Consider the following 72,089-nt stretch of genomic DNA (forward strand, 5'->3'; position numbering starts at 1 on the left):
ATGCTGAATAGCTCCAGTGCATGGGATTACCGGGCAAGATCCGGGGACAAGGTCAAAGGGGAATTACAAATAAAGTTAGACAACACTGCTCCCATTGTTGTCAGTATGTAAGTGATGATGACTCAGCATTTCTAAAAATCAGCAAAGATTTATTTAGGTGTCTAGATACGAATTAGGAGTCAGATTAGAGGGACGGTACAACAGTCCAGAGATAAACTATGTGTAGCTGTTGGAAAAAGTAATACATCTGTGTTAATTGAGATCTCACCCAGACTATTGATTCCTAATGATAATACTCTGATTGCATGACACTTGTTGTATATCCGCACTTTGGTTTAGAAAGAAAAGAAAAAAAAATGCTGTGGTACCTATGTTAGTGGTATTGTGTTTCCAAGGCTCCCTGTTTCTTCTGAAAATCCATCTCAAAAATACTAATGTAGCAGACTGCAACCTTTTTATCTGACGTCAGTGTTGGTACTCTATATGTCCCAACAACCTACCTTTCATTAGAATTCATTCTTTTGACGAAGAAAGGTCTTTTCAGCATAAGAGAAAATATGCAAGTCGGATAAAGATATTATTAAGTCTTATTACATTAACAACAGTTTCTTTCTCAATTATTTTAACCCAACCTGGTCATGCAGCCATCTTTGGAGCTATTTACTGACTTCTGCGTACGTGCACTAGTACCCTCTGCTGGTCAGAAATGTATTCTGGTGCTCAAATAGTCTGAAGAAGCAGAGGCAAACCGTTAATAGTCATCTGGAATGATGAGTGTTGGTTTGTTTGTTTGTTTGTTTTTTTCTTCTGTTATGATCAAGAGGTCGTGATCATCTATTCCAGTTACATGCATGACATTGCTTGGTATATAGATGGTTTCTGTATGTCTTACAGTTCATTAAAAGTATACATAAAAGCACAAATAGTGGAAATCACGTAACAAACGCTGCTGGAAAAGACATAAAATACTGCACAGCTAATCATTGGGACAATAATTTGGCATATAGTGCAGCTCTTTGTTCTTATGTTCTTGCTGTCATCTGTTGTGCTATTTTCAATAATGTCAGATGTGAATTGATTGGCAACATCTTTTATTGAGGGAAGCAAAGCTATATTTAATGTCTATGGTTCTTAAAATTGCATAGCAGCATTAATGGTGCCTTGGCAATAGTAAATTAAAATTTTTAGCATAATTTCATTTGAAGAATAAAAGTAATAATAACAAAAACATCCAAAAAGAAAATATGTCTAAAGGAAACATAGTGGACAAGAAAGCAGTGATTTCTCAAGTGGGCAGACCGAGCCATATAAAGAATTTAATTTGCCACTTGTAACATTTTAGCAAAGTTATAGTAAATAAATTTAAAAAAAAAAAAAAAAAAAGCAGTGGAATCATAATTCTGATCTTAAATATTCCTTATTTGGAATAGAACTCATTTTAATGTTTTCATGTTTTCTTAACGTTATCAGGTAAATAAAGCTATTTCAAACAAATACAGTTTCCAGTGAATGGAAAAAGGAGAGACTATTGTTATCCTGAGACTTTTAAATGTCCATGCCAATATTTCTGTTTTGACCACTAAATAGGATACTTCACTTCAGTAATATTTAATATAGTGTGATACTGAGCACATCCTACAGTTCCCCATGTCTGAGTACCTACCTTTATAACACATTCCATTTTAGCAATGGCACACAGAGATGAGCTTTTGAAGCAAGAAATCAATGTAGCTTCCCAGTGTGAATGTGCCAGAAGGTTCTTAGAGTTCATAACTAGAGTTCATAACTGTGCCATAAGACACTGATGCCACCAGGTTCATGTAGGCCTAGTAAAGCTTGAACATTAAAAAGTTACTGTAAGCAGAGGGAGATCTAGTCTGGCCGGTTGTTTTGGTTGTGTTTTTATTTATTTATTTATTATTTTGTATAATTTTTATTTATTTAGCTTATTGTTTCATTTTTATAGACTATTACTTTTGCATGAAGGAAATACATCCAGAAACTGTTCTGGTTTAGGTTATTTTATTAAGCAAGATTCTGTACTATACCAAAGTCCTTAAAGAGGTTTTTGTTGTTGTTTTTGTTTCCTATTATACCTAAGCTTGGTTACCCATGAACTTTCTCTTCCTTTGTTTTCATATTTGGCTTTGTTACAAAGGATCAAAACTTTTATACACCAAGGAAACCTTTGAACAGTAACAGTAATTAGGAGAAAAGACAACTTATTCTGAATTCTTTTTTTCCATTTGCAAAATGAGACAGATTATCTTTCCAAAAGGAGAGAAAATAATCATTTTTTTTCCTCTTGAATAAAGCTAAATGTTTTCTAGTATTGTTTCTTATCCAACTACAAATGGAAAATTATCATAACTGATGTCCTTAATTTAGCGCTCTATGAAAGTAAGACTAAATAATCCTTGTCTGCATGTCAATCTAATTGTGCTCTATCTTCTCCCCTCTACCCTTACCCAGTAACCTATTAAATCCTCAAGGCATTTCAAAAATATCCTAGAGAGGGCTGTAGAACCCGAGATGTATTATGTTCCTATATATTCCATGAATATAAGCTAGTGAGAAGTTTAGAGATCCCCATCCATTCCTCCTTAGGGAAAAGCAGAGGGTTTGCCTTTGGCCCACCATGTATCAAAATGATAGTGGCTGGCAGGCCAGTCAGGAACTTGCATCTCTGAAATACTGACTTGGCATGCTGCCTCTTTCCTCAGCTAGAGGGATTAAAAAGATATTAAGGGTTATGGTACAAAACTGAAAGTACTGTGGGAGTGGCAGCTGCTGGGATCACGTGAGCCAGCTGAGCATTGTGTTGCAAGCTCTAGGAGCAGGAGAAAGGCTGGTGAGAGGGAGGATGGTCCCAAGGCAACCAGGTTTCCACAGTTCTGCTGCTCATGTAGTCATTGGAGGATACTTTTGTTTATTTATTTTTTCATGAACACATTTATTTTCAAGAATTAATTAAAGAATAGGATAAATTATTCTTCTATTTTATTTAATCTTCTTCTATTTTATTTCCAGTTTGCCTGATTGGTTTCCTTCTTAGATCAGTGGGTAGGGTATGTTATAAGGGACAACCATTTCATGAAAGAAGAAACGCTACTTTCTCACTTCTTCCTGTATAGAGATACCTGGCACAGAATATATGTTACTCTTTTTTTTTATATACTTATTGCTCATAAATGTTGTTTATTCATACAGGTTCACTTTTAGCTCTGAAAAGTGATTAGGTGCTTATGCATAAGCACCTAATGCGTAGGTATAAGGCTACTGTGATGAATACAGCCAGCTCTTCCTACCTTTTTTAGATGGAATAGGAGGGACACTTTTCCAGAACTAAAGAAAAGAGAAAATATAGCTACAAAGGACTTTGGAAACGCATTACTTTCAATCCACACTCCAAATCTAAGCAAAGTATACTTAAATCATTCTTTAAAAATTAGCTTTGTTGAATTGGTCTCAAAAGCTTTGGTGATCGGCATCCCATTCCATATCCTGAAGCAACCTATCCTGCTATATACATTGTTTTATTCAGGGGGGGTGAAATGAATCTTCTTCATTGTCTTCATAGGGTTTAGAAATAAAAACTTCTGAGAAATAAAAACTGTGAGTCTTTGGTTAATTCTCATTTAGGATATTTAATACCTTCAGTGCTTCTACTAAAACAAAATAAAAACAGAACCAAGACAGACAATAGAAAGGTAGACAAATAATAAACATTTTAATTCAGATAATAGCACAATCTAACAGATGATAGGGGAGAAGGAGAAGGAGTTAAGGAAATAATTTCCAAGAACATATCTGTAAATTGCTTCAAATTCTGATAAATGCTGCCATTATGGGCATTTTCATGCCTAAATTGTCTATGTACAATGTATGTGTATTTCACAAACATAAAAAAATTATATATATAATCTTAATTGGATCAAGACTGCAGAATGAAAATCAAGTTGCAACTGTGAATACCAGCAAACACTTTGAGATACAGATCAGAGTGCTGGAATGATTCATTTCACAAGTTACCTAATCTAAGTAAATATTATTGCTGTGTTGCGAAAGACATTTTTAAAAAAATAAGGACTCGTTCTTTACAGTCACCTTAGGGAAAATATATGAATGATATTGTCTTTGTACTCCTAGTCACTCTCCCTTTGTGAAAATTTTTGTGTTGCCTGTTTTGCAGTCTTGTTTCACATGGTGTATTTTTACAGATTTTTCTTGAAAATCACAGATTTACGCAATATTTGAAATACATACAATTTTATATAAAAACTATAAACGCATGTACATAAATGTATACAGACATATGTATACACAGAGAGAAAAAGGGAAAACAAAAGAGAATATGTGTTACTAAGGCAAAGATAATTTGCTTTTCTGGCTTCCACAATGGAAACTATAGAAACATTTTATACAGAGCTCTAAGCAAATATCTTCTTTCACTTATTAATGTCTTAACTGTCTGTTTTCTGTGAACAAAAGTCTAAACCAGGCAGAACCATGTGAAATTCAAACAGCTACTATAAACCTTCATATATAAAACCAGTTCAGATTATATGTGGGTGGAAGATTCTACTTGACTACCACACCATGGTGCATGCTGATCTCACAGTAAATATTTTGCAATTATTTTATTTCTTTTCAAATACATATATTTAATTTACTGCTTATCCCTTTGCCATTTCCCCCATGAAAACATTTTGGTTTCAGGTGCTGCTCTGAATTAACGCAAGTAGACATACAGTACTTAAGATTTTAACAAAGACTATAACAGTTTTGCATGCGACAATAGTGGTTTCTTTGCCACCAGTAATGTACAGGGATAAATTCCCTGTTAATAAATCATTAAGGGGGAATCCAGACATTGCTTTTTCTATGATTTGTGTCATCTTAGATAAAATTATTTAGGAAAAAAAATAAATAAATGCTGGATCACTCTTGCTTTTAGCAGTTAAATTCCAGAAACTACTGAAACTGGCCAAATATCTGAAAAAACATAACTGAACTGTGAGTGACATATGATACTGTGGTGATCTGATAGACACAGAATACTTTTACTTTGATATTCAGACTTTCTGATGTTCCTTTTCAGACTCTAACTGAAAATGATAATTTTCTTTATAAATTTCAGACTAAGTCATCTGGCCCATTTCAGCAGCTGGACCAGGAAAGAATCTTTCAACATGGTAGTTGCAATACATTTGTATTTGAACAACATATGACACAAATAAAACTAATAATTTTCTTTATTAGGTTTATTTGGTTTATGCCAGTTCTGGAAAGTCCAAAAGGCCTTTACTGAGTTAGGAAAAGATGGAAAAGATTGTGTCATATTTTCCATTATGGAGCCAATTTTCAGGAGCTTACAGCAAAATTATAATGTAGCTAAAACTCTGTTTACAAATTAAACTCCAGTTAGTTGCTTTCCCAAGTATAATAGTTTTCAGGGCAAGTGATAGGATTACTTCAAGATACTGTAAATAAGGTATTAACAATTTTTAGCATAGTGACTTCCATGCATTTGCATCATTTAAAATGGCACAAAATCAGGACATGAACATTAACGTCATTTAATTAAGTAATAATATTTGTACAGTCAGCATGCCAAAGAATCTCAGACTGCTGTACTGTGTGGGGACTAGGGTCCTTTTCCTTCTAGCTGGGTCAAAAAGCTATAGACGTCCCAACAACATGTCCTCTTACTTGATGAAAACTGTCCCAAAGGGAAAAAAAAGGAAAGAAGTCTAAGTAAAAATGGAAGGATCAAAAGGGAAAGCAGCTCTCTTAGAAATGCTTCTTGTGACCAGAGAATAGACCACAGAATCACAGGGTGGCTGAGGTTGGTAGGGACCTCTGAGCCCATCTGGCCCAACCCCTGCCCCAGCAGAGCCACCCAGCCCAGGCTGCCCAGGCCCATCTCCAGGCAGCTTTTGGAGATCTCCAAGGAGGAGACCCCACAGCCTCTCTGGGCAGCCTGTGCCAGGGCTCTGTCACCAGCACAGCACAGAAGTGCTGCCTGGTGCTCAGAGGGAGCCTCCTGCGCTCCTGTTGGTGCACATTGCCTCTTGTCCTGGTGCTGGACACCACTGAAAATAGTGTGGCTCCATCCTAGATCACAGTTAACATGAATGCTCCTCTGGTGAAATAATCTTGGTTGAGGAGATCCCCATTTATGTCACCAAGGCCACAAGTCTGCCTTCCTGAGGCTCATGTGCCCAGACTGTCCAGTCTTCAACGTGAATGTAAAAATTTGGAAACCATAACTGTTTGCATAGTCCTGGGCATGAGCTAACATGTACACCAACTTTTAAATCCAAGCTGTTTACATCCGGCTGTCCTAGGGCATGGGTGAAGCAGACACAAAACTGCCTCCAGCTGATCATGTACATATGCTGTATGTGAACAAATCCATTTCAGTGAGGAGGGAAAAAAAAAAAAAAAAAAGGATAAAAACATTTTCTTTGCAACACAATGTGACTGTAGGCAATTTACTTTGATTGGCAGATCCCCATTCCAAAATAGGTGCCTAGCCAGGTCTGCAGTCTAGCCAATACAAATTTGTATACCAGGCTAAGACCAGAAGCTTTAAGGGAGCCAGTGTTGCCACAGATCCAAACCCCAGAGAAGTGATGCCATTGAAACCTGCTTCTCATTAAAACACAAAATATTGCATGCTGCCTGCTTCTACAATTCTTAGGATATAGATAAATATAGTCAAAACATTTGCATCTTTACTGCTTTCCAAAAACCTCTATCCTAGACTAGATAGGGTTTAATGTTTCATCTAAATGCACCCATTGTGGACTTTCATTACAGTCTCATTCCTTCTTGTAGGAAAACACTTGGCAGAAGAGTCATCACTGAGTGCTTAATATAACTGAATGAGATTAGGAAAAAAAAATGATTATTTCTGTTTTTCATTCTGTTTTCACATTTTTCTTTTGGCAGTGTCTAACTTTGCAGATGATCACTATCAGAGTTTTGTGGTGCTCCATATTCCTAAATATTGACTAGAAAAGACATGCTACTAGCTGAACTAAAAAGGATGTTCAGGATATTGTGTCACGCTGTTGCTTACGAATGGGTGCAGAAGTTACACTGTGAGAGTAACAATGTCAGGAAATAGTAGTAATGTGTGCCTAATAAAATCCAGACTGTATTCTAAGGAACTGCTTTTTCTTTGTGAGATTACTCTTTCCTCACAAGAAAACTGGAAAAAAAAAAAAAAAGAAAAATCCCAGCAAAACAAAGTGGCCTAACCACAATGCAATCCTCAAGGAAGTTAGAACACATGGAATTCATATATCTTGGAAGAAAGCAATATGTAATCCCACATCCCTTTGTATCCCATCTAGATAATTTAACTCTCCAGCTGATGATCAAGCAATGAGAATGTAAATCACTAAGATGGTTGCGTGCTTTGTAAGTAGTTAATTTCTGGTTTATTACGTCTTGATACTTGGGTGAAAAAATATTTTTACTGAAATTGGATGTTTAGCCATTTCCACAACTATTCCATTACATTCCTCTGTTTCTTTCTCTGTGATCATTGTTTTTTTGTTTTGTTTTGCTTTGCTTTTTTTCTTGGTAAGGGGGGTGGAGGGAGTTCTATTTATCATCTGTGCAGTTCTTTCTAGATGTTAAGGCCAGCCTTGATCTAAAATAGAGCATACAGATATAAAATACAGCTCATTTGCTTAAATCAAAATGGAGTATTTTATTTTGCATACAGTGTAGATTCTTGCCACAGATAGTATCCCACTGCAATGGGACCCCAACATTTATCTACATGGCTAGATGAAAAGAAGTTTTAATATTAAGGATAGCTGGGTCAAGACATGGGATCCATCCATTTCCAAACACTTGTCTAGGTGATACTCCACTGGAGTGGGGCACAGAGCACCCAGGTTGTGTGTAGGAAAAGGCGGCCCTTGAAAATATGTTAGTGCAATGCACCATTGTATGGCCTACCATTCTCAGACAGAGATTCCTCACAACACCAGAAGAAGAGATTGATCCAATGCTTAAAATGCCTCTGGTCAGTAGTGCAATGGAGCACAATTTAAACTGGGAATGAACATGTGCTTGCTTGTAAAAGTCACAGGGAAGGTGAGTCTGGACTGGAAAAGAAATTTCCAACCATTATCCAAGTACTGGCTGTAGTGGTAATCATGGAAGAAAAAATGCAAAATTCCAGTGTCATATCATCCAACAGGAAACCATCACAAAGCAGCTACTTGATATATGTCAAGAACTGATTTAATCTTTCCACAGATTTCAACAGGAACCAGTGACATCCTTAAACTTCACAATTCACAATACTCAGCCTATATTTTGTTTCCATTAAATTTATGGACTATTCATCTTTTCTGTGCTGCCATTCCCTTGACAAAAAGCATAAAACGTTAAAAAATCACAGCTGCACCTCCTGTGATTTGTCTTTTTCCTGTGTATGTGTTTGAAAGCAGCTCCCTCTCCTATACTTCCCCATTGCCCAATTTCCTCTCAGAAAACATACAGTTCATAAAAGCAAGAATCTGTACCTGACTAGAGAGAAAAAGGTAAAAGAAGCTAGCTGGACTGGATCCATATGGTCAATCATATATCACAGATCTGTATTAAATGCTAAATACAATCACTAAGTACGTTACGTACATGAGAACACTGCAACATTAAACAATAGAAAAGAACCCCAGGGGGAAGATCATTGAACATATATATCACAACCATGGGTCTGTTGACAAGCTTAATCTTTCCAATTAGATCTGAAACATGTTCCCTTTCTGAAGGAAGAAAACATGACAAAAACATAAGATAGAAACTATTCTGTCATAACAGCCACAAACCCCTACTGGAGATGAGGAGATCCTGGATGTACTGAAGTCATGATTAATTTTTGGTTCACTTTAATGGGGACAAGATTTCACCAATGAATATTCAGAGATCTTTTAGAGCTAAAAAAAAAAAAAAAAAAAAAAAAAAGAGCAAGCCATGATGCTGATCGGGTTTGTCTTTCTAAAAGTGTTTGTTGGAATCTGCAATGGAGACTTCTTTAATCTAAAACATTTCATTTTTATGATGCTCTTAATTACTTGGATTGGGGTTTTGGTTTGGCTGTTTTCTTAAGATTATCTGTCCGGGCTCACCTACAGTAACAATGTGTGCAGACTGCTCTCACAGAATGAGGACCTTGAAACAGGGAACAAGGGATCTTTTCCATAATTTTGGTTGTTCTAAATGTCACAGAACATGACTTTTTAGATCTGTTTTATAATTCAGTTGCCAGAGTTTAACTTCTTTTCTTAAACTTAAAGTTTTGTTCTTATTTAAGAATAAAGAGTCAACCAGCAGGGACCTGACAGAGAAGTTGAACTTAATGCTGCCACGACCTGAAAAAAATTGGTTTTACAACAGTCAAATCCAATCTGTTGAACAACAACTACAACACGGCACTTGACACAGCAGGGAAATGGTCTTCAAAGTCAAAAAAAAAAAATTTTTTTTAACTTTTTCTGTCCCAATTTATAGTAGCCAAAAGCTTTACATTATAGGTGGGCTGCCATGGACCTGGGGAGCCTTGGAGTCCTAATTACTCTGAGAAGCCCCACAGCCATAAAGCCTGGCCCATTATCAAGTGAGCTGCAAAAAGCCGAGAAGGTTGGGGAGATCAGGCCTCTCAAGGCTTCCATGTTCTTGGCTCAGAAATATCCCTCCAGGTGGTCTGCTGATGATGCTGAAGCTTGGAGAGGAGGCTCTGCTAAAGAGCCAAAGAAGGAGATTTTCATCCATCAGACATTGTCTACATTCCTGCAAACTTTTTAGGCAAATCAGCATTTTCCAGTGAAGCAATATTCCATGTAAAAAATTTCAGTCAGTTTGAATGCTGCCCTCATCATACAAAACAAAACCATATGGGCACTCACTGTCCTGCCTCTCTACAACCCTTTTCCTGCCATGCTATGCTCTTTTGCCAGTTTTCTGAGATTCAAATCATAACAAAACATACTCAGATTTTATACTTTGCTTATTCTGTGTTTTGATTCTTTACTATCTCTTTTAAAGGCCTGTTTAATTCAGTGTTTTGCCTGAACAAGTTCTATAAACTTGGAATTTTGGTCAAGCTCTAGTAAGGTTCCCAGCTTCAACATTTGTGTCATACATGACCTCCTATCAGCATTTACTTTACACTCACTGTACTGTATTAAAATACCTGCTATATTAAATAGACTTGCAAGATAGTCTAATGGATGTTAAACTAAGCTAGCATTCAGGAGCCTGTATTCATTTCTTTGTGCTACCACTAGCCTGGCATGCACCTTGAACACTGGACATCTGTAAAATGGAAATACCAGACACTTTTTAAAGAGTTTTAAGATTTATGGATAAAAATTAGTATATAATTCCTATTTGTGGATAAAAAGTAATAGTTTTTAAATATTATTATTTCATTTTTTTGTAATAACTACATTATTGGTTTTCATCCTGTGCTTCATGAAACTGTGGAGGTACCTGGGTTACTCATGTGAAAGCTATTTATGAACAGCAAATCTGTTGCTGGTTGGTCAAAATTGCTCTCCAGTTCTCAGAACCTACACAGGAGTATTGAGGATTTCAGAAGAGGAAAAGTTTTAAAAACTCTGAACAGGAGAAAGAGCAATAACGTGTTAATTCACATACAGCTTCACTCGGGCAGTCTCAAGTAGTTTATAAACTTAGGACTCCAAGATAGTTTAAAATTCATATCTTAGAAACTGCATTCATGTTAGAATCAAAGACAGCCATGTGCCTAAAACTCTGTAAAATCACTCATGAAAGAAAATCCACGCTTTCAGTCATTGTTGGGCAAAATTTCCTGATCTAGAATGTCATTTGCCTGGCTTTCAAAAGGGTTAAAGACCAAAGATTTCTACAGTCCAAAGTGAAAATGAACCTTAGAAAATTGGAGTTAACATTTATCTGAATATCTAAATACGATTTAAAATGTCTAGACTTTTTTTTTTCTTCCCCCCCCCCCCCCCCAATGGAAACACCAGAGCACATGTAACATATCATCATATATTTTAATGAAACTATGAAACTGAGGTCTAGAAACCCAGCAAACTGCTCTCTGGTTTGATATCCCAACAGCCCTCCAGAGCTTCACCTCTCCAGAACAAAGCAAAAATCAAGCTTATATGATGAAATTTCCTGGAAGCCAGTTCATGGCTCCAGGGTAATTCTTTCTGACTCTACATCCTCCATGAGATGTTGGCAAGTGCACTTTGAATCTCCCTGAGTAACAGTGGCTAAAACATCCAAGCAAAGTGCAGAAATCAATCAAATGTCCTTAATGCAGTTTATTTTATTATATTTTATGTTTTTTTTTTTTTTTTAAGAGGGAAAGAAAACAAAAAATGGAACTTTTGTGGAGAGACCCTTATTCACAAGATGTTTTTGTGGGAAGTCCATTGAGGATGTCTGAAGCTTATGAATTTTAGAAGTTATGAGAGACCGCATTGTGGATTGTGCTAAAAGAGCCTGATTGAAACAGAAAGAAAAAAAGTGTTGGGTTGGGGTTTGTTTTGGTTGTTTTTTTGGTTGTTGTTTTGTTGTTGTTGTTGTTGTTGGGTGTCAAGTGGACAGTTAAGAGCAATATGTTTATCCAACTGGCACCCTTTTTACCATCTTTTGCAATTAGTGCTGTCATCACTTCTCACCAGAGACAAGAGCAAGAACTAAGGCACTGACAGACAAAATACTTTCCTGATTATCTTCAAAATATGTCATTCAAACCAATTGGGATTTACCAGAGACTATATGATGCCTGGGAGACAGCATGGCTGTTTTGATACTTCTCTCAGTCACACAAATTGGATAGCAGTACTGTTAGCTACCCCACCCCAAATAAGAATCTTTGATATCAGGATAATTCTTTATCATCTCTTCTTTAAAGATGACATTAATTATGAAGAAGTGGCTCTTATGAAAATTTCAAGATAATATGAGCCTGTTCAGCAACAAGGACTCTTTATAACTGACTGCTCTACCCGATAACCACAATGTATGAAGTCATGTTTCTTCACGGTCAAAATTCATGAGGCCCACAGGCAAATGATGGAGTTAGTTCCTGCCTGTCATAGATAATAGTACAAGTAGAAATATTCAAGGAAAAAGCACATAGGGCAACAAATGTTGAATAGTCACAAACACTCATGTTGGTTACATTTATCACATGCTGAATTCAGTTTCCTAAACTTAAACTCTGAAAAAGAGTGAAATTGCCAAGTACAGTGCTAATAGCTTAATATGGACTTGGCATTTTCGGTCTTGATTCCCACTGATTTTGAGGGGAACATGGGGAACCTAAGAAATTCAAGACACAGCTATGTGCACCAGCTTTCTCTAAGTAAGGATATTGCATAGTCATTACTGTGATTATGCATGACATTTATGTGTTCATCTGATGTTCAATATCCTTTTTTTTTTTTCAGTATCCCTTTTGTGGGTGTGTATGTGTGAAGTAGAAAGAATTGAAATCTTTTATCTCCTGCTGTTGTTAGGAAGTTTGGATTTTCAGATCATCATCACAGTATCATAGAATGGCTGGGGTTGGAAGGGACCTTAAAGATCATCTAACTCCAACCCAACTGTCATAGGCAGGGATGCCACCCTCTATATAAGGTTGGCCAAGGCCCCATCAGACCTGGCCCTGAACATCTGCAAGGTTGGGTCATATACAGCTTCTCTTGGTAACCTGTTCCTGTGCCTCACCACCTTTACAGTGAAGAATTTCCTCCTAATGTCTAGTCTAAATCTGTTCTCTTTTAGTTTAAGACCAATCCCCCTTGTCCTATCATTATCTACCTGAGTAGAGAGTCCTTCTCCATCCTTTTTATAAGACCCCTTGATGTATTGAAAGGCTGCAGTGAGGTCTCCCTGAAGCCTTCTCTTCTCCAGGCTGAACATCCCCAGCTCTCTCAGTCTTTCTTCATAGGAGAGGTGCTCCAGCCCTCTAATCATCTTTGTAGATATAATGATTGAAGTTTAAGTTAATTCTTGTTTGGTTGTTGTTGTTTTACATGGACAATCTTAAACTAAATTATGCATCTCCCCAGTCTTTGCCTTTAACAGTATTGGCTTTTTGGGTGAATACTGGCATCCGCCTATTCCAGCATGAAGAATGATGCTCTTTAAATGTACTACACTCAACTGTTTCTCTCACTAATTGTGACCAGGAATTATTTTCTTCCAGGGACAAATTCAAGTCCCATAAAAATATTGAAACTCAGGCCTCAATAAGATGTTTTTAGGGCTTTATTATTATTATGGTGTCAGTTGCTATAGGTGATGAAATGCAGCAATACCAGAAAACTCCTTCTTTGCTCCAGGTGCAACTTAATGTGTGCCAGGAAGAAGCAATCCAGCATGCCAAGTGGGCTTCACCACCTGCCCGACCCAACTTACTTAACTACCACCATAAAGAGGAGTGACTCATTAAACAGACCTACCTTCACTGCGTGTAGAGCTAATTTTGGACTCTTTTCAGAGAGCCAGTTCAATGCCCCTGGGTTGCTTAAGCTCTATAATACATGAAAGATCTCGGTCAGAGTTTTTGACAAAATTTTCACATTCCCCAAATGCCAGGGAAGTTGTTCTTCTATGCAGCCTTCAAACAAGCTGACACAAGAGGAGCCTGTTGAGGTTGGCTCAGTTTATCTGAAGTGAGCCCAAAAAGGCAGAAGCCCATATAGCTGGAATCAGCAATTTGTCTGATTAACTATTTACAGTGTAGTCAGTATGTTTGAGGAAGCTGGATCCTCTTACCTTTCTTTATGGAAAAGCATATCCACTTGAGCACAGCAAGGCTGCAATTTACCCTTAGTGCAAGCGTGTTATGAAGTAACTATACTCTTAATGTTTAAATAAAAAATAAAATAAAATAATAAATAAAATAAAATAAAAATCAAGTGACCATTTAAGGCTTTTATGGCATTTTTAGCTAAAGATGATGCTATCATTCTGCATCATATTGTGATGATTTCCATTTGCTAGTCAAGGGTACTTTAAATCTTTAAAATATCTGAAAGCATGGATAATACTCTTTGGACATATCTGTAAGTTCAAAAAGCCACACTGAAATCAAACCATCAGTAAATGTTCCTTGAATGATATCTTAGATGCCAAATTATATTCTGGAAGCATTTTTTATAACCAAATTCTGAAATATGGGTTTATAACGGAAACACTTACAAAAGCAAGGCCAAATCCCTGCATCTGGATTCAATGGGAGCACTGTAAGGAACACATTCTACATGTAAGTTTATACAAATAAATGGTAAAAACCTACAGTAATGTAAAATTCTATGGAAGTATACATTTTTTTTTGAGGAAAACAGTAAACAGGTAGTAATAAACAAAAAATATTTTTAATTTTATCCACTTTATCTTTTATTTTTCAAAATTTTTTTTCTAAATACATTGATGTAGTACTTCCAACTGAACTCTATATCTGTGCTGATAGATTTAATGATATGGCCTGTTAGTGCTCTTTGGTGTATAATGTAGGAGAAAGCTGGGACTTTTGCTGACTGCTAATTAGAGCAGCCAGATATTTTGTGTCTTGCTTTATCCTGTATAATACCAGCAGGAAGATGAATCAAATGTGCTCACTTTCCTAGAAGGACCCTGAAATGGCATACTGCATAGGATTAGTATGGAATGGGATCCGTAGGTTCCTTGAACTCGAACTGCTCTTATAACTGCAGCACCTTACAACTAAAGTAACGTGGAATCAGGTAGTAAAGTGGTCACTCACTTGCCCTTTGTCCCATGCTCACAGAAATAATTTGCTTGCAGCCTGGTAATACTAAGTATATGTTCACACCTTGTGCTTCAAAAGTACTAAAATCACACACTGTATATAAACTCTAATTTGTTATATTCTAGTCCACTGGATTTCACTTAGTCATTCATATCACACAGACTTATCTAATGCTGAACTATTACAAAGTTCTTAAAACTTGGTAAGATACAGCAAAACAGTCCAAATCTGCCCTTATCTGCCCTGACATGCTGAGCATGATGAAAATATACAGTCTTTTTTCCTTGTGCACATTCTGCTTCGCTATTTACACAGCTCACAAACAAAACACTTATGATTGTTCATTCTGTAAGACTATATGTAAGTGAATCAAAATAGCTGATTGTTGCTAAAATCCTCTGACCTCTAAAAATAAACATTGGCTTTGCCTTATTCTGTTCAGTTCTTACAGAGGACGTTAAGATGCCTGTGGCCTGTAGGAATCATTACAGATGGAGCAGGACGCTTCTCATGATTTCTCAGAGATTCACTCCTTCAGAGTTTGTGCTCACTAGAGGGTCATTAATTGTCTGGCACCACCTATTCAAAACCTCTTTCGGTATGATTACCCTTAGTGCTACAACGAATAAACTCAGAGACCATGCTTCTGGGCATCTATTTCAGGGTCTCATGCTTGCCTTCAGGCATGTAAAATCCAATGACTCTGAATTGATTCTCTGTTAGCTTTAGATGCAGACACATGTGTGACAATACCAAAAGAGGTAGGAGAGGGACTTGTTTAAATAAAGAAAGTATTTGCAAAAGCAGGGATAGATAAAAACTGGAAGCTAGAAAATGGTTTCTAACTTGATATGCTGGAATAGGTGTCCAGTGAAAGCAAAAGGAGAAGAACTCTAATTAGTTTTGCAAAGGACCTTGTTAAATTTATGAAAAAGATTATATATCAGGATAACCCACGTGAATAGGATGCTAACTTCATTGACATAACAGTTATATGTGCTTATTAGTGAGGTAATGTGAAGTGACTGCAGATTGTACGGTGTTTCAAGCATACATTAGAAAGGGTGTAGGCAGGACATGGATCTCGAAGGGAAGCCTACCTGCTAGGAGGTGAATATTTGGGTCTGTATTTCATTGGCAGAACAAACTTGCACAGCTGAGCAGTGGATTGGCAGCAGACTGACAAAGAAAGAATTTGTTCTTCAATTTGAAATGTTGTCCTTCAGTATCAAATAGACAACAGCAGCTAAGAAGGTTAAAACTGAGGAAGTGGAGAAGCATTACACAATTTGCAATGGCAAATATACATGCAACCCACATTCACCCCAGTAAAGCGAAGGAGAATCATGTGGCAAATATTTACTACACACTGCTCCAGAGCCATATTTTTTTCTTTAAATAAATACCTTAATAAACTTGAATTCTTGGCTAAGGAAGGAAAGCAAATGGAGTAAATTTCTCATCACCTCTTTTATTTCAGCTTTTATTTTGAGCAGAGGGAATTATTTCTTTTTCCTTGGTTAATTCTTTAGCTGACAACATAAAGAAGAAATTGTGGCTCTGTTATGCTTCATTTCTTATGTGTAGAAGCAACACAGAAAATGCCAGACAAAGATTTCCACATTATAAATCTTAGATAACTACCAGTCTGATAGATCCTGTGCATTTAAAAGAAGATCTTCCTCTTCACACCATTTTACTGGAAAACCAGGAACAGAAGGAGAGGAACAGAGTAAAGCACTTTCAGTAAGAGGAAACTACATCTACTTCCTTGAGTGGTATCTCTCAGTACAGATTGCAGCAGAGGCCTTCACTCATCCTCCTCAACAGAGTGCATCCTCAAATACCTTCACTTGTTAGTAATTTCAGGGGTCATTTACTGCTTAATTTACTGCTTTTTTCTTTTGTCATTTACAGAACAAATGTAAGGCAGCGCTGTGTCTCTGGAGATAAGAAAAGGAAGGGACTTGCCCTCCAAGTTTTCACCCAGATGACCCCTCAGACAAGCCGGGTACAAATGCTCTGGTCTGGGGGAAGCCAAAGAGCTCTGTGTAGCTGCAGCAGTGTAGATGAACGCTTGTCTGGCCCGCGCTGAGTGGATGCTGGATGCGAGTCAGCCTGGAGGTGCGTGATGTGCCACAGTGTTAGTGCAGCATGGCGCTCAAGCAAACAAACTCCGCAGAGAGGCAGACATGGGATCAAGCTCACCCAGCAACGCAATTCCCATCTGGAGCTGGCCTGCATCCAAAGCCATTGGGCTGCAGCCGCCCGCCAGACATACCCGAAGGCACTGGAAGCACGGACAGTCTTTGTTGTGACATCTTTGTTTGCTCTGGCTAAAGAAACGTTTCTTTTCCGCCTGTGCTAGCTGAGTGCCCACCAGGGCTGAGGTGGGCCAGTAATGTGATCTATTACTAACTCCCTTCCTTCCACTGCCTATGCTTTTTGTATACCTCCTTGAGACTTGGCCTCTATTACTGCTTGCCCTCCCATACTGCTGACCCTCATTTTTCTTTATTTTCATTAATCATCACTTACTCCAACTAGTTTGTGATATAACTTGCCAGGCACCACAGAACAAACATGTGAAATGTTAAAAGCAAATAAAGGAAACCCTGACACTGGCACTGAAGTCAGCATACTCTCCCAATACAAACACTTAGGGCCTGAAGACAAGTAGAGAACAAGTCAGAACAGCACATGGGTATTATTTCTGTAAGTTAACAGTTTGTTTTTCTGCATCATAAAATTGAATGCAGTCCATCAACTTTTCTAGAACTCCTCATTTTCATGCTGGAAGTTATACAAGGTCCTAATTCATCTGAAGAAATGTATTCCCAATTTTTTTGCCAAGTAGTAAAAGCAAGAGTTAATCTATTACCAGCTCCAACTGAAGACATTTAAAAACAGCTGCTTTTCCACATATGTACCACTCACTGGATTTCAGTCTGCTGGGCTCCATCACTCTGCTCTTCAGGAGACAGCTGGGAAAGTCAAACTGTCCACCAGGTACATCTATCAGTGAGACTGTGATGGTCTACTCCTCTCCTCTTTGATCCACAGCAAATAAAATAATTCAGGTTCGGAAAGTCTATCCTGTTCAATAAACATCAGCTCAGTGATTTCCCTTTCCCTCCTTCCTCCGTGAGGCTAATTAATGAGGGAAGCTAAGGGAGAAGCCCTGCTCTTCCCTGTGGGAGTGACGGCACTGGCTGGAGCTAGCAGAGGCTGGAAGATGCATGCCGCTATTTTTTTGGCAATGACAGTGGGATAGGGCAGTACATGTTAACATGTCAGGAAGCAGAAGCTTGGGCATGAAAAAGTAGCTAAGTGATGGCAAAACAGCCCCAAACAGGAAGGCCTAAAGGCAGGGAGGAGATAAGGTATCTAAAGGAGGGTGTAGGAGAGGAGCACTCACTGAGGGCAGCGATATACTGGAACTGAAGCTGCAAGGAAGCAGCAGAAACAATCCCTGCCCTGGGAGGTTCAGAGAACAAAGATCAGTCAGTGAACCATGGTGCCATGAGGGCAAAGAGACATAAACCTTCCTACATAAGCACAACTACATGGATGTACAGGCACCATCTCCCCTCTCTGACATGCTCAAACACTTGCTTTAAATAGCATAAATAATTAATCATGGGGGCTCTCGGGAACCAGTAGCATTTTTCTCTTGGCTAACGCAAAAAGCCTTCCTAACTCTCCTGAACTTTTTCATTTGGCCATACTGATCTATACCAATTTAGAAAAGAACAATTTTTCACTACAATTGCTTGTTATCTGTAGTCTTAATTTAATAAGGTGCTCATATTTCAGACTGAAAGCCTGCTAATTTTTGTGCTTTATACCAGAATTAGTACTGAATCACTTTCTATGCTCCATTTCTGTACCATTTGTAGGCTTTTAATTCCACACTACCTTAAAAAAAACATAGCACTTGACTGATGAGATATGCAAGACTACGAGTTAAGTAATGTCCCTTATTCTGAAAATTAGGCTATGTTGAAATCTGTAAAATGTGAAAAATACCACATTTCCCTACTTATCCTCAGCTATTACAAATGCATTTGGTGACTTTATTAAAATGTAAATATAGAATTCCTCTTTTTAACAAAGAAATGATTCTTCAAAATCTCCAGAACTTCCTACTCCACCCTCCCTCCAGATACTCAGCCCTGATATCTGCTTGCCACCATTGCCTCTCTGTAACGATGTGCTTCCTACAAACTGCTATTGTATGGGTTGCTAAGCTTCCTAAGCTTTGTTTCAGTCCTTGATTTGGTGTCCTTGATCCAAACTGTCAAAAATATACAGGCAGGAAAACTGGTGACAATCTTACAAAAATCAAAATTTAATTCCTGACAGAGCAGCAGTGCTACAATAGCTTGCCAACACACCCTGCTTTGATGTTGGCTTCAGCCAGAACGAGAAGGTAGCTTCTAGGGCCCGATGTGAGCTAAATAACCACAAGACTAGTGATAGTGAAGGAAGTTTCCCTCAAACACTGCTGATCTGAACCAAGTCAAGGCATTTCAGAGTTAGTGGAGGAAGGATGGTGAAATAAGAAAGACAGCTCTAATAATACCCTTTCTCAAACTGTTATTCATGTTTTCCCCTTCACTGCCTCCAGTCTTGTCCAAAAGCATGTCATTAGTTTGCTGTCTTCACTCTCGTACAACACATACGTTCTTGTTCATGTGAATAGCTTTTTATCTTCAGGCTATCTTTCAGAAATGGCTTTCTGAGAAACTCATCTGCTACTCGCTACAGTTCCTTAATATTTCTACATTGTTTCCCTTGCTACTTTCCAGTATTTTCTTACCACTTGGTAAGTGTTTTGTAAGCAGCAGGTACCACAGTTGAAATGGTACATCACAGTGACATGGATGATTACCTTCACCATTTATTCGCTCTGCATGTTCCTTTCCACTGTGTAAAATATTTAATCAACATAACTGGAGTTATATTTAATACAATAGCTACCTGACAACCCAACATCACTTGACTGACGGAGAAATTATACTGATTTACACCAGCTGTCAATCTAGATACTACTAAATGTCTTTTGTTGAAACATACCTGAAACTTCAAATTAGAAAAAATAATGTGACCAGGCCTATGTAGAATCTAAGACTCCCCTATCATGGACAATCCATTGCTGCTAACTCCCTAATTGTATCTGCCGCACAGCAATAAAATAAATAAAATAAATAAATAAATAAAATAAAATAAATCTGTCCTTAATATTTTTAATTCCCATAATTTTCTAACAGGATTCAGCTGGATCCCATAAAAATGTAAAACTTTGGAATAAGGTAAACATATAATAAAGCTGGATGGTCTTTTTTGTCAAAGCAGTGTGGCTTTAACTGTTGATGTTGATGTCGATGTATTTACTGTTAATACACAAGCTATGTTTTGGTATTGACATTGGCTTGTCTGAAAAATTATTTATGTTGAAAACAGTGTGCATCATGTTGGTAATTTATATGCTGTTATTTTAAAATGTCACTAATATTTGTATTCTCTTATTTATAATATAGTTTGAAAACTTGCTCTCAAAGCTTAACACATCTTTTTTAAGGAAATCCCTTCTCAAATTTCAAATTCCAAGTAATAAAGTATTTAGTACACTACCCTGGTGACCTGGTCTTCTGTGTCACTTTTTTTCCAGTTCTAGCTGTGCATATTTCTATATCTGCTTGGTCCTACTATGTGATTTATTTTAACTTCATTGATTTTCAGAATCAAAATGCCATTATATGAACGTTAAGTGTAAAGGGCTATCACAACTAAGCCAGCTGTAACTTCCTCTATGTATCACTGGAGTATTTAGATAGCTCTCCTCCCAGTAACAGAGCAACTGTATACTTAGTAATAATATTTAAGGTAGCTGCGAGCTGTATAAGGGGATAATGAAGCAAGCTCTTGTCTTCCCAGAGGTAGTTGGATCATAATGAAAAAGTAAAAACGATAGTGGTATTATTTTAACTGCAAGTGTTGGAAAGTAACATTTCAGGGACTGTTTAAATGATTACATGAGTAAGAGTAATAGGAATAGGAATAGCAATGGCAATACCAACAGTAATTGGTATCACTCCACACGCTAGTTGGTTTGATAACATAACTGATTAAAGAATTATTAGCTATGAATGAATCAAAAAATGTGTTTTCTTCATTTTCCATGGTTTGCAATCCTATAACAGAGCATCTACCAAAATTTGTCTTTATTTACTGTGACACTTGTTCAAAATATGACTTACATTAAGGCAAAGCAATTCCTTCCTTCTGTAATTACGGACTATCAGTTTATGTGTAGGGATGAACTGTGGTTGCCTTCAAACAGATATGAGCATGAGACCTCTTAGTACTGCTTTCTTCAGTCAGAGCTTAGTAAAGTCAAATTCCTCTTGGCTGCATTTTAACTGGCTCTACACACTGTGATTTTATGGGGATAAGTCAGGGGGATCAGATGATACACTGGTAGAGACTAAATATCACATGCCAAGCAGAGATGCATGGTGGAAACATTCTCTGTGGTGAAGAACTCAAAAAGTTCTACTTTTTGGGGTAGATTTTCAAAACATTTCTAGTTTTCATCTAACTTTTTTTTTCTTCTTCTTCTTCTTTTTTTTTTTTTTTCTAAAAGAAGTTCCACGGCTAAAAGTATTGCCTTTTTACAAAATTGTGTATAAGTGCACTTGGAAGATATGCCTTGTCCAAATTCAGATGCTGACAACAGGTTATCATCAGCCACTGAAGGATTTTTTGTCCCTTTACTTTTTTGACAGTCACATCTGTTACAGGTTTCAGAGCCAAAAAAAATGGTTTGTTAACTCAGATTCCCAGTCTTTCTATTAATTTGGTAATTATACACTTGTCTACAAGCATACAATGTATCTAGGCTTTACAGTCTATAATGTAATGCTATTTACTATCTGTACTCAACTTGAAGGTGGAATTTGAAAGCTCCATGCCAAAACTCAGAGGGATTCTTTTGGCTTGAGAGGGATCTGTGTGGATTTCTGTAACTCTTTCGTGTCTTGGAAGACTGAATTCTTTGTTTTTCTACTACAGATGAGGGCAACTGGTATATAGGCTGTCTAGAGAACAGAAAATTGGGGTTTAGCCAAAAAACACAGTGTAACTGGATAGATGATGGTGTTAAAAACAGTCCCGTGGTACACCTGGGTGATGCCTTTTTCCCTGGACCAGAAATAGACTTACTTTTGTGTACTGAAAAAAATGCTGATACAGGAGGAAAATTGAGGACATGGATGTTAAAGATTTAGTGATTGCAGTTTTTCCCTGGCAAAATCAAAGTCTGTTTCTCTGATGTATTTTAGAGGTAAAAAGGTAATTCATGACTATCTACATTTGGTCTGGTTCATTTTGTTAGAAGTTGCTGCCTTTTCCTGTGCTATTGTCATTTTGTCATTGCTTCTCTACTGCAGTTTTGAGATTCTTTCTATTCACCCACATATATCTGTGTGGCTTTCCTCAAGCATAACACAGGAGATGAAATTGTCCCATACAGACTGGCTACGGGTCTCTGCAAAAGTGCTGTGACAGAACTCCACAACGATGGTGGTGAGGAGTTATTTGTGCTTAATTAGGAGACATTTCTTCTCAGAAAGAGTAGTCAGGCATTAGAATGGGTTGCCTAGGGAGGTGGTGGTGTCACCGTCCCTGGGGGTGTTTAAGGGGGTGTTGGACATGGTGCTTAGGGACATGGTTTAGTGGGTGACACTGGTGGTAGGGGGATGGTTGGACCAGATGATCTTGGAGGTCTTTTCCAACCTCAATGATTCTATGATTCTATGAAAAACAAGAAATCTAGCCCGGCTGGTCCGGTTTCAGAGCACAGCGAGGTCCACAAACGCAGCCAACCCGGGTGCGTGCCTGCACGGAGGGGCGCGCAACGGGGTAAACCGCACCCCGCAGCGCTCCGAGCGCTCCCAAATCCAAACTTTCCTCCAGCTCCCGGGCTGGGGCCAGGGTTCGTCTCCCCCCTCTCGCCCCCCCGCCTCGGTCCCGCCCGCGGCCCCCTGCCCGCCCCCCCGCCGAGGGGCCGCCCACCCCGCAAGAGGAGCCGCTCCGCCGCGCCCTCCCCCTGCACAGCAGCGCCCGGCGTGGGGAAGCGGGGCAGCGGAGGAGCGCGGAGCCCCTCTCCCCAGGCATCCCGCGCCCCTCGTCCCCATGTGGCCGCGGGCGGCGGGAGGCTGCCGCCGAGGGAGCTGCGCCCCCAGGCAGCCCGGCAAGCGGCGGGGACCCTCCGCCCTCGCCCGCCCCCCTGCTCGCCCCCCGACGGACGGGCTCGGCTCCAGACAGCGCTGAGGGACCGCGGCGCCCCCCAGCAGCCCGCGGGGGGGATCGGGGCACGGCTCGGAAGGGAGTAGCCCCAACCCGCCCCCCTCCCCCACACGCCCCCCCGGCACGGTACCGCCCCGCCTGGCTTATGGTCGTTTCGGGGGCACCAAATCACGGCGGCGGCTTCTGCAAAATGACGGGCGATGAGGAGCCCTAAGGCGGCGGGGCGGCGGGGCGCCGCGGGCTGCCATGAGCCTCAGCCGGCCGCTGCCGGAGGGGCCGCGAGGCCGTGCCAGGTAGCCGCCCCCCCGCCGCGAAGCCCCCCGGGGGCATGGGAGCGGCGGGCGGCGCCCGCTGAGAGCGCCGCGCCCGGCCGCAGGTAAGGAGCCGGGGAGACGGGGTCGGCAGGGGAGGGGGCTCGGGAGCGGCTCCGTGTGTTGGGGGGTGTGGGGATGGAGGAGGGGGGCTCCGTGCCGAGGGCAGGACGGAGGAGGGGGCGAGAGACCCCCGCGGGGCCGTGCCGCGGGGTGTCGGCGCCCGACCGCTCAGCCCGGAGGGCAAATTCTTCCCTAATGCGAAGCGTCTGCCCGCGGTGAAGAGAAAAAAAAAAAAAAAAAAAGGGGTTGGAGGGACTGGGGGGGCTGCCACGCTGCGCGGCGGCGGAGGGGGAGCCGGCGGGCGGCGCGTAGGGATGCGCGTAGGGCGCCCCCGGGCGGAAGCGCGCAGCCGGTGCGGCCGCGCCCCCGAGGGGTCCCCGGTGGCAAAGGTGCGGAGGGGGGGCTTCGGCTGGGGCGCTGGGGGGCTGCCCCAGGCATCGCTTCCTTTGTGCGAAGGAGCTTCTTCGGTGAGGCTCGGTGCCCCCGCCCAAACGGGACTGGAGTGGGTAGGATGTTCTTGAAAGGTTTTTTGTTGTTTTTTTTTATGAAAGAGAATCTTAAGGAAAACAGCACCTGAATGTTCTCCAAACAAATTAAAAGCTATTTTTCTTTGTAAAGAATGGTAAGTGTCTCATTAACTTGACCACAGATATTTGAGAAACTTCTTCATGCCGATGAGCCTCTCCTTTGAACTGTAATAGTTTGCACATGACGCTCTTACAAAAAAAAATGTGTCTTGTTGCTAGCAGATCTGAAAAAATCTGACTTTTATACTAAAAGCAATAACTAATGGAACTAATAATCTCTAGTAGAACTGAATGTCTTTCCCTCCTTGTCACACTGTTACACAAGAGCGAGACTACCAAATTTCTGCTTCTAATAGTAGCTTGCATTCTTGCATGGCTTTAATCTGAAGAGCTCAAATTCTTCTCATGGTAGATAAGAGTAAGGATATTTCAAACTAACTTCTCCAAAGTTAGGCTGCTTAATCTGTAATTAGACATCTACACACTGGCTTTATTTTCAGAAATGGCTAGTGCTCAATAACAGTAGTATTTTGGGTTTGTTCCAGCGTAGTGTGCCTCTTTGAACAGCTCTCCATGAGTCTCGTCATGCGGGTTTAGACACAGTTCTGAAAATCTGAACCTCGGTGTTGATAGACATGGCAAGGTTATAAATACAGACTTTCTTGTTTACATTTCCTTGGAGGCCTGTGCTTATGTTTCTAAATCAATTGTCAACTTCTATCAATTCTGAGCATTCATAGCTCCTGTTTGGTTAAGATTACAGGGTAAAAGCACGCCCAGCATAGCACAGTAAATGACAGAGTCCAGATCTGTGTCCAGCCAATTCTTACTTTCCTTTCTTTCACTCTCTGCCTCTCTCAATGTTACCATTTCCCATGTACATTATGAATGGGATTTATTTAGCCTGGTTTTACCCTTCTGGAAGTTAGTAGACAGTTTTAAAATTAGGCAGCTAGGCTAGGTGAGTTAGGGATCTAAGGGTTAGTTAGGGACCTAAGGAGGCTGATTTGTACTATTTCTAGGTAGTTACCTGATTGGTAGATACCTATCTAGGTAGATACCTGATATTACTCACCTTCTGGTGAATATGGGTTGCTTCTCTCTCGTTGATTGACTGTAGAGGGAGCCATGGCAACTCACTTGAACCAGATGCTTCCCTTGAAGTTTTCTAATTTGTAGGTGAGACAAATGCTACCTTTGGCATATAGAGCAAACCTACAAAAGTTACTAGAATAAGAAGACTGCATAACTTTTGTAGAATAGGTACTGAAATGAGTTATGGGAAAAAAAGTTGACTTTGAAGTAGCAAGCGACTTGGACAAAATAAAAACTCTTCCCAATTGAACTTAGCCATAATTGTCTACTGACCTTCTGAGACGCTGCAGAGCAACTCATGGTACACAGAGCATTTCAAAAGCATTAAAAAACCTTCATTTCTTCTCTCTGTCTCCCTTTGTCGTCGTTGCTGTCGTCTGTTGCTTGTGTCCCCTGGCCATCCCAGGAGGAGCGAGGCAAGGCGAGCCGACAAGATGCGGGAGAGGGCCGCGGTGGGGGCACTCTCCGTGGTGCTGATCCTGGCGCTGGGGCTCCTGCCGGGTGCCCTGGCCTGCCCCCACCCCTGCGCCTGCTACGTCCCCACCGAAGTCCACTGCACGTTTCGGTCCTTAGCAGCTGTGCCAGCAAGGATTTCTAAACATGTGGAAAGGATCAATTTTGGGTTTGTATTGCAGTTTGTAGCAAACAGTTTCATGTTCTTGGTGTTGAATCCTGGAATGCTTCACACGCATGCGGCATACTGGGATCTTTGTGTATACTTTTTAAGTGGAATTGCAGAGATGAGTAGTTACTTCCACACTCTGTATTTCAAACACTACCATTACTGGCATGAAGGAAGTTTTAGTGTAGCCCTGATATTTCAAAGGAAAGTTTGTAATACTTTCAAATAAGTATTTATATGATGGTGTCAGTTCTTATTGGCAAATAGTACATGCAGTCTTACAGTGTTTAAAAACTATATTGAATTAAACCTACTATGGGAGGATTTCTACTAGATGTTGATTATTACACCTGATACACAAAAATGTAGAAGGAGTAGAATTATGTAATGTAAGCAGGTCGCATTTTGGAGCACAATGAAGTAGCATATATTAAAACAATACCATAAAGACTAGTTATTCCATAACCTTTGAAGTTGTTTGTTTGTTTGTTTTTGTTTTGTTTGTTTGTTTTCTAAGAATTTAAGTGCAATATAAGCAGACAACACTGTTTTGGGGTGAGGGAGCTCAGGCTCCAAATCACCTTCCTCTGCCAGAGTATTTCCAACCTACATTTGTCTGAGATGAGAAGGCAGGGACAGTTGGTAGGCTGCATATCACAAAAGTGCTGTGTATGGTCATTGTACGACATAGCATGGCAAAAGAGGCTCAGTCCTCTTCTGCTTGGTAGCAGAGCCATCTCTCTACCTGGTATGAACTCCTTCCCTAGCCTCAGGGCCTGTAACTTGCAAATGATTGTGCTATGACTAATAGTAGGGATATTAATTTATTTGCTCCTCTGTAGTTAAAATGTCTATCCACCACTACTTTATCCACCTAAAGTCTGATTTTAGTCTCACAATACCCCTGCACTCAGTAAAACTGTATTACAGAAATCTGTATTTTCATGCCATTTTTTCAGTCATCCCAGTGGCTCATAGTCAAATCAGTGGAAGTATTACTGGAATGATACATAACTATGTAATTTCTATAGTACAGAGCAAACGTCCAACTGGGTCAGCCTTATAACATTTTGTAGTGTGAGGAATGTTCCCTATATTTTTTTCAGGCCATCTGCCATCAGTTTAGTTACTCATGGTCCCCTCTGAGAAAATAAAATTTTATACACAAAGTCATGTGATTTAGTCTTAATGTAAACACATGGTTCCAAAGGGAGTCATTTAAGCAGCTTCATTGAAAAGCTGTTGCCAAAGAATCTGCAACACAGAGGGGCCAAGTGCTATCCACCAGCGGGTATGTCTTCAAGTGGCCTTATATGCCTCTTTACTGGGAAATGAAAATATTTTTGAGCCTGACCAGTAATCCATGTCCTTGTTTCTGTGATCTTCAACTCTTACACGACCTGCCATGGAAACCAATGTCTCTTCCTCTTCATTTTCTTTCCATATAGTAGAGCTCATGGTAGGAAGAATTATAATTATGTGGTCTCTTTGGAGCTCTCTGTGACATTTATGTCTAGTTATCTTGCTGACTCTGAAGCTGAGAAAACATGATAAAATTTAAAGAAATAAAATCTCAGGAACACTGTAGGCTATGATGGTACTGAAAATGTGTAATCTCTTCACTGCAAAATTCAACTTCAGTACAACTTCATACAAACACACCAGATCTTATCCAAACTACATTCATTTCTTTCCATGGCTTTAGTCTAATTAATTTTGAGCTCTCTTTGAAGCCTGCCTAATGTCATATTTCTTTATAAATTCTGTCTTTGTAGAATATATCAAACCGCCCTCCTTTTCCTCTCCACAGTCAAAACCACACATATTTACAGTCACCTCTCCCCTATACGTAAACATTCTATGACAAATTCTATCCCTAAATTGGTTTTGAAAATGGTGTGTAAGCTTCTAAATTGTGTAGGCATTTTGGAAGTTCTATCCTGTTTTTAAGTAAATTATTTGATACTGCTAGTATAAAAGCCCTTTCCTGTTTTTTTTTTTATTTATTTTCATCACTAGAAATTACATTTTCTGAGTTGTCTCCTCTGCCAAGAAGAAACAGTCGTACTTATCTGTTGCATTTCTTTCATTTTTGAGAAGTGTTTTTAGAATCTTTCTGTTTCAAGTTGCTGTATATTTAAGAGGTAAAGCTTATTTTCTTATCTGGAAATAATTTAGGAAAAATTCATATTTAGAGAAGATTGTTTATTTTTTTAGAAGGTCTGATGTAAACATAAGGAATTTTAATAGGATTACTGCTATAAGCCTGGAAGATCTGTAGTAGGACTAAAAATATCAAAACACGTCTGAATTTTTAGCAAGTTCAGAATCTTCAGATAGATAACGATGAAAATTTAAAAGTATTTCCTCCATATTCAAAGTATTTAAATTTCTCTCTCTCTCTTTCCTTCATGTCTAGAAAGAAAGTATTAAAAATAGGAAAAGATATTTAAAATTGGATGCTTAATTTGGAGTCTTCATGCCCAGATTAGCTCATATGTCTAATTTTGTATCTACATATGGAAAACCCAAATGCAGAGCTAGGCAGCCAAACTTAAGGCTTCCATATTGGCAAATAAAACCTGCCTTGTTAGTCCTAAGTGAAACTGAATTGTTTTCAAAAAGTTGATTTTCTACATTACTTCTCTAAAAGGAGTTATTGGGCTCAAATTATATAATTGGAAGTTCAGTTCCTAGATCTTATATAATTGGTTGATGCAGCCAATTACATGTTGTAGCAGTAAGGTAAGAATGATGTGACTTCCTGCTTCTCTTGCTGTTTGGGAGATATCCATTTTTAATGTCCTCTGTCCAAGTCTTTATTCATTTATTGTTAGATGTTGTTTTGGCAACATTGCAGCATGTCTAGTTTGCCAGGCTCCATAGCATCATTGGTTGGATACAGGCCATTAATTTATTGCCATTCCATAAAGTGAGCTGCATGGAAAAACATACTGACAACTATTAGAACTTAAACGCCTATTTATTACTCTTAGTTTTAAATTATGGTTAAAGTTCCACAAATTGATTTAAAAGAAATTTTAATATAAACATGAACTAAGTATATTTGGCCTTGTAAAAATGTTTCAGTACCTTCTGGCTCTTTGACAGTGCACTAAGATCCATTCAAGTTTTCTTGATAGTTAGGTTATACTAATTTTACTTTTGCCGTCCATGATAGTCAGTGTGTGAAATGTAACTACACATTTTGTGATTTTTTCCAGGTTTAACAGTATACAGTCTATATATGAAAACTCCTTTGCAGGACTCACAAAACTGGAATTGCTTATGATACATGGAAATGACATTCAGAATATACCTAATGGTGCTTTGAAAGATCTCGTGTCTCTACAGGTAATGCTCAGGTCTTTCTAAATTTCACAAATTCTAACTTCAGTAAGTTGCTTAAGACAAAAACAAGTGGTTTTTTTGTAGTGCCTTTCCTAGGATTAAGGTACCATTCCTCCCCCTCAAAAATAATATTAGAATTCTGTTAACTATGCCTATGTCGTACTTGATAATGCCAACTAATGTTTATTTGTATTCTCCCTCTTTTGATCAGCATATCATTTTTCAGTGGTGCAAAAGATATTTGAATGTGGGAGGAAAACTTCTGAGTGTTTGTTATTCTGTTTGGATTTAAATACAAAACTAATCTCTCTCTCTCTCTCTCTTTTTTTTTTAAAAAGGTTTTCAAAATTAGTTACAATAAATTGAAAGTCATAACTGGTCAAACCCTCCATGGACTTTCAAGTTTAATGAGACTGCACGTGGACCACAACAGAATCGAGTTTATTCATCCAAATGCTTTTGATGGATTAACTTCTCTGAGATTGGTCCACTTGGAGGGAAATTTGCTCCAGCAGCTTCACCCACACACCTTTTCAACATTTATGATCCTTGATTATTTCAAACTGTCAACAGTAAGACATCTCTACCTATCTGAAAATGCTATTAGGACCTTGCCTGAAGAGATGTTTCAGGGTATGCCACTACTAGAGAATCTTTACCTTCATGGGAATCCGTGGGTTTGTGATTGCAGCTTAAAGTGGTTCCTTGAATGGAATGAAGTTTCTGGAGGTAAGAGCAAAATTACCAAAGCCTCTTCAACTCATAATGTTTAATATTGTTTCCCCTGTTCTCCATATGAATAGATTTTTTTTCTTGTGAATCATTACTTACATGATGTCTATGCGCACTATGATGTTGTCTAAGGAAGGAATGGAAATTAGATTTCCAAATTCTTGGAAGAGTTCTTTAACTTCAGGCTATTAACTTTAAGGCTGTTATTCATCCATCCTTCTTGTCTATTAGTGTTTCTTCATTGACCACACCTTACTTTTTTAAGGGAGGCAATCTATTTTAAGTATTTTCAGAGAACACCTACAGTCCTGCTCCTTTTTCAGAGGAAGGTCTGCCTTCATGGCTTTAAACAAAAATGGCTTCAATCTAAAATGGCTTTAATCTAAAAAAAAAAAAAAAAAAAAAAAAAAAAAAGTTGATTTAGATTAGATATAAGGAAGAAATTCTTGACTCTGAGGGTGGTGAGGCACTGGAACAGGTTGTCTAGAGGAGCTGTGGATTCCCCATCCCTGAAAGTGTTCAAGACAGGTTGGATGGGGCTTTGAGCAACCTGGTCTGGAGGAAGGTGTCCCTGCCCATGGCAGGGGGTTTGGAATTAGATGGTTTTTAAGGTCCCTTCCAACATAAATCATTCTATGATTCATTTAGGCTTAGATGTGAGATAAGAATCACAGTGCTTAGATCAGGAGTCCACTAAATGGTTTTTTTTTTGTATGTCTGTTTTCAGTTTAGGCGTTTGAGTCCACCAATGTCCCATGTCAGGTAGCTAAGTGTTTGGTATAGTAGGCCAGAGGGATGGGTGTTACACCAGATCTGCTGGTAGACTCTTAAGAGGAAATTGTCATTGAATTGCAACTGAAGATGTTTCAGATGAGTTCTGGAGTCACAAGGTTTATATAATGATTTGGAGCATGTGTAGTGGATGACGATGGGTCTTGCTGTCTTAGGATATCTAATTCATGGCATTTTTGTACATAGCTATAGAACAATAGTTTTAGGGATGTGTGGTACTTTAATGAGTAGTGTAAGTGTCCCTGATTGAACTGATACTTGAGGTATCCAACTTAGGTATTATATTTATGTAATTTACACTTTAATCTTCTTATATACTCTCCTTGATCATATGAGTGGATATGCTAAGTGTACCGAAGATGCACTCTAAGTAATAATGATGAAATATTAGATGAGCTTCCTTTCCCTGTACAGTGATGGCTTGTTACTGTTTTTATTTGATTTCTTTTCTGCACTAAAATGGTAGTGATTTTTGGAAAGAGGAGAATTAGTCCATGCCACTTTCATGCATGACAGCTTTAGTATCTTTATATAACTATAACATTGACTTCTTTGGGAATTTTGTCAACACAGAGTGATAGAAGTGCTCTTTGAAACACAATAATGTTCCTTGGACCAGTGTGGCATATGCCAAGTTGGTTGTGTGCCAGTTCTGTCATGGAATGCACTTTCCTTGTCTTTGAAGCATCATATTTGAATCTGCAAGTGGTAGACTGGTTCACTTATATATTACATTTGTGAGAACTTCTCAAGAAAACTGATCTGTCAGACAGGCAAAGCATATATTTTCCTGTTTGAAAAGGTTACAAAATTTTGCCAGTTCTTTTCCCCTTGTCCTAGAATTTTATGTTAGAACCCACCTTTATTGTTCATTCATTCAAAGATCCCTCATTCCTCAGGAGCGATCAGCATAACACTTATTCCTAGAAAAACTGGAACATAGCATATTTCCGAAGTAAATATGAAAGGCAACATTGACATTGTAGTAAGCAGCACAAGTTAAACATAAATACATGGCTGTTGTTTGGCAGACAAGAATCCTTCTGGCATAGGTAGAAGCAAGGAGTCAAGGATATCATTTCCTGTTTTAATACTCCTCTGTTTAATCTTTTATTTTATATTTACAGAGTTTGCAGTTGTTTCAGATGTCAGGGAAGAAGTACTTTTTTTTTTGCTGCTGTCAAATAGCTTGTAAGTATAGGAACTAATCAGCACATTTTGGTAGATACAGTAGAATTTTTTGTATATTGCCAGTATTACTATTAATGAATAGAGAAAAATAAAAAGCCTCCTGAATTATTTAATGAGGAAATCCAGCATTTCTCAGGCAAATGCTGCATTTTTGAAAGCTGAGAGGACTCTGTCCTCTTCAATTTGTGTCCAAAAGATAGATGGGTAGGTTGTCACTGTACACATGCAGACTTTTTTATACAGCATAAATATTAACAGACTTTAAAAATGTTGCTCTGGACACTTCAATTTCTAGTAATTTTATTCAGAGGCAGTGAAACTAATTTTCAGAAGGATGGAGCATTCAAACTTCTCATTAAAGTCAGAAGAAACTACGGTCAGTTGGAGAAACAGGCCTGTTCAACTGTGAAAATAAAGAGGCAGCATTTTAAAACACCTTGCTTATATGTCACATGGCATAATGTTTATCTCATGTAGTCCATTTGGCACTCTTGAGAGTTCGCCAACTCTACAGCTTACCTGTCATTTTTTGTTTGTTTGTTTGTTTTGTTTTGTCTTCCAGGTGTTCTAAAATGCAAAAAAGACAAAGCCTTTGAAGGGGGACAGCTCTGCCCTAAGTGCAACAGCCCAAAACAGCTGCAGAAAGAAGATATCCAAAACTTGAAAGATATTTCCTGTAGGAAACCTATCATTCAGTCCTCATTAAGGCACAATAGCAGCACTCAAGATGAAGAAGATGGTGACAGTTATGAACTGCCTCTGGTAGAGTTTCAGTCCTCTCCGTGGAACATTACATTAAATATGACTGATGAGCATGGCAATGTAGTGCATCTGAACTGTGAAATAAAGAAACCAACAGGCTCTACCAAAATTCAGTGGAATCAAATCCAGACTCAGGAGATTGATATAAATGCCACAATTTCACTGGATTTTGAATGTCCAATGAATCGAGAGAACTATGAAAAATTGTGGAAGCTTATTGCTTATTATAGTGAAGTGCCTGTCAAATTAGAGAGGGAACTTATGCTCAGCAAAGAGCCTAAAATAAGCTATCGGTACAAGCAAGGCTCGGATTATGATGCTCTTTATTACACGGGCGTAAAAGCTCAAATAATGGCTGAGCCTTCCTGGGTGATGCAACCTCTTATAAGTATCCAGTTAAACAGGCGCCAAAGTACAGGGAAAAAAGTGGTGCTGTCTTTTTTCACTGTGTTTTCTCAGGCAATCCATACGAAAGACACCAGGCAGCAGAGAAGCTGGGTAATGATAGAGCAAAATCAGAGCACAAGGACAGCACAGAGCGTCATGGAAGGGTCAGAGTGTCAGCTGAGCTGCAAAGTGAGAGCCTCTGAGAGCCCTTTTATTCAGTGGCTCCTTCCAGATGGGACTAAACTGCAGGCACCGTTTAATCAGAAAGGCAGTAGGTTTTCTATTCATAGCAGTGGTCAGCTAGTAATCAAACCAGTGAGTTACACTGATACTGGTTTGTACTATTGCATTGCCCAAGTGAGACATGATATGGACATTAGGGCTTACAGACTTCTTGTGCAGCCTCCAGCTATTCAGATAGCTGATACGGATATAGTGAGGGTTGAAAAAAATGTTGGAGATCCAATAGTTTTGCCTTGCAGTGCAATTGCCATGCCGGAGGCACAGTTGAGCTGGATTCTTCCAAACAGCCAGATACTCAATGATTTACTGAACTCTTCAAAAGGATATATGTTGGATAATGGTACTTTGCTTATTCCAAAAAGCCACGTCAGTGACAGTGGCCATTACAGATGTGTGGCTGTCAATCAGCAGGGATCAGATCAGTTTGCCGTAAGGGTTACAGTAAATAAAATGGTGTCTGACAGGTCATTTAAAAGGATAAAACTGAAAAAGCGCCCAGACTCAAAAAGTTCATCAAAAACAAGAGGGCGGGTCATAGATGATGGAGAGGGATCAGGGACAGGAGGGGTGGATGAGTTCCCACGCAGAAAGAACCGCCTGAAGGACCGGGAAGTATCCTTTAAACAAAAAAATGACCAGGTGCCAGAGGCTCAAATTAAAAAGGGAAAGAAAGGCAGAAGGAAAATGAAAATTTGGAAAGGTACTGACAGAACCCAAGACAGCAATGTTGCAGAAGGCCGGAGAGTGTTTGAATCTCGAAGGAGAATTAATATGGCAAGCAAACAGATTAATCCACAGCATTGGGCTGACATTTTGGCAAAAGTCCGTGGGAAGAATCTTCCTAGAACAACTACAGCTGCAGCCATTTCTGTAACAACAGCATTTCCATCATTCATGCAGAAAACTACTCCTGTCCCTCATCCAGTAGCCAGCCCTCTGCCTTCAGAGACAGCAGCTGATGTGGTAGATTCCTCTGCTGATGCATCACCACTGGGTGAAGATGAGCCATTCTCAGTCACTGTTTCCCACAGCAGTAAAACATTTTCAGTCCAGCCCATAGTAACAGGTTCAGAAACTGAACCTTTCCCTGACTACAGGGTTTTAGAAACACCTGCAAGTACATACTCTGTAGAGATCCCTATATCAGGTCCATATTTGACTCCTCTCTCTGCAACTGTGCAACCCCAAGGCCAGCAGCATCAGGATGACAGGACCAATTCTTTTGTAATCAAAGAAAATATTCAGGCTGTCACTGAAGAACCTCTAACCAAAGAAACAGTAACTACCTTTCCTAATATTCAGAGCAGTCCATTCACAGTGGAAAATGCAGATGCAACTGTATCTTCTACATCAGAGGAAAATTCTGCTTTTGCTGAGCTACCACTTGATGCTACTGTCCTAGCTGAATCTCAGACTGTAGATCTTCATAGCGTGTTGGAGACAAGTGAGAAGTTAAATGAAGTGGATCAGATGAGCATTGACAACATAATGTTATTGCCTTCTCAGCTGGATGATATCATCCCAACAGATTCTGTAGGTGCTACTGCCATTTCCTCATCTGTTTCTCCATTTGTTACAGAAAAAAGCAGTGACTTGATACATCAGCACAGAGAAGTATCCACAGGTCAGATAAAAATAGCAGACTTAAGTACAACTTTTCCAGCTGTCACATCCATGAGCAAGGAAGAACCAGAGACCCACAGGAATACAGTGACTCAAGAAAGCACATCCAGCTGTTATGCAGAGAGTTTTCATGGAAGAGAACAGGACCTGGCTTCTCCAAAACCAGGCCCCACATTCATTTTGACAAGCACTAATGCTCCTCATAAAAAAACAGAAGAGATAACTGCTGCTTCCATCAGCAGACTGACCACTGTGGCCACAACAACACCACCCTATAGAAAGACCACACCTTCACTTGTTACTCAGCATGCTAGGAAAAGGCCTTATGGGAGGAGGAGATTGAGGCCAAATAGAATCCGACAAAGAACAAAGCCTTTCCACACAGTTGTTTCAATCACAGAGGCAATGCCTGTCATTCCAAGAACATCTACAGTTGAAGCTGTGACCAAAACTTCCTCTGCAGTTCTTGAACACCTTGATCTTAAAAACAGCGTCAAAATACAGGCTAAGGAAGAGGAGCATATGGAATTCACTCCTTCATTAGTTACCGATCCAGCTGTACTTGAGAAAACAACCAAAATCAGAGAGGTGGTCACAGCTTCTTTCTTTAGGCCTACTGCTTCTCCACCTGAACAAAAACATGTGACTCTCTCTGCTGCTCCTGAAAACATGGCACTTCCAGTGACTGAACCTATCACAGTTTCATCATCATACGTTGTACGTAACACAGTTCCCACAAAAGAGTCAAGTACACTTCTGAAACCAGAGCAAAATAAAGTGCCAAAATACCACTTATCAGACAATGTATCTGAAGGGAACGGCCTTGAAGAAGATTCTAAAGCTACAGATGGTGAGGCAGAACAATCAAGTACAGCTACCATTGAGCATAGGAACAGCTTGATATCATCTACAAAATCTGCTTACTCAGAATCTCAAGAGCACATCCTTTTTGACTCAGAAGTTGTGGTTAATGAAACCACTGCTGGAACATTCCAGCTGATGTATCCCACTATGACAGACTTAAGTATTCCTTTTGGCACAGTTGAAGTTTTTAAGGATGTCTCAGTTTCAGAGGAGACGTGGAAGCCCACAGTAACTTTAAAAACACCAGCAATAACTGAGCCACCTCAGCAGCAAGAAATGCTGACTCTGTCCTCCTCCTTCAGCACTATGGAAACTCAAACTTTTTCATTTATAGAAACAAAGAAATCTGTTGCTTCTGAGACTAGGGCAAAACCACCTTCCTTGGATAAAAAGGAAGCTATGTCACATGGCATTTTGCAGACAGCTGAAAAGCCTCCAAATACACCCACTGTCTTTATTCCATTTACAAAACTTCCTACTCTTCCACCATCTATTTCAAGCACTTCATATCCTTCTCTTCATTATACCACCAAGGGCAGTAATGCCTTCAGTCAAGAAGGGTTGTCAGAAACAAAACAAGTTGAAGCAGAAGGTGACAGAATGGTAGTGAGCTCAAGACAGAATGTACACCCCACTCCTTTCTCTAGCCAAAATAGGATTAGCATACAGTCTAAAGAGGAGCAATTCAAAGAGACGTACAGTAGCAGGTCAAACAACAGTTTATTGCTAAGTCCAAACCTTCCCCATCCACCTGCTGGAATGATACCAAGCCTAAACCGAAGACTGCCTGTTGTGCCTCCAAAGCATGTTCCAGTAAGAGGCACACTGAAGCCTCCATATATTGTAACACAAGGCTCATTTCGTTATTTTATAACACAACAGCCTCTTCACTACACAAACAAACCAGAGATAACAGCATATGCAGCGCATACTATCCAGGACAAAAAATCTTTTGCCCTTCAGAGAGAGACAACTACCCCAACACAAGCCACTCCATTTCACAGAACAAATGCATTCACTGCAAGCAAGTTTGGTAATCAGGGTCAGAACAGATACAATATTAATTCAAGATATTTTGGCAATAACTATGTTCCAGATAACAGAGGCACAGCAGGGAGACTACCAAATCAAGGGATGTCCTATTATCCCAGTTCCAGAATGCCATTCGTTTTCAACAGAACAAGGATATTCCCTCACTTAAGTATGCGTCCTAAACCTGCGGTCCCTAGTCAGCTAGTCCCCAAAGACACAAATGAGAAGATTGGCCAAGTCTCCCCTACGAGGATTACAGTGCAGAAAGCTACAGTTATCCCAGTGCCTCCACAGACCATGACCACAACATCACCACCACCAGCAATTTTGAAGATTACCCCTCCAGCCTTTCTCTCTCAGCGCACAAGATCCCAGATGTTTACTACAGTTCAGCCTCTTAAAAATGTCCACTATCATCATCAAAAAGTACAGTCTGTGCCTCATGTGGGAGGCATTACACCACACAATGCATCTATAATTCAATCTTCCAGCAATTTCAGGACACCCAAAGGAAGACCTAAAATTATCTCAAAAGGGTCTCAGAGCATATCCATCCTTGCTGAAACAGATGTTCTTATCCCTTGTGATGCAGTAGGGGAACCCAAGCCTTCTATTACTTGGACAAAAGTATCTACAGGTAAGACAGAGAAAAAATGTTCTTCTACACAGTTTTAAGGGTACAAATATTTAGTTTTTTATGGTTTTATATAGATATATTATATCTAATATGGAAATTATATCTATATATTGAAATGCAACATTATTACAGAAATATTGCAAACCACTGAAAAACACGTAATGACATTTTATGTCCATTTTAATCATTGCAGAAACAATGTGACCAATTTCAAGCAGTCATTACAGATAAAAATATCTTTGTAGTATTTCTTATAGTAAAAGAAAAATTCTAACATATAATGAATTTGGTTCTTGAAGGAGGAATAGCAACCAAGTGATTATTCACAGCAGTTAGAATTTATGATGACAAAGCTTGTGCATAAGGGTTTGTTAACATTACTACCTTAAATATTGATGTGTGTATCATCTCCATATTCAAAATAAAAAAAGAAATTATGTGAAGATTTAAGAGGAATCCCAAAGTACAAAGCCCCTAAAAGTTCCCACACTGTACAGACTTGCCAAGCTATTATGGTTAGTTTTGCAATAGAAGCAAAGACCAAGGAGAGTGTCCGAAGATGTCATGTGATCCATCTGAAGATGTAGTTGGTGTTAAGTAAATCTATATTTTTCCATAAGCTTTTTTTCAGTGCAGTGACATATGTCTTAAAGACAAACCCTTTGATTTTCCATTTATTTCTGTCTTCTTACCTTCCCAGGAGCTGTAATGACAACCAACACCAGGTTACAAAGGTTTGAAGTCTTGAAAAATGGTACCTTCCTTATCCGAAATGCTCAGCTTCAGGATCATGGACAGTATTTGTGCACTGCTCAGAACCTACATGGTGTAGATAAAATGATTATTGTGCTCACAGTTGTAGCCCACCAGCCCAAAATTTTACTTTCCCGCTATCGAGATGTCACAGTCTATTTTGGAGAGACCATAGCAATGGAATGTCAGGCAAGTGGGACTCCAAGCCCACATATTTCATGGATTTTCCCAGACAGGAAAATTTTGCAGACAGTCACCACCACAGAAAGCAGGATTATGCTTCATGAAAATCGAACCTTGTCTATCAAGCAAGCGACTTTTTCAGACCGAGGAGTATACAAATGCGTAGCTAGCAATGCTGCAGGAGCTGACAGCATTGCAGTGAGGCTCCACATTGCAGCCTTACCCCCCATCATCCACCAAGATAAGCAAGAGAACATTTCCTTGCCCTTTGGTAGTAGTATTAACATCCACTGCACTGCCAAAGCAGCACCTTCTCCCAGCATCCGTTGGGTGCTCTTTGATGGCACACATATTCGACCTTCCCAGTTTGTCAATGGGAATTTGTTTGTTTTTCCCAATGGAACTCTTTATATTCGCAACATGTCCCCCAAGGACAGTGGGACGTATGAGTGCATTGCCGCTAACATGGTGGGAGCTGCCAGGAGAATGATTCAACTGCATGTGAAGAAGCAAGCTTCTAATGCTAAGATCACCGGGAGCTCTCCTCAGAGGACAGATGTAACATATGGCAGCATTCTGCATTTGGACTGCAGTGCTTCTGGTGACCCCTGGCCTCGGATATTATGGAGGTTACCTTCCAAAAGAATGATCGACTCCCTACACAGGTAAATTACTATTTGAGGTGTTGCAGCTAAATTACAGTTTGTATGAACTTAGAGAAAAGACCATTCATATTTGTGTGAGCTTCATTCTTGATTTCTGTGAGTTTTGAATTAGGCCTTAAACCATTAAGGAAGAATTGGAAATTATATCAAAAGATGGTCAAGTTGTAATTTAGCATAATTCTCTTGAAAACAGTAGTATTATTGAAAAGTCAGGTTTAAGTGTTTAGGATAAGCTGCCACTATTTGCCTTTTATAGCCATTCTGTAAATGTAGCAAAAAGTCTGATGGCTCCAATGTGCTTAGTTGCATAATTAGGGTTTGCATAGATGCCCGCTTTTCCCCAGGATAACTGAGATCACTGAAATTGATGTATCTGCTGTACTAATCATTATACACTGTAAAGATAGGACAAAGAAATCATAATGATTTAAGTAATGATGAGCATTTTAAAAATGTGTAAATAAATGTTACCTCACAGTAAAGTCTCTACTTAAAACAATACCTTCTACAATGTTCACAATATTAAGTAAAATATGACTTCTTCAAAGCAACAAAAATATCCTAAGACTTTTTTGGAAACAGTTTCTACTCAATAAATTCTCTTTCATCATTGTAGACAGATGAGAAATGTGCTGAAATCAAAATACACATTTGTCAACAGCTTTCTTAATAGTGGACTGTAGTCAGCATTTTTTTTAATTGGACAAAAAATGTATTTGGGTAGCCCATAGGTAGTACAAAATCCAGAATTAATTTTATGTTTCGTAGCAATTGCAACAAAATAGTTCTTTCATTTACTGTCGTGAGATTTATGTGGACTATTTTTCTAATACAGTAGATCTCTTTGGGGAGAAAACCGTAGAGCTACTGAGGAAATGAATTTTGACCACAATGCACCAATTCCACAGTGAAATGGAAAGGAATAATAGCTTTTTTTCAATAGCACATTGAAAATCTTTTTTTTTTCTTTTTTTTTTTTTTTTTTCCCATATTTCAAAGCTTAGGTCATTTTAAAGTAAAATTACTAGAGGTTACCTACTGTTTATTATTGAGTCTGAACATTTTGCTTCTTTGAGATTGCTCTGAGGGTTTAAAATGTTGTACCTGGGGCCAGAGGAAATAGTACATATTTATTTATTTTTAACTGGGTACCCAAGTGCCAGACTCCATAATTATGATCCATCTAGGTTTGTGTGGAGTATATTATTCAGATATGGCACGTTTGAATGTTACAGAATTCTGTACATGTAGTCAGAAAAGTCAAAACTAAAGGAATACTATTAAAGTCATTGAACGGAACAGGGTAGATTTGTTCGGTTATGAGTGAGTAGAATTATTTTTTTCCATTTGTTTTTTTGGTGGTGAATATCTTGGTCATTTCAGACCATCTAATTATCTAACAATAGCAATGCTCCTGTGCTTTTTCCATATTGTTGGGTTGTCGTTTGTTTGTTTTTCCCACGTTACACTCAATTACTAACTCCTAAAATGTGATTTTGCTGCTCATGTCCTGTTCTCCTTTCTTTCCTTACAGTAGCTTGGAGACAAGAATCAAAGTATTCAGCAATGGAACTTTGGTTGTCCATTCAGTTACAGATAAAGATGCAGGAGACTATTTGTGTGTGGCCCGCAACAAGATTGGGGATGACTATGTGGTCCTCAAAGTGAATGTGATGATGAAACCAGCAAAAATAGAACATAAGAATGAGAATAACCATAAGGTCAAGTATGGAGGGGACCTGAAAGTTGACTGTGTAGCTACTGGGCTACCAAATCCTGAGATCTCCTGGGGTCTCCCAGATGGCAGCATGATCAATACCTTCATGCAGTCAGATGACAGTGGCAGCCGGACAAAGAGATATGTGGTCTTTAATAATGGAACCCTATATTTCAATGATGTTGGACTGAGAGAGGAGGGGGACTACACCTGCTATGCTGAGAACCAGATTGGGAAAGATGAGATGAAAGTGCGGGTCAAAGTAGTGGCCGAGCCTGCAACTATCAAGAACAAAACTTATGTCATTATTAATGTACCCTATGGTGATGTTGTCACAGTAGCGTGTGAAGCCAAAGGAGAACCTACTCCCAAAGTGACTTGGCTTTCCCCAACCAACAGGCCCATTCCTGCCCTATCTGACAAATACCAGGTGTATCGGGATGGCACCCTCCTCATCCAAAAGGCCCAAAGATCTGACAGTGGCAACTATACTTGTGTAGTGCGGAACAGTGCTGGAGAAGATCGGAAAATAGTTTGGATCCATGTAAATGTTCAGCCTCCCAGAATCAATGGGCATCTCAGTGCAATAACATCTGTGAGGGAGACAGCCATCAGGGACAGCCGGAAGCTTATTGACTGCAAAGCTGAAGGTATCCCAGCTCCACGGGTCCTGTGGGCTTTTCCAGAAGGAGTAATCCTGCCAGCTCCCTACTATGGAAACAGGATCACCGTGCATCGGAATGGTACTTTGGACATCAGAGGGGTGAGGCAGACAGATGCGGTGCAGCTCATATGCATTGGGCGGAACGAAGGAGGGGAAGCGAGATTGATTGTGCAACTCCTCATCACAGACCATTTGGAGAAACCCTCCTTCAGGGACCCTGTCAATGAAAGGATCACTGCCATTGCTGGGCACAGCATCAATCTGAACTGCTCAGTCCAGGGGAACCCAGAGCCGAGCACAAGCTGGATCCTTCCCAATGGCACTGAAGTGCTGAGTGGCAGCCGTCTGCACAGATTTTACCATAAGAGGGATGGGATCTTACACATCAGTGGTCTCTCTGCAGGGGATGCTGGGACGTACCGCTGTGCAGCCAGAAACCCAGGAGGTTATGTGGAACGGGTAGTCTTCCTGAAGGTGGGACTCAGGCCAGAAATCAGCAACCAGTACAACAACCTGGTGAGCATCATCAATGGAGAAACTCTGCAGCTCCATTGCATCACCCAGCCAAATCAAAGGGCACAGATCTCCTGGACACTGCCCAATGGGATGGTCTTGGATGCCCCCCAGGCTGTGGGTCGCTTCTCCCTCCTGGAGAATGGCTCTCTGACAGTGCGTGAGGCTTCTGTATTTGACAGGGGCACTTACCTGTGCAAGGTGTCCACGGAGTATGGCACCTCTGTTATGAATGTACCTGTCATTGTGATAGCTTATCCCCCCCGGATCACCAGTGAGCCAGCACCTGTCATCTATGCCAGGCCTGGGAATTCAGTAAAACTGAACTGTATGGCCATTGGGATTCCTAAAGCAGAAATAACTTGGGAGCTTCCAGACAAATCTCATCTGACAACAGGAGCTCAATCCCGTCTGTATGGAAACAAATTTCTTCACCCTCAGGGGTCATTAGTCATCCAGCAGTCTTCTCAAAGGGATGCAGGCTTCTATAAATGCACTGCTAAAAATATACTCGGCAGTGATTCGAAAACAACTTACATACACATATTCTAACACTAAAACAAATGCCTTTGGCTGGATGCTAGAGTTCAAGTCACTGCCAAGGAAGTACAAGAAGGAAAGTACTGTCTGTAACAAAGCCAGGAAGGCTGAGGGCAGAAAAGAAAAGGAATTAATTCTATATACATGCGAAGTGCATTGCTTTTGTATTCAACATGATAGTACTTCCCTGCAATAGAAGGAGGCAGTAGATATACTTAAAGTGAGGAGACTAATGCATTGGAAAAGGTCTTTAAATTGTTAAGGCAGTATAATGTGTTTTTTCATGCTATCCAGTAGCATTTGAGACCTGAAGTAGTCTATTCTTGTCCATAGTCCAAAGCTACTCCTTATTTCAACAAGCACCTTAAAAGTACCAAAGAAGTATTAACTGTTAATAAATGAGCTGCAGTGATAGAAGTGCTTTAGTATTTTGTTGGAGTAACATATTTTTCTTTATCCCCTGCAGTGCTTTTACATAATCTAGCCTTATAAAATATGATTACTAACCTTTCTGTTCATTCTTCTATCAGCTCTTCAAAATCAAAGACTAACTTAGCAATAAGAGTGATCTATTTTAATAAAAATACATGCAGACGTTAGTTACCATAACATATGAACAAGCCTTTTCCAGCTACTAAGGATGCTCCAGTCAAATCATTCATTATATATTTTATATATATATTTTTAAATCAGACTATGAGACTAGAAAGAGTAACAATTAATTTGGTCTCATTTTATAAATTATTGGTCTTTACAAGACTCTGATACATTACAGTGTTTTATAATGTTAAGGTCAATATACTGTACATTTTATAATAAAAAAATATTTTCCAAAACTTGTATTCACTGTGGTTTTTTGTTTTGTTTGAGAAAACAGTGAACTCCAAACACTGGGAGTGTGAAATTAAGTCAAAAAACAGAGTTCATATACTGTTATACATACTTTTTATGTTTCTATACATGGTTTCCTAATAAAAACTTAACACTTCTGTTATATATAATTAAGAATACATTTACAATTTCAATACTTTTCTTCCAGTCGAGGATGGTTATTTTAATATATTTTAGCATAATTTTAATAAGATGTATCTATTTTTCTGTTGAAAGAATTGCTAAAAGAGGCTGAGTATGCGCGTGTTTCAACACACAACTCCAATCAGAATTCTGAAAAAGTTAACTATGCTTCAAAGCATTTGGATACTCTAAGATATTCCTGAAGTCTTAAAGTTCTGATCAGTCATAAGACTTATGTTTTAAAACTATGATGAGAATAAAAGCTTTATTTTGATTTTCTCTATTGACAAATATGTTGGAAAGTAATGTAAAGTTTTCTAATTCTTTTATTTTTTGAAAATTGTAAACGATTATCAGATAATGTGATAGAATATTTTTTAGAATTCTTAAGTCAGTGCAGGGTAAAAAGCTTTTTTTTTATTATTATTAATTTTTTTGGTGCCATGGTGTATTAAAGTTGCACCTGTGTTACTGACCTAATTAAATAACATTTTATTATATCTTTATTTTCTTCTTAAACCCTTGAGCCCTAAATTACCAAATCAGTGCTCAGAGTGAGGTGTGTACCTATATATCTGGCAGGGAAGCTGCTGTTCAAAAAAGGAGTTAATGAAGAAAGGGACAAGTATTCAAGTATTTTAACAAGATTGTTCATGTGATCTTTTCTAATCTGAGCAATTTCCTTAAACACGTCACAGATTAGGTATGTCTTTAGTTCCTTTACTTAATTTTAAAATTTTATTTTATTGAAATTCTTGTAAAATGGTAATATATTTTTAATAATACTACATATTTTAAAAGGGTCTGAAGTTCTCATTTTAACATTGAAATAGAAGTCAAGCACTTTTAGTCATCCGTCCAATCTTCAGTAAACACACAAATTTAGAAATATTCTTGGATGCTGAATGGCTTCTAGATACTGCCATTATGCAGGAAAAAATATAAGAAAATAGAATCTGAAATCAAATGTTTTATCTGTTGGGGTCAAATGAAGTATTTGATAGCGTGGTGTTCATCAATCCAGAATTTGCTTGTTGCTAGTGGAAGTTTTGGAGGCATAAGAAATGAAAGATTTGGCGTAAGACTTCTTAATTCAAGTCAAGACTTAATAGCTTGCAAAATTCCCTCAGAACTGGACTTCACATTTTTTAAAGTGTTATAGTTTCCATTATGTTTATCTTTACCTCCTTTATATATTACTAATATTATCATATCATAATATCATATTACTAGTGATAGGCCTATAAAATACAATTCTCTTCCAAAAGAAATAATAACTATGGCTTAACAAATATCAGATGAACATATTTCACATTCAGTCGGTGTTTGGCCATATGTCCTGTATTTCTCTGCTGAGATACCATTTGTCCATAATAATCACCTTGAAATCCTTTTGTAGAAATAAAGTTCAGGAGGAGACCAAGTCAGTCCAGGATTACTATTCTTAGGCCTGAGTCTGGATGTCATTCCACATGCTGAAACATCTATTAAATTAAGGCAGTCATAGGACTGTGAATTTAAGTCATAATTTCCTCCTTTATTTCCATGTTTATCTGAAAACCATGGTAAATAACTCAATGAAAAAAATCACGTTACTTTGAGGACACAATACTTCATTCATTTTTTATTCAGAATTCTTCACTCACCTTTCAGACCAAGCACGAGCCATGCATTCAAAAAATATATATTTTTTTTTTTAAATGGAGCTTGTTCCCTTTCCAGTTTCCAGAGGTGATGGGAAATGGAGTGATTGATCTTGGTTTGAGAAGGTTTCACAATTTTTACTTGATTAATCAAAGGAGGTACTGCATAGCTTTCATGGAAAGAAAAAGTTGCCATTCTTTTTGTTTTGGAAATGGAGAAAAAAAAGATTTGTTTGATATCTTTTGGAGAAGCAGACTAACAAGATGTCTTATTAGAGCTGTGTAGATTACAAATAAAATGAGTTGTATATATATATATTTTTGCTTTGGCCATCACAAAAAGAGATTGATAGTGACCATGTCCCTAACATGACTTACAACTAATAAAAATGAAAGTAGGAACATAGGCCAGAAAGGCAAAAAAAAAAACAAACAGGGAAATAAACAGGCTATTCATGTAATCAAGATCTGATAAAATTTCTAAAACACTAGCCATTTCACTTACACATTTTAGTGATTATCTTCAAAAGCTCATGAAGGCCAAGTGAGGTACAAGAGAACTGAAAAAAAAAAAAAAAAGCTAACACTGTAGTTAAGAAAACATAAAACAGTTGAACTTTGGTATCAGGACAAGTACTTTGTTTAATACATTACTAAACAATCAATCTAAGAGCATCTGTAGAGTAAATCAGTGATAGGAAGCAGCTGTTCTGGAAGTTTCCACAACAAATCATATAAAAGCAAACTAATTCACTCCTCAAAAAAGTAATTAGCCTAGAGTACAGGAAGAAATTGGTATGGTATATCTTAAGCAAAATTTTCTTACATAGTCATACAGTCTGGACATTCTTCTCTCCAAACTAAAGGACTGTGATTGATCTATTATAAAATTGGAGAACAGATGTTTTCAAAGGATTTAAAGAGAAGTCATGATAACTGGTTTTCAGTTAAACATGTCAGCTGAATCCAGCTCATGTTGCTTTTTGAGATCAGTACCATTCCACATTTTCATTAATGACTATCAGGCATGGAGAAGGCACTCTGAAAATAGGTGGATAATATAAAACTGGAAGAGGTTAAAGCGCAGGGAACAGAATTACAATTCAAAATGATCTTAGTGAAATGACTGGAGATCAAAAAATTTAATTCAGTGAATACAAATGCAAAAAAATTATTCAGAAGGAAGAAATTAAATACACAAACAGCAAACAATTTGTGAGGAAGGAGTAGGAGTGTCACAAGTTTGCACAATGTTATTTCAAAGAAAACATCACTTTGAAAGGAAGGTTTTGTAAAGCAACTCAACAGAAATTGAGATAATTATTCTTGTCCCAGACAGGCCCAAATGTAAAGTAATTGAAAGAAATCCAAGAAAGTGTTTTAGGAAAGATAACCTAAAAGGATAAATTGAAATAGGACAAATTTGTTTAGCTTCAGGAAAAAGAAAAAAAAAAAAAAGTATTAAACATAGTTAATCAAATGTGTGGGAAGTCAGTATAAAGACAGTAAACAGTTCTTTTTCAGGTTCCCTGAGGTTAGTATGAGGAATAATTGAGTTACTTACTGCAAGCAAGTTGTAGACTAGGTAGTAAGACAACTTTGTAACTGTGATGACAGTTAAAGGGTGTCAACAATAACAATGGTAATGGTCAAGACCCAGGAAAGGGCAACTGCAAAAAGGTAGACCTGAAAACCACTTGTTTAAGAACCAGTTCCACAAAAAAAAAAAAAAAAAAAAAAAAAAAAAAAAAAAAAAAAGGCACAGAGGTTTGCTGCATACCTTGGTCCTGTATTTGTGACATCACAAACAGGCTACCGAGCTTGGTCAAGCCAGATGACTGTCACCTGCTCCTGCTTTTTCTGTCCCCTACAGGTACAACTGAGGCTGTGACAAGGAGACTTGGAAATATCAGAAGGAACTTTAGACACTGAAGGGATCAGGAGCACAAGTAGTGTTCTCCTCAATCCTCCCAGCTGGAGACTGGGACACAAAGAGGAGGCAGCATACGGGTCAGGTGAATGGCTGTGTAGCTGGTGCCACGATTAATGTTTCGTGTTCTACGATCTTGGGAGTGCTTTTGAGACACCAGGCATGCTGTCACAGGATGGGGCGCACCTGACCAAGTGGGGCAAGAGTGTTTTGGGCAGCAAGATGGCTGGATTCATTAGCTGGGCTTTAAACTATATTTGGTGGGGGAAGGGGATGTACCTGTAAGTGACTCAAAAGAACTCCTGAATGCCAGTACTTTAAAAAAGAGCAGGGAAACACCTGTGAATCATCCCATAAAAATTAGGAAGGACTCCTCTAAAAAGGCGTTATGGCCCATAGCCCAGCTGAAGTGCCTCTACACCAATGGACACAGCACAGGAAAGAAGCAGGAGGAGTTGGAAGCCATAATGCAATTAGAATACTATGATCTAATTGCTGTCACGGAAACGTGGTGGGATGAATCACACAGCTGGAACATTGGAATAGAGGGCTACAAGCTTTACAGGAGAGACAGGCAGGGAAGGAAGGGTGGGGGTGTTGCCCTCTATGTTAAGAAACCGATAGACTGTGAAAAGTTCCCTCTGAGAAACAGTCAAGACCAGGTTGAGAGCCTGTGGGTAAAAATTAAGGACCAGACATCTTGTAGTTATGGTCTGCTATAGGCCACCCGATCAAGAGGAGCCTGTTGATGAGGCCTTCTTGCTCCAACTACAGGAAACATCATGCTCACAGGCTCTCACCCTCCTGGAGGATTTCAACCACTGGATGTTTGCTAGGAAAGTCAAGTGGCAGGCAGTAAGCAATCCGGAAGACTCCTAGAGTCCACTGAGGACAACTTCCTCATCCACATATTAGACAAACCAACCAGAGAAGCATTACTGGGCCTGGTGCTCACCAAAGCAGAAGAGCTCATTAAAGAAGTTAAGACTGGAGGAAGCCTTGTTTGCAGTTCTCTGGTTGAGTTTGTGATCTCAAGGGATATGGGCCAGGCTAAGAGCAAAGTCAGGACCCTGAACTTCAGAAAAGCCAACTTCCAGCTGTTCAAAGAATTAGTGGAGGAGCTCCCATGGGACATGATCCTTAGGGACAGAGGATCTGATCAGAGCTGGCAACTCTTTAAGGATATTTTCCATGGAGCGCAAGAGCTCTCTATTCCAATACGTAATAAATCAAACAGGGAAGGTAGGAAACTGGCATGGTTGAACAAGGACGTTCTGGTCAAAATTAGGCAAAAGAAGAAAATGCACAGATGGTGGAAACAGGGCCATGTGCCATGGGAAGAGTACAGAAATGCTGTCCGGATGTGCAGGGATGGGATCAAGAAAGCCAAGGCACTGACAGAAGTAAACTTGGAGAGATGTGCAAAGAATAACAAGAAGGGGTTCTACAGGTACATTGGCCACAAAAGAAAAATGAAGGAGACTGTATCATATCTGACAAATGAAGACAGACAACTACTAACAACAGATGTGGAAAAGGCAGAGGTACTTAACAACTCCTTTGCCTTGATCCTCACTAGGTCAGGTTTCCCACATCTCTCAAGTCCCCAAACCTCTAGGCAGGGGCTGGGGGAGCAGAGTGTCTCCCACTGTAAGCAAAGAGCAAGTTCAGGACCTCCTGACACAACAACTACAAGTCTATGCACCCTGATGGCATAGGGGACGTTTAGGTTGGAAATTAGGAGACATTTCTTCTCAGAATGAGTAGTCAGGCATTGGAATAGGTTGCTCAGGGAGGTGGTAGAGTCACCATCCCTGGGGGTGTTTAAGGAACGCTTGGATATGGTGTTTAGGAACATGGTTTAGTGGGTTATAGTGGTGGTAGGAGCATAGTTGGACCAGAAGATCTTTGAGGTCTTTTCCAACCTTAATGATTCTATGATTCTATGACACGCATCCCAGGGTCCTGAAGGAGTTGGATGATGTAGTCACCAAGCCACTCTCCATCATATCTGAAAAATCATGGCAGTCAGGCAAAGTGCCTGGTGACTGGAAAATGGAAACATCACTCCCATTTTTAAAAAGGGTAGAAAGGAAGACCCAGGGATCTACAGATCTGTGAGCCTCACCTCTCTGCCTGGGAACATCATGGAATGAATCCTCCTGGAGGCAATGTTAAGGCACATGCAGGACAAGGAGGTGATCCAGGACAGCCAGTATGGCTTCACCAAGGGGAAATCATGCCTGACCAATCTGGTGGCTTTCTATGAGTGACTACATCAGTTGACAAGGGAGGACTGACTGATGTCAGCTACTTGGACTTCTGTAAGGCTTTTGACACGGTCCCACACAACATCTTAGCCTCTAAATTGGAAAAATATGGATTTGAAGGGTGGACCATCTGGTGGATAAGGGATTGGCTCGATGGCCACACCCAGAGAGTAGTGGTTAATGGTTCTATATCCAGGTGGAGTCTGGTGATGAGTGGTGTCCCTCAGGAGTCTGTCCTGGGACTGGTGATTTTCAATATCTTCATCAATAAAATATACGATAGAATTGCGTGCAACCTCAGCAAGTTTGCAGATGACACCAAGCTGAGTGTTGCAGTTGACACAACAGCAGGATGAGATGCCATTCAAAGGGACCTGGACAGGCTGGATAAGTGGGCCCATGTGAACCGCATGAGGTTCAACAAGTCCAAGTGCAAGGTCTTTCACCTGGATCAGGGCAATCCCAGACAGGAGTACAGACTAGGAGAACTCATTAGGAGCAGCCCTGCAGAGAGACTTGGGGGTTCTGGTAGACAAAAGGCTCAGCATGAGCCAGCAGTTTGTGATTGTAGCCCAGAAGGCCAACTCGATCGTGGGCTGCATCTAAAGAGGAGTGGCCAGCAGATCAAAGGAATTGATTGTGCCCCTCTGCTCTGCCCTCATGAGGCCTGACCTGGAGTACTGTGTACAGCTTTGGGGCCCGCGGCACAAGAAGGATGTGGACTTGTTCAAGCAAGTCCAGAAGATGGCTACAAAGATGATCAGAGGGCTGGAGCACCTCTCCTATGAAGAAAGGCTGCGAGATCCGGCGATGTTCAGCCTGGAGAAGAGAAGGCTTTGGGGAGACCTCATTGCAGCCTCTCAGTACAACAAAGGGTCTTATAAAAAGGATGGAGAAGGACTCTTTACTCGGGTAGATAATGACAGGACAAGGGGGAATGGTCTTAAACTAAAAGAGGATAGATTTACAGTAGACATTAGGAGGAAATTTTTCACTGTAAGGGCAGTGAGGCACTGGAACAGGTTGCCCAGAGAAGCTGTGGATGCCCCATCCGTGGAGGTGTTCAAGGCCAAGCTGGATGGGGCCTTGGCAAATCTGATCTAGTGGGTGGCATCCCTGTCTATGGCAGGTGGGTTGGGGTTAGATGATCTTTAAGGGCCCTTCCAATCCATGACATTCTATGATTAAACACTATTATTTTCCTTGAAAGCATTGTAAATTTCCCATCCTGGGAGACTGGTAAAAGCAGTTTAGTCAGATATCTGTCATAGGCACTGGACATCCTTGTTCAAGGAGGAGAGGAACCTGAGAAATCTTGGGGGTTCCTTCAACATCTACATTTCTATTTATATATACATATATATATATATGTATATATAGTGTAAAATGCTAACTATCAGAAGGACTGTAGTAAATACTAATTCAATGAATTGGGAAAAGGCTTTCAAATTTTAATCTAAGCCTGTGATTTTTAGTTATATAATCTTCATGATAATCTATGAGAAATTCTTAATGATTGAGTAAATGGCAGATATGTACTCATAACAGATATGTCCAATTTAACTACATTTTTATGGTGGAGATCTCATAGAGAGATTTCTAGAAGCAGTTATAGCATAGAAGCAGGATCGCTTTATTATTCAAATAACAGCAAAGTTTATAAAGGTACCTCCCATTAGATCATTCACAGAGTTGCACAGATCAGAAATAAAGGACTGGCAGGCATTTAGGTATTTATTTTACCCAACCTATCTTTTATTTATCAATACACAGAAATCATATTTTAAATGAGCACTCACCATATTTCAATATAACCAACTAATATGAATATTTCCTCAAAACCTGTGCACATCTGCCTTGTACTTTTACTGTTAGTCATGTGATGTAACAGAGTATTCTCTCTCTTTCATTGTTTGCAACTTGACCATAGTGTACTCTGAGTGATGAAATGTGGTGTAAGTCCTCGCAGAGAACATTTAACACCCCGTTAATAATCACCCCAAAGAAATATTCCCTGGAAAAGATAAACAGTAAGACAGGAGCCATTGCACACAATCGGGAAACACGTTAATAGATCATGGAGTATTATCAAGGATATAATTTGTGGTAAAAATCATGGCTTGTTTGTTGCCATATCTTGATGTATAAAGTTGAAGATTGGATTGTGTGTCCTAAAGGTTTGTGTTATTTTTCAACTACTCCCATTTTCCTAACAGAAGATACTGTTTTTCCCTGCAAGCCTTTTGTTGCTGATTCAGTCCAGTAACACCAACAGTGAAGTATTAGTTAGCATAAATGTTAGTAACTTTGATAAACAACTATATTAGAATAGACTTACATGGCTGAAGTGCCACCCAAAACATTCACCTACTCTGTGAGCATCCCCACTTCTTTCGTTGGTCTCATGTTAGGTTTCAAAGGTGATGTAATAGAGAGCCAGAGAGTGCAATAGAGGGAGGGGTGTGTAATTGAGGACATTCCTCTCATGTTTCTTCCTTTCCCATAGGCAAGACCCACTCTCACTCTTCAAATGGTGAGAGTGATGCGTCTGACACCTGGCATAATGTGATGGGGAAGATGTTATGACATTGGACTGCAGCTGTGTACCACCTACTAAGCACCTCTTTGAGTGTAGGCCCTCCATAAAGGGAAATATATGTTGGCAGGAGTACCAGACTACAGCTTCATCCCAACTCCATGACCCTATTTTGTTAAGCACAGCTGGTTGTAATATCAAAGATTTTATGTGTTAGCAATGCCTGGTGTGTCAGATCACCAAGTGGGATAGAGGTATAAATATGTGACGTCTCTCAGCTGCTGGGGACTAGAGATGGGAGCTAACAGTGTGAGTCTTGACACAGGTGTGGGAGTAGGATGACATGAAATGGATAGTTAGATTATAAAATTAAAAGAATAAGTGGTGCTGTCACATGTAATTGCCTTCTGTGGTGCTCTGTATCACTCGAAGCACACCTGGCATCACATGCATATTCCATAACCCCTGAATTAACAACACATGCACCAGCTTCATAGTTAACTTTGCTCCCAGGGGTATTTATAAATCAAGGCTCTGACTCAAAGCTAGTTTTTTTTTTTTTTTTTCCTTGGTTCTACCACAAATGCTCGAGGGGATGAGCTACTATATTGTTCTACTAAGAACTGCTCTGTGCTTTTATAAGCTTCTCTGAAAAATTATGATAATAGACAAAGTGAGCAACATTTTCACTAACCTGGGGAACGAGACCTGGTAATGAAGGATACTAAACGTGTACAACTACTGTAGAGCAGGCAAGTAAAACAAACTACTGAAATCAATATGAAAGTACTTGGACCCCTAGTTGTATACAAAAAGAAGTTTCTTAAGTGTTTCATTTTTTTTAGATAAACTGAGCCTGAGAACTGCTAAGGAAATTGAAAGTCTGAGTATCGTGAAACCAAAGGAAAAAGCAAGTGGGTCACAGATATTTGATGCAAGGGTACTTTTCTTACATAAAATTGAGGTTCGCATTGAATACTGTTTTTGTTGTTGTGGTTTGTTTTTGTGTTTAACAAACACATTAATGAAGTTTCCTCATATTATGAGGACCTGGTCATTAGCATGTTCAGGTATTTTTAAAAATCCTACTAGTAACTTGTTTAAAATCTGAAGAAAAGTCTCACTAGGCAGTTGTAGTGACAGTATTACTGTGCTATTATTACAGTATCCATGGAAGCTGTGTGCACATAATTACTAAAAAACTGTAACAGGCATATTAACACATTCTAAGTAAAGCATTTTAATCTGTAACATTAAAATAATACATATTTCTAATCATCTTTAGATCTTACGTCTGTAATACAATATGTTTGGGGAGTGGAGCAAGAGGATTGCTTACAAGGCAGTCAGGCAAGGTGGCAAGGTGTGGTGACCTGATTTATTAGGTTGCTATTACCACCAAAAAAAAAAAAAAAAACCAACAAAAAAAAAAACCTGCTCTCCTAGATCCTTTACAACACTTCTTTTGTTAATATGGGCTTTCTCCAAGTCAGTTCAATGCAATTCATAACAGTTTAATTGTTTTGGTAAAGAACTAATCATGGGAAAGGAAAAAAATTTTAAAAAAGAAAAAAAAATGAAAAAAAAATGAAAAAATGCATAATTTCAAAAGTTTCTGTCTGGTAACTGGAGCTGAACCAGCTCACCCAGGAATGGTAACTAATGAAAAGCCCACATGCAAGAAAGAAAATATAATGTGATATGGAATGAAACCTGAAAGCAGAAGAACCTCTTTTAACAGCAGTGAAATGTTATTCTTAACCTGACATTTCATTGGACCTTGCCCTGTGAGTAACTGGAAAAAAAAAAAAAAAAAAATCTCATTATACCTCATATAATGAGATTTTAGTATTATACCAAAGTTTTTCAACATGTGTGCTTTTGTATAGTCTAGCAAATGTTTTCCTGCAGCATATGTAAGTGTATATTTATTGCCATAGGTAGTGATCCTGACCTGAAGATCGCCGTACATGGAGGAGCAGGTGGTCCACATCACTGTCAGCATGAGCAGGCGCAGGCACCCTGTGCATGCACAGTGTGGCTTTCAGGCCTATGTTTTGATATGTGCATCCCTTGGCCAAAGGATGAACTTGGCCAGTTTATCCAACTGGAGCCAACAGGCAGCTCCCACTTGGTCCTGGTGATTATACTACCTGTGTGGCCTTGCCTTTATGTAACAGTACAGCAAAGGTTCCTGTGTGAATATCTTTATTTCACAGTAAAAATGATGAATGAAGATGTTTTATTTTTAAAAATAGCTCTAATGGCCAAAATGGGGTAACCATGCCTGGGATGGGCACTGCATGGTATGCTGTGCCCTGATTAGAGACACTGCACCACTCCGTTTCCAGCATATGAAAGGATATAAGGTTATCTATACTACCCTTTCTTTATAGCGTTAGTTCTAGTAAATGCCATTTTAGGCTATACTAGACAGAATGCCTTTCTCATTGGGATCACAATGAACCAGTACCTCTTGGTGCAAAGCACCATGCATTCATTCCTCTTGATAGCATGAAAGCTGTACAGTCTAATGATCAATCTGGTGAAGAAGTGTTATCTTTATAAATGGCAGAGTTAAGAAAGATAATAGGCAAATAATGTTTTATAATAGTTTTGTTTCTTGCAAAATATGGCTTAATTCTGTATTCTCTAGACTTTTAAGAAGGAACTCTTTGAATACAATTTGTAGCAGCGTTCAAAAGCAAGAGGAAATCATGCAGATTTTTCTGTGTGTTGAGGATGACTCGAAGACTTGCCTTCAATTAGACCGTATTTCTCATAAATATTCAGTGTTTCTCATAAACTTGCACCAAAAAAAAAAAAATTAATCTATACCCTAGTCACCAAAATACATTGAACACACAACTATGTTTAATAACAGAAAAGAAGCTAACAGTAATGAAAAATGTCTGAAAAAAATTCCCTTTTTCCTCATTAATGAATATCTTGAGTACCATAGGAAGTACTGTAAGAGATACTTAGAGCAAGTCTGTTTGGCCCTGTGAACTTATGCTGTATGTCATGCTGTTTCATTAATCATTGTGTTTTGACTCATATAAATTGTCTCTTGCTGTGCTGACAGAAAGGGTTAAAGGGTTGCAAAGAGTTAAATGGAGAGGAAACATGAGGTGGGATTCTGGATATATGGCCCTACGGCATCAAATTTATCTGCAATAATAGAATTTCAGGACTAACTTTTGATTTTCTTTGTTGCGATCTTTTTCAGTATTTCAGACTTCATTTTGTGTGTATTTAGGCTATGTGGTGCCAAGCCTTTAAAACAAAATGTATCCTGTTATAACAACATTCAGTTCCATTCTTAAGCTGTTGGGCAACATTTAGATGTTTTCAGTTTATCCAGTTCAACTTTTAGAAAAGAACTACTGTTAAAATAAAAATAGTCCTGTTGATTCATACAGTATGTCAGTGAAGTTAAGGAAGATTCCCAGCTCATTTAAAAAAAAAAAAAAAAAAAAAAGGCTTTTTTATATAATCACAAACAGAGATACTGAAAGGCTTAATATTTGTTACTTAGGAGGACCAGAAGAATACTTTTTTCTTTTTTTCCTCTCTCTGTCTTTCTGATTAACCTCACGTAAAACAAGGCAACAGACACATACGTAACTTAGGCGAAACTAAATACAAAAATATAGGAAGGAAGAATAACTCAATCATGGGTGACTCGCTTAGCAAAGATTGGTTTGAGCCCTTCCTGCATAGAGATTTCTTCATGTTTGATGACATATCCTATAAGTTAAATTCAAGTAATGAATGTTAGAATTGTACTTTCTGACACTATGGGTTTCCACTAAAGACAGGAAAGAAAAAAATTAACAGTAATTAGAGATGTCAGACCATCTCTGAGAGCAAAATGTAGCTTAGAGTAACTTTTCATACTGAGATGTACTGACAACTTTCTAGGTTTTGCCAATCTTACTATGTTTCAGTAGAAATAATTTAATTGAAGTTGATAAACCTTGAAGTTGATATATCTTCAAATGTTTCAGTTGATACAGTTGAATGGAGAAGGGAGGGGAAGGAGCGGAGGTGGGGGGGGAGAGAAGTAACAAAAAAATGACTCACTCCAAAAGTAATTTGTCATGATATTCAGCACGTATGATATCCTGCACGTATGATATTCTTCACTCAGGAAAAAAATGTCCTAATAGAAACATTAGGATTAAGCCATTACATCAATTTAATTATAAATTAAGGGCACCATTCTATGTTTATACTTGACTTTAAAGGCCCAGATCCCATTATGTGTACAAGTGTTTGCATGACCTGCTCTCTTTCTTTAGATATGTGTGTGTATGCGTACTCTTTGTCTTTGTATACGTGCATTCTCTCTGTATATACACGCATATATACATGTACATACAATACATGCATATATACCTGTACATACATATTTTTTATATACACTCTGCCATTCCTATGTGGATAAATTAGGAGGATGAATTGTAGAAATACACTACATATCCAAAGAAGGTTTGAACAAACTTACTTGACCTGAGAAGAAGAGGAAGAAGAGGAAGAAAACTTGACTGGTAGGCACAAAGTATGGAAGAGTCCTGAAGAAAGAAATCTCACATTTCAGGAAGATCAGCCAGAGCTCTGACAAGTGAAAAACCACACCTGCCTCAGGCTAGTTGAGAGACCTTTTTTGATGATTTCGGAAATACCTTGATATTTCACCTCACTGAGGCTCAGTTACTGCCTTCCCTGGCAAAGGAGTATCTTCCAGCTTATCTTTGAATAGATGCTCTTCATTCCTTTCAGCCACCTTGACTTGTTTTGAAAACTTATGGCCCAGCTGCAGATGCTGCAGTGAAAACATCAAATTTTGCACTGCTTTGATCATCTCAGGAAAACTCTCAGCTCTGGAAGTCTTTTATCTTATATTTTGCCAGCATGATCCAGAGAAGATGTTGGCAGTAGCACTCTGCTGATGTTACATGAATGAGATTTACAGTCTACATAGAGAAAAGAGATTTTAAAAAACCCAGCTTGATTGTCCTTGGATTAGTAATAAAACAAATGACCTGGTGAGGTTCACACTGTATTTTTTAAAAGGTATTGATGAAGTTTATAGTTAATTGTATTCTGGGTCATGCTACATTTCTCTTAAAAATGCAAAGCTCCTCAAAAAGAACTTTCAAGACTGCCAAAAACTATATCTAGCACAGCAAGGGAGAAACACTGTCTGTTAAATGCAAGCATCCTTGGCTGATGGTGAATATTTATACAGCACTTTCTATTTAACTTTTCCCTCTGCTTTTGCAATAATCTGCAAGACATGCTGAGAAAGATAACAAGCAAGATTACATGCTGCAACAGACGACATGCAGAAGTCATCAAAATAATTATAGCTGTTGTAACAGGCTGATAAAGAATAGGGACAAGTGAGTAAGTACTAGTTAGTTTTATGTTGACTTCTGTTGAAAATAAGGAAAGATTTTGGCCTGTGATCTCATCTGATGTATAAACACAGCACACTCAAACCTTGACCACAAGTCTTCAGTGAAGAAAAATTAAGATGATTCAGAAACCTGAGGACTTTTAGATACAAGGTAGAAAGGATTTTATTTATTTATTTATTAGGTTTCTTTTTAACATGATTATTAAATAGTTGAAACTGTCTCCCTAGTTTTTAGTTCAGGAAACATAAAACAGTCATTATGTTTGGTACCCATTTATTTTCAAATCACAGGACAGTAGCTGGCAGATTTTTATTTTTTTTTTAAGAATAGTAGGCTAAAACCAAGCATTGAAACTGTAGGAAAAAATACATGAAAAAGAGAGACTAGAGTACAAGGTGAACAAGAATAGCACCAGAAAACACTGACTTGTTTAAGTCAAGCTGAACTAAAGATCTTTAATTTTCAAGACTTATTTTCACAGTACTTCAAAAGTGAAATACCTATGTGACCTGTACTTATCAGTGTCTGATTATTTTATTTTCATGTTTTCATCAGATAAGATTCATTCTGAGATTTGTTCTAATTTCTACATTAGCTGTGTGAGGAGTCTGAAAGAGTTTGTGTATGAAACTGGCAAATAAGTAATCCAGTAACTGTAGAATTTTATTTATTTTTATTTTTGGTGTAGAGGTATTATATTATAGGCATACCAAGCAGTAATGTCTAAACTAAGATTGCCTAACATTTTCCATTGAAAGCCTCAGTTTATATATGTTTATTACGTTGTTAAACCAATTGTTTGGGTTGAAACTTTCTAACTTGCCCTTTGCTTCAGACTCAGGATTTGTGTTTTTATTTTGTTTCTTTGTAATTCTTAAAAGGTTATACTGAAAATGGCTCAGTTGTTTCAAAACTGAAGTAAAGGAAACAATATCTGCCAATATTACAAACATTTTCCAACTATTTCATTGAAGCATTTGGTGAAGACTATGATGTTTAGAAGAACGCAATTCTGGGATCAAAGAGTCATAGAACAAGCCAAGTTGGAAGGGACCCATGAGGATCATCAAGTCCAACTCCAAAGAGTTGTATTCTGTTTTACACCCTAACCTAAATTAGCTCCTTTTCACCCTACCTGATGTGACTAAGGGAAGCGGAAACATTGCATTGGTTAATATGACCCCCTGCAAGAAAATGCTGTGATCTAAATTCTCAGTGATGCCCCCACATCTTGTCAGGATTCCAGACTCCAACTTGGGGAACAAGAACCTAAAATTAAGTTGCCACATGTACAGATGTTCAGCATCTTTCGAAATAGGCTGGGCCTCTTCAGTGTGCCCAGATAAACCTCAAGTTAAATTTAATAATGACTTGACCTGCTTGTAAAGTATTGCAGATTTTGAAAATGCTGAACTACATTATACAGAAAGGAAAAAAAAATACACATGGGAAATCAAGATGAACCCATGATACCACAGGAATGTACTTCTTAAATTACTTGTTTTTTATGAATATTCATAAAACCTTATATTCAAATCAACATCGAGTACATTGCTGGTTAAGAAATCACCATGTAAAAAATCAAATGAAAATCTAAGTAAAACAGAGACATAAAGTATCAGAAGACCATAACCTTCAGAAAAAATGTCCCACATCTACATGGGAATTAAGATATGTTATTCAATAATTCTACTTACAATTCTTCTGAGAACCTGAACCTGGGAAAGCAAAAAGATGAAATAGAGGCTTAAGGTTCTGAAGTAGTGTGCTAATTAATTGTAAATCAGTATTGCCATATTGTAAAATTCTGGGTGAGCATGACATGCCTACTTTCAGGTATCATCTGAGAAATAATTAACTTGGCAGAATAGCTCTTTTAGATGACTCTCCTTTCAGGAAAATGTAACCAAATATGTGGCACTTGAGTCCTTTCACTTTCTCCCCAGATTGATTTCCAGTGGGAATGAGGGCTTGGAAATGAAGTAGAACTGCTAGAGTGATCAAATTCCTCCTGCTTTGTAATAAAATGTACAGCTGAAAAAAGAACATGCTGTCTAGACTCACCTGCTGGGATTTGCTGCAGTGAAAAGCATATTCTTGGTCTCTTGGTCTTCCAGTTCAGGCATCTGTCAGGGCACGTCGGGATCTCTGCAAGCGCATATACCAAGGCATCCTTTTTTTTTTTTTTTTTTTTTTTTTTAAATGATAATGAAATGGGAAGGGAAGGGAAATATGGAGCAGAAAGATGGCTGACATTCCGATATCTTGCCTTCCCATGAATACACGGTACTAACAGGGCATGTACCTGGATATGGGAGTTTGGAAGCTTTTTTGGGCTCAGGAATATAAATAAAAATGTTCATTGTCAAACACTCAGAAGAAAGCATTTTGCTTTAGAAACTCTCCAGGCTCTTTTTTTTCTCTTTTGATATAAGGCAAGGCCTGCTTAGCTGACAGGTAAATACAATAGGACAGGAAGTATATCTGCTTCAAAAGATTAAGTTGATTAGGTGACTGCAGTAGTAGCCATACATTTGCTTTCATTTCTTTCAAGATTGTCTACAGTGAAACCTAGCTGGAATTTAGCAGACATTTACTTATGGTGTAAAAGCTGTATGTGTGTTGTACTCCCAGAGTACATGCTTCAATGTCTAAGCACAAGATGGACATATCTCAGAGGAAAAAAATGAGAAGTCTAGTCATCTATTGTTAGATGATTGTGCCTTTATTTTGGGGATGCTTTATACAATTGCATTTGATCAAAGTGAAATGAGATGTCTGTAAATACTTCTGTATGTCAAAAGAATGATTAATATTTCACTTTGTATGAAGATTCTTTAAAATTAGAGGAGTATGACATGCTATTCCAAAATAAAGCAGCCCTGGAACAGAACTGGCTAGTATTTGCTAGCAAAAAGAACAAATTTGGAAAATAACTCATGAGTGTATTAGCAGAGTACATAAGTAATCACTGCCTTTGATTAACTTCTAATCTAGACTTTTTATTTAGTCATGGTATTGCCAGTGCTTCTTGTTTATTTTTCCTTGCTTTGTTACTTTTATATTTCAAAATCTGCTTTTGCAGGGTAGTAATTATGAACAAGATGTTATAATGATTTGTACTGGCATCACTGACATTACATTGGCATTATATCAGCTCACTCTTCATTTCCAGAACTCAACCTCAGGAATGTGGGTACCCAAAAGACTTGTATCAAGACCTCAGGAAAGGTTTTTGTGCTTAACATATCTAATTTGTTTTTACTATATTAGTTGGCCTCATAAAACATATTTTCTCTATTTCTCCTAAACTTGTCTTGCTTTTGTCAATAGACCATAATGGCTACAACACCATTCTCTTAAGCACTCACTGGATAAAATTTATACAATTTGGGTTAATAAGAGGATAACTCATATTAACTGGGGAAAAAAATAAACACTCCTGTTTAAGCCCTACATGTTCTTTATAAAATTCTCAGGACACAGAATTTCAAGATGTATGGAAGATATAGAGTAGCCCTCTTTTTTTCTTCCCAGTTTGAGACACCTCTAAAAGACATCAGTTTAAGGAATGTCTTTCATGTTGGTCCTACAATTGTATTACCAGACTCAACTCCTGACTGGTACTTGTTTAAGACGTCCTCTGAATTCAAACCATGTTCTATTTAAGCAATAAATAAATAAAATACATTAATAAAATAAAATAAAATATTGATGACCAATTTCTTTGTTCAGATCACTTGTTTCTATCCTTTGTGGTCTTAATGTCTTTGGGGCTTGAAAGTATTCAGCAGGTTTACCAACACTGAGATGATGCTAGGCACAGGCAGCCAGAGGTTGAAATGACATGGCATTGCTCTTGAAGTGTGGGCTCACTTGGATACTTAAAACATGCTTTTGTTTATACTATATAGCTTCCTGAGCATTTGTCACCTTAGCAGTTCAACTCTGCTGTCAGCAGTTTTGCAGTATTTGTTATTTTATTCATTGTGGACTCCTCTGTGTTCATCATCCATTTATTTTCAGTTAAAAGAGTTCTTAGAGATTTAATTTAAACTTGTTGTGATTTCTCCTACTGTATTTGTTGAAATTGGTGTCACATTTGGTAGCCACTGTTTTTATTTACTGCCATAAAAACTGCCCTGACATTATATGATTTCTTCTTTTTTTACAAAAAAAAAAAATCTCCTTTCACAACGTAAGATTTTTAATAATGAGTATAGCCATTGATATGCTTTTGTGTGTTATTAACAAGAATGGATTACATAAAAAAGTGTAAAGGTTTAAAATGCTACCATAAAGAATTTTAGAGCGTGTGTGGTTCAGGCCCAGCAATAAGGAAGGGTTCCTTCAACATTTATCTGTGCTTTTGTATTCAGTCTACTTCTGGGAAAAAATTGCAGATTATTTTCCAGGGGGAAAAAATGTTCTAGTAATCAACTCATAACTGAAGTAGGTGACTAGTGAACTGTTGTCAAAGAGGGTACCCACACTTAAGTGTTTTGCTGGACTGGAACTTTACGCATTTTTCACACCATCTGCTTGTTCTGCTGTGATGCCATGGACTTCCTTGTCTGAACCATCCTTTCCTGACTTGGAAAAAAATCCCTCTCCTTCAGGATTTTCTTGGCAGAGACTAAAACATTTTGGTTATTTACTCTGGGAATCTCTTACAGAAAAACTAATGCACTTCCCATAACTTTTTTGCTAAGTTTATGTTGCATTTTGTTATCATTTTACCAATCAGTCCAACAGTTTTAAAAAGCCTGTAAGTACAAGTACATCTTTGAGATTTGTTTCATATTACTCCAAAATAAAAAACAGATCTGGTGAAGCAAATCGTATATTTTTATTTAAAAGAGCAACATGAATGCAGTCAAAATCAGAGACAGCCTGATTCTTAATGAACTGATATAAGTTTATCTGTAAAAGCAAACATTCTCAAAACTGCAGACTAGATCTGTTGAAGGATTTAGTACAAAGTCTTGATTCATATTTCACATGACTTCAGGGCTAGGCTGCAGCTGGGAGGATGAAGAAATTGATACCAAAATCCATATCTGATTGGTGTTTGAGAAACTATTCCCTTAGTTGACAAAAATTCTGCCCAGAGAAAATTCAACCTGAGTAGTGCTGTGGAGCTACAGTCTGTCTCGGTCCTAGTTCTAAAATGTGTCTCCTTGTGTCTGTTCTGAGGATAAATGTTCATCAATGTCTACGCTAAGTTTAAGACAAAGACAGACAAGCATGGTATTCTTACAACCTCCTTCCCTCCCTAACTGAAACATCTGTAATTACTACTTTCATGAAGCGACTTTTCCATCCTTGGTTCAGCTGCATTCTCTTCCTGAAATGTATTAAAACTATAACTCATGGAAGTGTTACGGTTTGGGTCTTCCAAAAGTGACTTTCTGTGTCCCTCTTATAGTTATTCTACTCCAAATTACGAAAAATAAATATTTATGAAATCTCAGATAGAGCAGGTTTAAAAGTGATACACAGCAACCTGTACCACTCCCCATTTTCAACAGGGTTTTGCTTCTGCTGTCTTATGGAAAGGTTGTTTCAGCATTTAACTTCTCTGATAATAAGTATATCATATGTTACGTAGTATGAGATGTTTTGCAAGAATCTATGTCTACAGCATTTGTTTGTTTCCAGGAAGGCAAGTGTGTTGCTCTGAGCTGGTACATCTTTAGTAAGAAAATGTTCTGTGTTTAGAAAAATAAACTGTTTATCATCATGTTTCTCATTATATGTTCCTTTGGAATCCTTGGACTTGGGGGAGCAGATTGGCTTGTACTGTCACTTCCTCCCTCCTTGTGTAACTAGGAGTATTTTGCTGTTCCCTGAGCACACACCCTCAGCACTATGAAAGAGGAGGATGCTGTAATGCACAACTCCAGATACCATGCACAGTAAAGACTGTGCTATCACAACTCCAGATTTATGGGCAAACACCAATAAAGATTATCTAGTTTACCAACAAGGCTGTAGTGAGAACCCAGAGCATTGCTTCCACCAGTAATGTATCAAAACAAAAGCTAGAAACTATTCTGTGAGCCATTCTGACTTTGCCATCGGATTATTGTGCCTAATGAAAACTAGGGTAGAGTAGCCATTCACTTGGAGTATGAACATCACAGAATCATCTAGGTTGGAAGAGACCTCCAAGATCACCTAGTCCAACCTCTGACCTAACACAAGTCCTCCACTAAACCACATCACTAAGCTCTACATCTAAACGTCTTTTAAAGACCTCCAGGGATGGCGACTCAACCACGTCCCTGGACAGCCTATTCCAATGCCTAACAAGCCTTTCAGTAAAGTTCTTCCTAATATCCAACCTAAACCTCCCCTGGCGCAACTTTAGCCCATTCCCCCTCATCCTGTCACCAGGCACGTGGGAGAACAGACCAACCCCCACCTCTCTACAGCCTCCTTTAAGGTACCTATAGAGAGCAATAAGGTTGCCCCTGAGCCTCCTCTTCTCCAGACTGAACAATCCCAGCTCCCTCAGCTGCTCCTTGTAAGACTTGTTCTTCAGACCCATCACCAGTTTCGTTGCCCTTCTCTGGACACACTCAAGCACCTTGATGTCCCTCTTGTAGTGAGGGGCCCAAAACTGAACACAGTACTCAAGGTGTGGCCTCACCAGAGCCGAGTACAGGGGGACAATCACCTCCCTGGTCCTGCTGGCCACACTGTTTCTTATACAAGCCAGGATGCTCTTGGCCTTCTTGGCCACCTGAGCACACTGCTGGCTCATATTCAGCTGACTATCAACCAATACTCCCAGGTCCTTCTCTGCCAGGCAGCTTTCCAACCACTCATCTCCCAGCCTGTAGCGCTGCTTGGGGTTGCTGTGCCTCAGGTGCAGGACCCGGCACTTGGCCTTGTTGAACTTCATACAGTTGACCTCAGCCCATCGGTCCAGCCTATCCAGATCCTCCTGCAGAGCCTTCCTACCCTTGAGCAGATCGACACATGCACCTAACTTGGTGTCGTCTGCAAACTTACTGAGGGTGTACTCAATCCCCTCATCCAGATTATCAATAAAGATATTGAAGAGGACTGGCCCCAGTACTGAGCCCTGGGGGACTCCACTAGTGACTGGCCTCCAACAGGATTTAACTCCATTCACCACGACTCTTTGGGCTCGGCTATCCAGACAGTTTTTAACCCAACGAAGCGTACGCCAGTCCAAGCCATGAGCAGCCAGTTTCTTGAGGAGAACGTTGTGGGAAACAGTGTCAAAAGCCTTACTGAAATCAAGGTAGACCACATACACAGCCTTTCCCTCATCCACTGAGTGCATCACTTTGTCATAGAAGGAGATCAGGTTTGTCAAGCAGGACCTGCCTTTCATAAACCCATGCTGACCGGGCCTGATTGCCTGCTTGCCCTGCAAGTGCTGTGTGATGACACTCAAGATAATCTGCTCCATGAGATTCCCTGGCACTGAGGTCAAACTAACAGGCCTATAGTTTCCCTGGTCTACCCTCTGGCCCTTCTTGTAGATGGGCATCACATTTGTTAACCGCCAGTCGACTGTCTATATATATATAGACAATCTAAAATTTCTATTGCCCTTCTCAGTATATTTTTTGCTTTTTATTGGTCTTTATTTTCTGGTTACAGAAACACTTGTTCCTTCTTTTAACTTCCTTACAAAGGACTAGTTCAACTTGATTTTTGCAGTTTTCTTTCATTGGTCTTGTATTTCCATTAAAAGCAGCATTCTTTCTTTAAAAATGTGATTTTTTTAACATAATTTAATTAGATCCTCTCTTATACCTAAATTCTTTTCTGCATTATCTTTTAAGGCAGTTCTTTCAGGAACTATTCTCTATAAAAGTTTTCATCTGATTTAGATACAATTTCAAATATAATGTTTGTGGGTTGTAGTTTTTTTTTCCTTTTTTTTTTTTTAAGTCATTGACGTACAAGCTCTGACTTTTCCCATATAGGCCCTTGATTTTTATGTTTTAGTTGATTCCTTTAACTACTTCTCACAGTTCATCAGAACTTAGTTTCTTTCAATACTGAATGTTAAACTGTTAAATTATTTTATATATTGAATATTAGATATTTAGATATTTAAATATTGAATATTAATTACTTTTTTATATTTAGTTGTTCCTGTTTCTTATTGTTTAGTTACTTCTGTTTTTCTTTCTATTTAAACTCAGCTTACTGTCCAAAATTCCTTTGTACTTGCAGTTTCTATAGTATCTTCACTACTTGACAACAAATCTTAAATACCTTATTTCTTCCTAGTGGTGTAGCTGGTGAAGATATTTATTATTTCCTTCACAACCATCCTACCATTACTGGTATTTTTAGTTCTTCAATTTCTGTGAAATAAGTGCATTCCATAATTGTATAGTTCCTAATAGTATATCTCTAATAGTAGTTGATATTCACAGTTACATCCAAGCCAGGGAGGTAAAGCAAATTTCCAAATATATATTTGTTTTTACACAGATTTGAATCAATTAGTTCTGTTTTCCATGTTGTCTCTTAATAGTCCCATTTGAGACTGTCATGACAGAAATGGAATTTTTTATGCTTTTTATCATTCCTGAACAACTCTTGTGACTTATGTTCAATAAAGACCAAACCTACATTGTTTTTTCTTTTCTCAGGTCCAGTCTCTTGCATCTTCATTCCATAGTTCTTCCTGCTTTCTTATGGCAGTAGATGTCTCCTTTTTCTTCATTACCTCTGCATCTTCCATTTCTTTTCAGTGTCCTGCAACATAGAATATATTTTCTGCCATTCAGTTACCCGCCATGAGTTCCTATTACCTGACGGTCCCACAATTACATATGTCAGCATACTTGTTCAGATAACGTAACCACCTGCTTGTCTTGGATTGAATATCTGCAAATCCTGGCCATTTATGAGCTTTCTCTCAATCCTGTCTCATTTTTCAGATTTCTTTATTCAATATTCTGTCAACCCTGTCTCAACTCCACCATTGGTTTCTAACATAATTCTAGTCTTTTTGTTTGCAATGAGGCAAAAAATCATGCAAATGTTGCTTGCCAGGTTTTTACAGATGCTTAACACCAACATCTAGACCATTTTTCTGTCTCTATATTCTTCAGAACTTCTCAATACTCTTGGCTGTTACCTTTAAGAGAATAGTAAAATGACATATAAGACTGTTTCCTGATGTCAGGACACTATTAGTTTGGTGGTTTTTGTTTTGTTTTGTTTTGTTTTGTTTGTTTTATTTTTATTATTATTATTTTTTATTACCTTAAGGTAGTCCTGCCATCTGAATAGCTTTAGAATTAATTACAAAACAGTAGTGAAACCAGAGGGCTTTACACGCACACACAACTGCAGAATCTTTATCCTCAAAGTAACACATAGCCCCCAAACACACTGCATATTAATAAACTTCTTGCAAACCTACATGCTTTGTAAACTGCATTATAAAAATAAATAACTAAATAAAACTATGTATAGACAATTCATTTGCCAACAAATAACATCAAACTGAAATTTTTCCCTTTTAAAGGTAGATATTACACCAACTTTTACTATTTTCTCATCCCTCTGTGCAGGAAAGAAAGACCTATGAATACTGACTGCTTCTACAAACATTTTACAGATTAATACTGGACTAGGCCACAGTGCTTCCATCTTCCCTTGCCTTCCTTGTCCCCTGAAGTAAATATCCTAACTTTTATACTAACAGCATATATGGATGTACTTTCTCTGGGACCTAAGTAATATCTTATCAGTCATTGATTAGAAGAGTAAGTTTGGGTCACACACAACATGGTCACAGAACACAAATCACTGCTCAAGGGTAGGAATGTCAAATGGATTTGTTCAGGCTAACTTTGCACTCAAAGGATTTAAACTGTATCAGGGACCATCTGGTCATGCACACCCAGAGCCAAGCTGAGACAAAAGCACACAGACAGCCTGAGTTCCATATCACGTCCTCTAGCTAATCTGACAAAACAGAAATGCTGGCACATCTTGAGCATGATCTGAATCACATTTGTGTACATGGGTGATGTAGAGGGGCCCAGACTGCCAAGCCTGTTCACTGAAAGAGGGTCAGCATCAACAGGAAGGAAAGAGAATATTCTCCATACCCCTCAAATACATTAGCTCAACTGGACTGTCTTCTCAGAGTGGTTTGGCACATCACATTTTTCTCCCTCTGTGCATGTGGGAACTAAAAAATGCTGTCTCCCAAAGAAGCAAGACAACAGCAGTCAGCAGCTGGAAACAGATGGCTCTCACAAACATTTCTCAGTGGTCTACCAGCTGCTGGCTCTGATGAATGTTATTCAAAAGCTGCTGTTATGCTTGTCTTTGTCCTCAATACCTTGTTTGTCAGCCTTGGTGTGTTTCACGGTTAGTGTGCATTTTCAGAACAAGGGTACAGATGCAGTAAGAGTGAACTGCATCAAGTATTTTGTACATTCTTCCATGTGTTTTGTAAGGAGAGAGAGTTCTTCAGCCTCTAACCACAAATAATAGGCCAAGATGAAGTCCAAGGTGGAGCAGGGTAGACATAAACAATGAAGTTTCACATTGAGTGAGACTCAGCTGTCTTCATGAGCATCTGTTGGTTGTTTTAGGAAAATTATTTTACCAACATTGGTAGCTCTTTAGGTTCCTGTGTCATGCATTGTTCCTGGTAACCTCGTACAGGACTTTAATTCTGCTCTTTGGGATAAATCCATTTGTGCAAGGAGTCCTATGGATCTAAAATAGTAACACAAAGAAAAATGAGTTTGTCTGCACTTGTTCATGAATCTCAATAGTATTTTACTTGTCCAACTACTCTGCAGACATCAGAAATCATTGAGGGATTATGATAAAAATAAGACATTTTTCCCTCAGCGTTGCCTTGCAAGTTTTCCTCTCATAGAATCTGTGTTTTGCTTTGGGACATTGAGAAAAATAAATCTCTCTTTTTATAATTTAAATGTTTTGCAGACCTCAGTTTCTGGCATATTTTGGAGCAAGTTTCTTACTGCATCTGTGTCTTTTCTACTATGTAAGTTTAATTAGCACCTCACAGTTTCAAATTTGATAGATTACCTTTAAAATCATACAGTGATTAAACAATTTCATTTGAGTTGAGTCACAGGTTTGGTATGTACAGTAAATCAGGCAATTCCCTGCTTCTTTCACAAGAGTTAATGAAGTCACCCCATATGTTGGCCTTCATCAAAGGTCTGGCTGTCATATAAAAATACAGTCTGCTCACCACATCTTTATAGGTTCATCAGTTGGAGGATTTCACCTGGCAATGTTTGAGGTCTAGGTGAGCCACCCACAACAGGAAAAGATTTTACCCAAATGTGAGATAGGCCTCCTTCCCCTTAGCTCTCCTGGCTAAGGGTAGTAGACAACACTTCGTCAGTTCTCTCTCAGAAGAGAGAAAATAAGAGAGAGATGGAAAGGTGTCTTAGAGGAAATTCACTAAAATATAGATGAACCTGTGTCTTGAAGTCTTATTTTTTTTTTCTTCTATGTGGAAACACATTTTGTTTTAATCTCCGCATAAATTTTCACCAATGTTATCCATTTCTTTCTTGAAAATCACTAAGAAACCATACTTGATTATTTCCTTTGTTTACATCCATGATCTGCTAAAGATTTGAAAAGCTTGGTGAAAGTCAAATTCTAGTCCTGGTTGTACACATGAAATCCTGATACACAGAAATATTACCTCATTTTGTTTCTGTATGTCAGGTACTAACGTTTTACAATCTATTGACTAGTTCTGAAAGATGGTTGGAAAAAGCCGTTAAACAATATGGCTCTGAAATACAGAAGAGAGCCTTTTTTGTTTGGGTTTTTGTTTTATGTGGAAACAAACATTTAATTGAACTGACATGGTGAAAACCTTGAGCGTGTGGTGTACCAGTCAAGTCAGTTCAACTAACCTTGCCCTTTTGTAAGCTACAATGAATTCTGAAACGAAGCTATGGTCTGAGGCAGTAGATCAAAACCATTATCCAGGCTCCCTGTGGGAATTAAGTTGGATCCAAACCAAAAAAAAAAAAAAAGGCTCCAGCTGTGCCTCCTTGCTCCTATTAGACAGGAAACTTAGAAATCTCAGGTAATCTAGCCCAACCACAAAACTTTCATAGCTATATATTACAAGCTTTCCCTTCGCAGAGACCTACTCTGTTAACCAAACGAGATCAGTTAATGTGATATGGACAATTTCCCTGTTGTCTATCAAGTGTCTTTGTCTTCTGCATAGATACATAGTAAAAATAAATGCATAGGCTCTCCATGAAGCTGTGCCATGTAAAGGAACACTTGTGAGCTATGCTTGAGACAAATTACCTGTTAATATTTTCTTTGGCTTGTCATACCTTTTTGAGGAAGCAGAAAAGGGACTTTTTTTTTTTTAATTTCATGCCTAATGGTTAAGAAAACCTTTGTCTCATTCCAAAACTAGCTCTAGCTGGGGTCATACCCAAGTATTGGTGAAGGAAGCAACATCAACCACGGCAATGCCAGCCAGAGGAAATATGATGATGTCTAAGGAAAGCTTTTTTTTTTTTTTTTTAAATGGACCAAAGCATGAAAAGAAGAGGCAGGGAATTAAACATTGTAGGAGAGGCTGTTCTAACAGTAATAAGGTCTAGCAGGAAATGTGGATGTCTTTCAAAGAAACTACTGCTGTACTGATGGGAAGAAAAAAAAAAAAAAAAAAAAGACATTTAGAAACTACATGTAAAAATCCAAAGAAAACTTTACAGTGCTTTGAAGTTTCTTGTCACAAGACACCATGGACACAGTCCTGTTCCTATTTTCAAATTGAATGGCAGCCATTCCACTTTAAACAAGTTGAAGAGTGTACACCACCGTAACTACAGCAGCTACCTGCTGGGCACATGCCAAAAAGCAACTACTGCTTTACATGTTTAGCAGTGAAACACCGTGTGGTTCCCAATGTTTGTTTGTTTGTTTGTTTGTTACATATTTACACATATTCCATTGGTGCATCTTCCTCCATTATTAATTATGCTCTGTTTCCAGCTGTTCTGCATTTCCACCCTTATTTTCTGGGTTTAATAACATTGTCTCAAAAAAGCCACCGCAGACTCAGTTTTGGCAAATACAGTCTCCACACAAGTAAACACTGACACATTAACTTTAAGTCATCATCATGTTTATCTTCCATTACTTGAATGAAATATTACTTGCTTCTACTTTCCTGAAGAAGCAATTTATATAGTAAGTCAGAGTTCTATAATTTGACCTTTACTTTTACAGTATGACCAATGGTAAAGATAAAAAAAAAAAAAAAAAAAAAAGAATTATTCTCATTTAGTGTGGCAACTGTCTTCTACTTATTATGGGACATATTATATGCCTCACTATTTGAATAAAGTTTTCTTCTACACCAAAGTCAGACTCTGTTAAATAAAGAGTCATTTTATAGATTTAGGTTTATATATACATTTCACCCTCTTTTCTAAAATTACTTCTGTGGCCCTAGCTATCCCAAATGATATTTCCATTTAAGGTCACTGGATATTAATTAGTTTTTAGAGAGAGAAAAAGCCATTGAGTGATTAGCATTATAGGCCATATATGTAAATACCTAAATTTAGATTTATCTCTATAAAATTTAGATGGTTTATCCACTTATACCTACATAAGTACATTAGTATTTTTTTTCAATTCTGTTTTGTTTAAAGAACAAATTTGTTTAAATTTTCTAGTTTTTATTAACTGCATTGACATTAGGTTCTCAAAAGCCTCTGAAGTAGAACAGATATATTTTTAAGTGTTGACAACTATTTTAGTACACAGGATAACCAGTTTAGTAAATGACTTCATTATGCCATTTGCAGGACTGAAGTGACTGCGTATTAAAAGAAAAAGAAAATTAGAGCTATTATGTGTGCACTTAACATTACTTTATTAATAACCTGATATGATTATTAAAAAAAAAAAAAAAAAAAAGGCAATCAAAATTAATGACCAAACAATGAATTAATTGCTGTTTTTGCTGGTGTCTTTGAACTCATGACTTCATTCTGTGTACACAGTCATCCTTTGAGTGAGGCCCTTGGTATCTGCTTTCCTAAACGCCATGCCACAGGATTTTGGTTCTGCTGCAAAGCTCTTCAGCTGCTCCATCCACAGCAAATTTTGGTTCCCTGTTTGTTGGAACACATTTTGAGACAAAACCATGACTTACAGATCTGGAATCTGTTGTCTGAAAACAGTCATAGGAACAAAAATTTCTCAGATTATTCACAAATGTTACTGAACAATAAAACTCTGAGCACAGGCTGAAGCCACACCCAGCATCTAATTAGTTTGAAATGTTTTTTAACTTTTCTTTACATTGTTTCACCACTTCTAATCTAACATATTGTGGGTTTTTGTTTGTTTGTTTTGTTTTGTTTTGTTTTGTTTCTTTCTGATAATTTCTTCAATCCATGTGTTCTATTAAAGAGGTTCATCTAATGGTTTCTCCTTTTGAACTATTTTCAGTTTTATTTTTCTTTTCTGCCAAGCCGATATATAAAAATAAAGCACTAAGCTTGTCCAAAACACATGTAAGCAGGATAAGCAGGAGAAGATGTGTAGTTCTTAGACTTGTAGCTTCTTAGGGTAATTCAGGTTGGAAAGGAATCACATATATCTTTCCTATATAATGTCTTGGTTATATCGAGTACTTCATATTCCATCAGCTAGTTTACATTCTGGAAGTCATATAACAAAAGATGCAATTGTTTCCTGCACTTCATACAAGTAACAGCCCACTACTGCATAGTATAAATTATGCCTACAATATCACCGATAATTATTTAAATGAAAATAAATTTTAAATAAGCACAGTAATAACAAGATTTAAGAGCTTATT

At 38.5% G+C, this 72,089-nt stretch overlaps 1 protein-coding gene across 2 annotated transcripts; it reads left to right on the top strand.

Moving 5' to 3' along the window:
• Positions 1 to 22,900: 22,900 nt before the first annotated feature.
• Positions 22,901 to 43,216, top strand: MXRA5 (matrix remodeling associated 5). Of its 2 annotated transcripts, none has more exons than XM_040534301.1 (7): positions 22,901 to 23,498; positions 25,525 to 25,740; positions 28,965 to 29,094; positions 29,430 to 29,820; positions 32,369 to 37,354; positions 38,055 to 38,955; positions 40,493 to 43,216. In XM_040534301.1, exons 1-7 carry the CDS (start codon positions 23,323 to 23,325, stop codon positions 42,399 to 42,401), a joined length of 8,709 nt encoding a protein of 2,902 aa, XP_040390235.1. In that variant the 5' UTR covers positions 22,901 to 23,322; the 3' UTR covers positions 42,402 to 43,216. The 2 variants fall into 2 exon arrangements, with proteins under 2 accessions (XP_040390235.1, XP_040390224.1); XM_040534290.1 differs by having other exon boundaries at positions 22,902 to 23,498; positions 40,490 to 43,215.
• The last annotated feature ends 28,873 nt before the right edge of the window (positions 43,217 to 72,089 follow it).

This window comes from Cygnus olor, chromosome 1, assembly GCF_009769625.2.
Source record: "Cygnus olor isolate bCygOlo1 chromosome 1, bCygOlo1.pri.v2, whole genome shotgun sequence".
Taxonomy (NCBI): domain Eukaryota; kingdom Metazoa; phylum Chordata; class Aves; order Anseriformes; family Anatidae; genus Cygnus; species Cygnus olor.

Bases quoted from the DNA above. Each gene is read 5' to 3' on its own strand.
- MXRA5 (XM_040534290.1), top strand. From the start codon at position 23,323: ATGAGGAGCCCTAAGGCGGCGGGGCGGCGGGGCGCCGCGGGCTGCCAT. The intron at 23,499-25,524 runs GTAAGGAGCCGG...TGGCCATCCCAG, and splicing joins AGCGCCGCGCCCGGCCGCAG to GAGGAGCGAGGCAAGGCGAG. The intron at 29,821-32,368 runs GTAAGAGCAAAA...TTTGTCTTCCAG, and splicing joins ATGGAATGAAGTTTCTGGAG to GTGTTCTAAAATGCAAAAAA.